The following is a 72,089-nucleotide window of genomic DNA, read 5'->3' as shown; positions in this document are numbered from 1 at the left end:
AGAAACAATAGAGTACGTTGCTCGATACTGATCGATTTAATCGGTCGGATACATGTTCACCAACTGATTATTTTGACCGGTTCCATGACATTTACTCCGACGATAATTACTCCGCTGTGAATAATACACACTAATGGAATTACCAACTTAAACCCTGGATATAACACTGTACCCTATCCAGGGTGACCAGATTTCACAAAATGAAATACGGGACAATCAACAAAAAAAGATCAACAAAGAAGGCTACATGTTTCACCTGTGGAAGGGAGGGTGATCGAAGAATGAAGGAGAGAAAGAAAAGAGATGAATTGAGAAGAAAGAAAGAAAAAAATACGCGGAAATGAAGGGAAAAATAAATAAAAGAAAGTTAAAATAAAAGGATGAAAGAAAGAATAAAAAAGTTTCTGTCATTCTTTAAATTGAATACAGAAAGAAAGAAAAAGAAAGGAATTGAAGAAGAATACATGTGTGAAAGACAAAATAAAGGAGAGAAAATAAGAAAGTAAGAAAAAGGAGGAAAGAAAACATGAAGGAAAAAACATGTTTCCTTAATTCTTTGAAAGAAACAAAGAAAGAAGGAAAACAGTGAGGAGGGAAGGAAGGAATTAAGGGGCTTGGAGGAGAAAGAATAAGGGAAAGAAATAGAAGGAAAAATGAAATGAAGAATAAAAGAAAAGAGGAAAGAGAGGGAGAAAGAATGAAGTGAGGAGGGAATGAAAACAATGCAAGAAGAGAAAGAATTAAAAGGGAGAGTGAGTTTAAAGAAAGAAAGAATGAAGGAAATAAAAAAGGGGAATTTGATAAAGAGAGGTAAAAAAAGGAGGAAAGAAAGAAAAAATAAACACAGAGACAGAGAAAAGATCATGAAATACAAATAGGAAATCAAGATAGATGGAACAAACGGGCAAGCAGGAAGGGTAGAAGAATGAAGAAAGAAGGATAGAAAAAGAAGGAAAGAGAAAGTTCAGAATTAAAGCAAAAAAAAATCCAAGCATCTAACAAAAAATCATAATGAAATTTAATGTTTTTGAAATATATTTTTAAGACTAAAAAAAAAAATTTAGAAATGAATAAAATTTCAAAGTGATTTTTTATGTAAAAATTAGATGAAACCAGGCGCACCGGAACACTTTCATTTTTTTTTTTTGGGGGGGGGCAAAACCCCGAAGGGGCACAATATTTTTGACAGTGTGAGATACCAAAGCGATCGAGCGGGAGAGGCTGTGGAACCCCCCCCCCCCACCCCACACGGTAAGGACTTTGTTTAAAAATGGAGTATAAAAGTTGGGTTTCTAAGAGCATTCAAAAATAAATTTCTTGAGAATTAAACAGTCTTGGAGTTCTTTTTGCTCCTTCTGTTTCCTCCCTTCTGACCCAGACTGGTGTTTCTTCATGATCAGGGTCGCAGTTCCAGCAAATTACGAGCCTTATTGCAAACGAAATTGTTTCAAACCAATGTAATATAGGCCTTTTAAAGACTTTAAGATGACAAACATGACCGTACGCAGCCGGGGGCCGCCGATCGAGAGGGCAAAATTCACCAAAAGTGTGCACGAAATCCTTCAATTTTATTCTAGAAAATTTTCAAGCTCCCCCATCACAAACCCCCTCGCTCTTATTGAGTTTCTTCGAAAATTTAGGTCTTGCAGCCCCACCCACTCCCGGATTGTTTTTTAATAGTGTATATTTGTAGAGCGCACACACCGTCAGCAGACGCTCATGGCGGTAGCCGAGCAACAGTTCTCTTTTACAATGTAAAAATTATATTTTATGGAAATTTATATAAATACTACACAAGAACAATTAACAAGTACGATGTAAGAATAATAATAATAATAATTTCACATCTGGTTCATTCACCCCAACCCATCCATCAGCCAATCTTCATGTGGAACCCAGTGCCCTCTAGCTGCCCCGTTCACTGACAATTTTGCAAACGTCCATGCATAAGAAAAACTGGGATGAACCATACAACATAGCTGCCATCTCGATGTGATTAGTAACAGGTATTGGGAAGAAGTTTTGGAATCTAAAATACATAAGTGCTATATAATAATGAGCTGAAATAGCATCAGACAAAACGCCTTCCAATCATGCCAATGAAAAGGAATAGAGGAAAATACGGGGCTGTGAAAATATCTTAAGATTTTTCTTTATGGTAGAGCAGTACTGTAACGCTTATTTTTTTCTTTTATTACATTTTTATTCATATCTCGGATGATATGAGTCCGGTCAAGAAAACACTTTCACTAATGATTTTATTTTTTCATGTCTAAACATTTGATCTCAAGTTGCTTTCGAGTGGGATTCACCATTTTCACAAATTATGAATTATAATCCTCTGCACGTGATTATTCTGTGTGTAATTTTCTGATAACATGTCTATATTGAGTTGAAATGACCTTGGTATTTTCTTTAGGGCACTGACTTGTTAGCACTGTATTAACTCAATTTATATTTAGCTGAAAATGAAATAATTGAAACAAGTTTCTCGAGATGTTATGGTTTCTGGGCTTGACAGCTATGACATAGATATGTTCGAGTAGGTGTTCACGCGCGTTCGTGATATCGGGTCCGGTCTGAGCGTTTCTGGGCGACCGCGCGGTTGTCAGACGACACAGCCAGCATCATAGAGTTATAAACCTAATCATTGGTGGACCACTATCAATTTGCCATTCGCTTTAAGTCTGAAATGTATTCATTGAAAGGTTAAACGTTATCACACTGTAATAAGATGGAAAAGGGGCTTATCAAAGCTATGTTTCACAGAGGAACTGTTCGTCAAAAGACGCGAGGCTTACTATGATAATGTATTTGCCCCGTCAGGGGCAAAATTTTTTCATTTTTGACAATGGAAATGACAATTTTCAGGCAGAAAAGTGCCTTCATTTACTTTTGTCCTAAAATAATTAATCATTTTTCATCTTTCAGGGAGGCACATTGGGGGGCAAAATCTCGTTTTGCCCCCAAAAATTTTATTTGGGGGGGCAAGTGCCCCCCTGCCCCCCCCCCCCCCCCCGCTTCCGGCGCCCTTGGTTGGGGCGCCCTGGATAATATGCCTCTGAATCTACCAGAAAGTGTAAAAGTTAGTTTACATTAAATACAAATATGTCTGACCTATACATTTCAGTGAAAACGTACATGACCAAAAAAAAAATGATATCCAATCCAACATCTTCACACTGATCACTGCACTGCAGCTTCCGAATCCAAGTGGTGCAACTTTCCAACCACTCGACTTGCGCGCCCTGGAATTCCGGAATTTACATATTGCAATACAGTATGACAGAGGTGCATTTGTGCGAACACAAAGGCCAGGAGCGTAAGTTAAAATATAGTTTTGACTAGATCTAGCCCTTGAAATTGACTACATTGTACCAATCCAGTAAATATAACCATCAAAAAAAAAAAAAAACGGCGAAAATAGGGGGGGGGGGCGCGCCCGGGCGCCCCCCTCTGGATCCGCCACTGAGTATATTACAGTAATATAGCTTTCAGTGTATAGAGTGTGGTCTACGTACATTTTCTAGCAGAGATACATTGTTCGAAGAAAAAATAAGCATGAAACTTAGGATAATAAAATGTACACAGTGACCCTTTTGATCTATGAACTCATAATCTTATCACATAATTATCATATTTATCATCCGTGACGCCGGCTTGAAGTTCATTAAGTAATCAAAATCTACACGGAATGGACTAATATATCACTAATATTTACAAAGGTTATCAGAGAAATCAAATCTATTTGATTTAAAGCTAGTTCGATATTTACACAAAACACAAAGGAAACACGTTTATATAGCATTGATCGACTTCATAAGTCCATGTAGGTGACATATAACAAATGACTACTTGATAGTATACCTGTCATTCCGCATTTTGATTTTTATCCCTTTAGTTGTATTGATTACTTTTAACAAAGATAATCTAATATCTTTGAGGCAGGAATGTTTTAATAATGTATGTTTTCTGCACAAACTGTTACCAAGCAGGCAGAGCAAAGCCAGTCTGAGCTGCTTGCCCCCCCCCCATCTATTCAGTTTTTTTTATTGCGTTTTTTCTTGAATCAACACAAATCATGATATGTATATCATTGAATATAGTCAACTATCTTATTCAATAAAAATGTATTCGGCTTAGTTTATATTCATACTCATTTATTTCCCTAGTATAAATGAGCGCCACCAAGGGGTATTGGTGCTACACGCTACCTTTGAGTGTTCGAGTGAGAAATTCGAAGGGGGGGGGTGGGGGTGGATCATAAAAGGAAGAAAACATCATTAGCATGATTTAAAGGTCACTAAGATCATGAAGATGATTGGTTTATAATAAAAAATATTTGCATCAGATAATCTTCTTTGATCGTTTTTTTTCTGAACATAAATTTCATGTCCCATAGACTTTGTAGACAAAGTATGAAAATGAGCCACTTTTGGCATAATAATGTCGGGGAAGGGGGGGGGGTCCATCATGATTCCATCATTTTAGGGTCAAAGCACTGCCTCGACGATATCCACATCATGTGACTAATTGTTTGGTTGTGACATTTTTGTCTCTCTATGGAGTGTCTATAATCAAGCCAGGAAACGCCCCTTCAATATTACTGTTCATTGTACGGAGGTGTGATCGTGTCAAAGGTTTTCCGTTTTGGACGATACTCTTGTATGCGTTGTTAAAACCATTTTATTTTCCTGAGAAAAAAAAGATTCAAGGTAACATCAAAGAAACATCTCGACGACCGATTCTTGATCAGACATCATTATAGAGGGTGACGTCATATAATACCAGCTGGAATTACTAAAATTACAGTAAGTAGCCAACATCAAATATACAGTGAGCATAAAAAAACGGGACAGATTTGAAAAGTATCTAACTTTTTTAGTTTCAAATTATGATGTCTATATGTTTCGGTGCTAATAGGTGCTCTGAAGTTTCATCTTTCAAATGCCATTAAAAATTGTTTTATTTGGAACATGGAACGTTTTTGTCTTGGGTTAAAAAGGAGGCTTGCGCCAAAATTGCATAAAATAATAAATATGATGATCAGACTTCATCTAACTTATTCATTATCTTTGCCATAATTTGTTAATTATGCGGCCAAATTCATTTAAAAAACTTTTTATTTGCTTGGATTGTTCTGTTGTTTCTTTTTTATATGTTTTCTTTTAGCTTTGAATTTCCCTTCTTTAAGCAAAATCAAAAACCAGACGAAGTATGGTAGAGAGTGTATTTTTTTCTCAATTCATTTCGTTGCTTGCTACAAAGCTTATGGTGCCTTTGAACAGTGGCATGCAGATGGGTGGGGCTCGGCGGTGTCTCCCCCTCCCCCCCTTCCATAAAAAATCATGACCAAGAAAAAAAGTGGAAGGAAATAAAAGAAAAAAAATAGAACGTGAAATATGACTTATTTTGTGATGAGTACCGAATGTAAAATCTATAACAAAATTGGATATTCTCATAAAAAAGTGGAATTTCCGCACGTATAACAATGCGATTTCCGTCATAACTATACAATATCTATCAATTCGCTGAATCTAAGTCTCCAATTTGAAGACATCATTGGTTGCGTAAAGGTCATTCAGGTAATCATGTGATTTCGTCACATTAGGTTAAAGGATAAAATGAAACACATTGTTTGAAAGATACGAAGTATATTCTAATAGATACCAGTATAATTGTTTTGAGTGATTCTAGATTAAAGGACTGTGTGATCCTTACATTAAGTTCGATACGAGAAAAAAATATGATCTTACATATTGAATCAAAAGTCAATCCTATTTTCTCATTCTTTGTGAGAAAAAACTTGAGTAAATCACCTTAGATTCATTTCGTAAGTTAATAACAACCAGACGGTCGGTAGATTTATATTTACAAAGCCATGCCGTGAAGGGTTTCATAGTTTTATTATTCCCTATTCTCATCATAATAATTGTCTGACATTATTCTTTCTATTCTACTCAATTTATATCATTTTCAGCCTGGCGTACACCTTCAACTTTCCGCTGCATTAGAAACCACGCCATCTTCGACAAATACTTGGTGAATAAGGTATATTGGAGAGCGCTCACCACAACGGGTAATATGTCAAATTGTGAAAAACAAAAGTTGACTCATTTATCACAACAATTAGAAATATTCTTTGTGACTTATGTCATCGTTAATTCTGAGATGTTTTTAAGATTAAAGAAAGAGAATTCTTCATAATATAGGGATTTGCCAACGTAAAGAGAGAAGTCGTTTTTATGATTATGAATTATCTCTCTCCCTCTCTCTCCGTCTTTCTCTCTCTCTCTCTATAACTTTTTCATCCTACTCTCCCGTCCTCTCTCTCTCTCCTATTCTTACTCTCATTCTTATTGATTCTTTTTTTCTATTTCTTTAACCGCTACTCTGTCCCCCTCCCTCCAACTCTACCCCCCCCCTTCATTCAAATCACCCTTATTTTTGCGCTTGCATTCTCTCTCCCCCTCCACTCTAATTCTCCCTCTTTATAAATCTTTACCACGCCATCTACTCCCTCCCCCCTTTCTATCTCTATCTATCTGTCTTCCCTTTTTTAAAATATGTTTTTGTCGTCCATTTTCATCAGATCACTACTCTGATCACCATGGCAACTAACTTCACCCCAGACCAACAATGTGAAGGAAAGGAGTGTCAATCAATCACAGATGTGACGTACTACGTGGAGGAGAAGAAGAGACTCTGTGATGACTGCGCCTCTAAAGAAGGATGCATCGCAAGAGTTAAAAGAGGTGTCCCAAATATTTATTGTGAAGAACATGATGAAAAGGTAAAATTATATTGTAAAAGTCACGGTAAAGCATTATGTGCTTTTTGTGCAATAGATCATTTAGACCCATGTGTGCGACAAAATATGGATGTCGCAATTGGAGACCTTCAAGCAAAACTTACAAGTATGAAAGAAAAGGGAAGGGACAAATTGAAAGAAGGTCGCCTGTATGAAGGTGAAATTGACCAATGCACGAAAGACACAGACACCCATCTACAAGCTTTGAAAGATGAAGTTAAATCCATAATCAATGAGGCGATCAACATAGAAAAAGTCAAGGAGAAGATGGATGCTGACAAAATCAACCGATAATTTGATGATCAGAATCAACTACTTGAAGAAGAGATTATGAAGATCAATGAGAAGATTCGAAAGAACAATGAAGAGAGAGAGAGAAACACCTAGAATTAATCCATACAAATGCACAGATTAGACAAAGACACATGGACAATAAGAAGATTGGTCTTCATAGAGACATTGATAACATTGTTAAAGAGAAGGATAGGAAGATCAGAGAGTTGATGAAATCATTGCAGGATGACACAAAAACAATAGAGAATGCAATACAGACCATAGATACAGTACTAGAAGACGATAAAAACATTGTTAAAGACGGTCATAGTGTGAACATGTCAGTGAGTGATAAGCTAAAGAAACCACTTTATAAGAATGATGTGAAACAAATCGCTGACAGAGTATCAGGCGTTATGTTTGTGAAGGGTGTTGGGAGAGAGAAGTATGATGGTAGGATTGGTGGGTATGATGGCGAGTGGATGCTTAGTGATACAATCAATGTCAAAGATGAAATTACAATCCCATGTATTGCAGGATGCCTAGATGAATGTAATGTGATCATCACCGACTGGTTAGATAGACATACATACATGTTAGATATAAACACTAAACACATCCAGAGAGTGATAACAGGTACTGATACATCATGGGTAAGATCCTGTGCATTACTGAATGATGGCAAGATAGTATGTGGTAGATACTGTAAAGGTTGTACAGGGGACAGTTTGACTGGATGCATCAGTGTGTATGACAGACAATGGATGCGCATCAATGACGTCACAATACCAAGAAACACAACGGGCGATACATCATCGGTGTATGTAGCTGTTGACAGTGGTGGGATGATCATCGCTGCTGATTGGGATCAGTCTAGGATATACGTCATCAACCCAGCTGATAGTAAGATAGTGAATGCCATCACATATCAACAGGGTGTACGGATGCGAGGTGTGCTATCATCAGGTCACATCATCGCTCAACATATCTATTTTAATAAGAGAGTACTAATCATAGACAGACAGGGTGGTCAAAGGAAAATCCTCCACAGTGATGTCATCTGTAATGTAAGTGTTGATCCTATAACAGACGACCTCTACGTCGTGATATCAGATCATGAGTACAATACGTGTATGATTGATCAGGTGATGAGAGGGAGTGAAGTGAAGAAGAGAAGAGTGACGTCATTCCCTATATCATCTAGACTGACTCAGACTGATCAATCGACTGTGGAGCTTAGGCAACATTACCTTTTCTTATCTCCTGCTGTAATGATCTCATCATCAGGCAAGATAATTGCTTGTAATGGAGATAATATTCTCGTATTCGAAAAGAGACTCACGTTCTAAACGATGATATTTTTGGGGATCAATGAGTTATTGATATACAATGACCAGAATGAAACAATCTTTGGATAAATGAAATACCTGTAGCAATCATGCCAAATAAATTGATAAGACTTAATAACTCTCACCCATTTTAAACATTACGGTTGAAAAAATATATAAAAAAAAACTCCTGCATCCAAGAACATATATCATTTATATGGAAATAGGTCTAAATATCATTTGATGAAACTATTATTGCGAGGACATATTTCATAATATTATATTTTCACATATTCCCGTATTTGAAATGTAGATATCCATACACACCATGATATGGAGGGACAGATAATGATCAGATTCAACTGACCACGGTGACCTAAAACATTTAGTTCAGGATGGGCACTCGGATTTACTATTTAAGTAGTAAACATAGTAAGATAAATGGAAATTGGCGAGCCAAGTTCCAATGCTTGGACAAATTGCAGTTGTTGGATGGTATAGATATGTAGAGTAAACATGTGATGCTGAAATAATAGAGGTTGAAAACATATTGAATATTGATATTATGATGCATGATAGGCTTAGAGGGGAGAGAGAGAGAGCAAGAGAGAAACGGAGAGTAAGAAAGTAGAGGGAGTGAGGAAGGTGAAACAGAAAAAGAGAGAGAGAGAAGGTAAGATATATGGATATGACGACCCAGGGATGATGGGTAGATTATGTTTCAGCATTAAAAATCATTCCCCTTATAACACTGGCGTAAATCCGATATGTAGAGTAAACATGTGAAGCTGAAGGTGGAAAACGTATTGAATATTGATATTATGATGCATGGTTGGCATAAAGGGGTAGGCATAACGAAAGAGAGAGACGGAGAGTAAGAAAGTAAAGAGATTGATGAAGGTGAAACAGAAAGAGAGAGAGAGAAGGTAAGATATATGACGACCCAGGGATGATGGGTAGATTCTGTTTCAGGTTTAGACATCATTCCCCTTATAACATTGGGGTCAATCAGATCCGAGCAATGGGGGGGGGTGATAGCAATATACTGATCTGAAAATTCAAGCAAAGTGGGAGTGAGGAAGGTGAAACAGAAAAAGAGAGAGTGAGAAGAATATGACGACCCAGGGATGATGGGTAGACTATGTTTCAGGTTTAGACATCATTCCCCTTATAACACTATGAACACTGGGGTCAATCCGATCCGAGCAATGAGAGAGGGGTGATAGCAATATACTGATCTGAAATTTCAAATTGGGGACACCCACCACATTAAATGCTATATAATTGGGGGGTATATGTCCATGTACATAATGCTACCATCTTGGAGTTAAGGCCTCTAACGATTTGTTTTATCAATGGCTGTAAAGTAAATCCGATCCGAGCAATTGGGGGATGATAGCAATATACTTTTAACATTTATAAATATCCATGCAATGTAAGTGTTGTGTGAGTGAGAATGCATGTTTTCAAGCTTTGCTAATAATGGCAATTAATTAGGTATACTAAACATACATACCGGCTCCCTGTGGTTCTTCTGTTCTCATCACGCTCTATAACCATTTACTTTCATTCTGCTTGTCTTTATATCCCACCAAGGTACAATCTTTCCTTTGTGGAAGTGCCGTGGTGTAGCAGTTCTGACCCTCGCCTTGTAATCAGAGGGTCATGTGTTCAAATCCAACCATGGCCTAGCGCCCTTTGGCAAGGCGTCAATCCACACTTTGCCACTCTCACCCAGGTGCTAATTGGGTACCGGTAGGAAACAACCATCACTGTGGTTGGTTTAGCAAGTGTGCGACTAACAGGCTGCTTGAAATGCTATGAATCCAGTGACCGGGAAATAATAACTGTGAAGCGCTTTGAACAGTCGTAGATTGATAAAGCGCTATATTAATGCCAATTATTTTTATTATTTCTATCTGAAGATTTAAAAAAAATTGGGGACACTCACCTTTTCAATAGCTATGTATACGGGGTATAATGTACATAATTCTACCATCTTTGAGTGAAAGGCCTTTTGCGATTTTTTTCGATGGATGTAAAGTAAGGATGTACAGTTAATATCAATATGCGAGCGAGTATTTGGAAGACAAAGTTATGCCCAAAAACATATTTCAAGAGGTGTGTAATCACATCACTGGCAGTGTATACATATGTATATACTGTAAATGTATATATTACTAAAGACCTATCAGGAATTTGTTCGATGGCTATGCTGAAGTGGATTTGTTAGGTTATAAATAAATGAATCAATATCACTATGCGAGCGAGTTGAAGACAAAATGATGACTCAATCATCTTTCAAACGGTGTGTAAATATGGGAAACGCACAGAGTGGGCGTATTTTGCCAGCCTTGAAAAGTTGCTTCAGTCGTTTAAAATGATGTGAATATAATTACAGAGGATGATGAAGGTAAATCAAACAGTCCATATATTATTCAATAAAAACTCATTTGCTGATTGGTTAAAGATGAGATGAGAATTAAAAAAAGGAATCATAATTGTCTGGATAAAGGGTGCTTATGAAATGATTATAAGTCATCATCTCAAAAATGTGATAAAATGCGATTAAGATATGGCAGAAAGGAAAGATTTTGAATAATCTTTAAGATTATATTATTGAGAGGTGATGCAACATTCAACATTTGCTACGAACTTCACATTTGAAATATTCATCATTTTTTGTGGAATAAATGTCATATAAAGTCTCCTATAAACGGATGAAACTGCAAAGTGTGAGGGTCTTTTGCTGTCCTAACTTGCCTCTGAGTTTAATTATCGGCATTGATTTGGTCAATGTCATCAGTAACTTATCGTTACCTTAACTCGAAGTATAGAGTATAAAGAGTTTACTTCTGATAATGACATTGCAAATGTCATTAATTGGTTTACTAGTTATCTTTCAAATAGAAGACATTCACATGTTATAACTATTCTAATTCTGGTATATCAGTTATGAGGTGCGGTGTGCCGCAAGGTTCTATATTGGGTCCATTATTATTTCTGATTTATATTGATGATATTTATTTGGTATCAAACACATTGAATTATATATTATTTGCTGATGACACACGTGTGTTCCTATAAAACCGTGATATTGATATCTTAGAAAACACCATTAATGTCGAACTTCCGAAATGATCTAATTGGTTTCGAAGTAATATATTATCACTAAATGTTAAAAAGACTAATTATGTACACTTGAAAGGCAGGAAGTCATGTGCTGACCATGATTTAAGATTGAAACTTGACAATGCTTTGCTGGAAAGACAGACATCTACGAGGTTCCTTGAGGTCCATATCAATGATCAACTTAAAGGTCAAGTCCACTTCAAAAAAATGTTAATTTGAATCAATAGAGAAAAATCAGACAAACAGAATGCTGAAAATTTCATCAAAATCGGATGTAAAATAAGAAAGTTATGACATTTCAAAGTTTCGCTTATTTTAAAAAAGATAGTTATATGAACGAGCCAGTTACATCCAAATGAGAGAGTCGATGATGTCACTCACTCACTATTTCTTTCGTTTTTTATTGTTTGAATTGTACAATATTTCAATTTTTACGAATTTGATGATTAGTACCTGTTTGCCTGAAGCACAAAATGTTAAAATAATGGAATTCCACGTGTTCAGGGAGGAATGAAACTTCATTTCACATGACAATGACGAGAAAATCAAAATATTTCATATTTCATATAATAAAATACAAAAGAAATAGTGAGTGAGTGATGTCATCAGTTCCCTCATTTGCATACCGACCGAGATGTGCATATAACTGTTTTGTGAAATAAAGCGAAAATTTAAAATGTCATAACTTTCTTATTTTTCATCCGATTTTGATGAAATTTTCAGTGTTACGCTTGTTGAATATTTCTCTTCTTATTCAAATCAAGTTTTTGTTGGGGTGGACTTTTCCTTTAACTGGAATGATCACATGAAACACATCAGTAAACCAATTTCTCGAAATATTGGTATACTGTATAAAGTTAAGTACCTTGTACCTTATAAAATACTTTACATGTTGTACAATACTCTTATTCTACCTTATATGTCATATTGCAATATTCTTTGGGCAACTTTAACGAGTGTCACAAACCCAATTCTTTTGTTGCAAAAGAAAACAATTCGCATTGGTGCTGGAGTTGGTTACCGCGATCATACACGCCCTCTCTTTATAAAGCTGCAATGTCTTACTGTTGATGATGTCCATTTTCTTCCTCCTTCCCTTTTTATGTATCGGTTTAATGCCAAAATGTTACCTACCTGCTTTTCCAATATGTTTCAACAAAATTATGTTATCTATACCTACCACACAAGACAAGCATCTGATACCCAGTCAGCAAAGTATCTGGGGCCCAGATGGGCTACATGTGGGTTCATCTGGGCATACATATGGGCCCCATATGGGCTGCCCATATGGGGCCTATATCGGCATATCCGGGCCCCATATGGGATATATGGGACCCATATGACATCTGCACCGTACATAACGTATGGGCCCCGTATGGGCCATGCGGGTTTTACGCGGGCTTAACATGGGCTGTCCATATGGGCCCCACATAGGCTGCGTAAGTGGGCCCCATATCGGCTGCATATATGGGGCCCATATGGGCAGTCCATATGGGGCCTATATCGGCATATCTGGGCCCATATGGGATATATGGGACCCATATGACATTTGCACCGTACATAACGTATGGGCCCCGTATGGGCCATGTGGGTTTTACGCGTGCTTAACATGGGCTGTCCATATGGGCCCCACATAGGCTCCGTATGTGGGCCCCATGTCAGCTGCATATATGGGGCCCATATGGGCTGCCCATATGGGGCCTATATCGGCATATCCGGGCCCCATATGGGATATATGGGACCCATATGACATCTGCACCGTACATAACGTATGGGCCCCGTATGGGCCATGCGGGTTTTACGCGGGCTTAACATGGGCTGTCCATATGGGCCCCACATAGGCTGCGTAAGTGGGCCCCATATCGGCTGCATATATGGGGCCCATATGGGCAGTCCATATGGGGCCTATATCGGCATATCTGGGCCCATATGGGATATATGGGACCCATATGACATCTGCACCGTACATAACATATGGGCCCCGTATGGGATATACGGGCCCGGATATGCCGATATAGGCCCCATATGGGCAACCCATATGGGGCCCATATCTGCAGTCCTTGTTAAGCCCACATAAAACCCACATAAAACATACATGGCCCATATGGGGCCCATATGAGCAGTCGATGTTTAGCCCACATAAAACCCACATAAAACATACATGGCCCATATGGGGCCCATATTAGCAGTCCATGTTAAGCCCACATAAAACCCACATAAAACATACATGGCCCATATGGGGTCCATATCAGCAGTCCATGTTAAACCCACATAAAACATACATGGCCCATATGGGACCCATATCAGCAGTCCATGTTAAGCCCACATGAAACTCGCATAGCCTATACAGTCCCCAAATGGACTGTATGGAGCAAAATATCTGTGGCACATGGAGTTGGAAGGGCTGCAGATATGGATTCTATACAACCATGCATGCAAATCGAATATCTGGAATGGAAATACAAATATCCAACATGTTAGCATTTTTCAAAATCATTCTTTTTTTCTCTCTCTTTTTCTTTTAAATTAACCCAGAACAAATTTAAGATATTAAATCAACCTTTCAAAATGGACAGGAGTTCTATGCATCATGACTACATGTATCATCAATCCAGAGTATTATCTAGAGAATGAAACTACAGAGAGAGCTCAACATTACATTATTTTTAAAGGTTTATTATGGAATTAAAAAACACTAACATTAACAGTGAACATACAACAAAGATATGACTCCGTCTTCTATAAAAGGTAATTCCAGAGTACAACCCCTCTGACATATCATCTTATTACAAAAAAAAGAAAAGATTTAATAGATCGTATTGCTATATATTATGGTGCTCTCGGTAAGTTTTTAAAGTTCATATCTCAAGGCAAATTTCCCAACTTAACCTCTGTGACCCTTAACCTTAGACCTACACACTCTAAAATCCAATCAGATCGTCTTTCTTAGAATGATAAACATTGTCATCGAGCAGTCATTGGGCTTATCACAATAACAAAGCTAATATCTGGAATACCTGAATACCTGAAAAATGATGGGTTCGTTACAGCCAGCGATACCCATGGAATACAACATGAGAAAGACAGTTTTTTAAATATTGCAAATACCATGTAAGCACACTTCTTTTCCTCACACAACTGTTGGATAATAAGAACTTTCAGCATATGAATACAAGTACAGAAGGTATCGTAAATACCTGCAGCATAAATTGGCAAACAAACAGCAATTAGGCACTTATCTAAGAATATTCTACAACTAAGATAAAAAAAAAATACATGAAAGATATTAACTACAGGTTATACAAATTACTAAAACTTATGTGCATAGTTGAAAAGTTAGCATTGCAAAAGCTACAGATAACTAATAGTGGGACAACAGTGAAGTCAACACAACAATTTACTAAAAAAAAAGGTTGTCGAGTATTATTCGCCATCAAGAAATAAAATCGACATACAAATTCCTGAGCACCAACTTAAATGAAAAAAACCAAAAATTTGTTACTGTAAGTAACTGACCAGTTAACCCAGCATTCATAATTACCACATATGTGGTAATACTCAAGAACTAAAATAGAAAATGATGTAGAAAGTATTCTCATCTGTAAATTTTGTAACTAAACTTCTTGGAGAAATGATGGTACCTAAAATGTATTTAAGGTACAATGTGCATAATATTTCTGCTGCCAAAGATGGCACAAGAAATATTTTTCAAAACAAAATCACAAGGTTGTCATGTATCCGCACAAAGTGTAGATTTCAGTGCATATGCCTAGTTTCCTGTAGTATTTCAAGTCGGAAAAGTTTGTGCAGCCATGTTTGAAAGAGTGCACTGCAGTTATCCCCAAAGAACATGCGTAGTTCACATTTAGCGATATGGTATCACAATTGAAGTGTATCACATCAGCGTACACAATGTTTCTCACAGCAAATGAAACTGCTGACGACCATTTTAACCTACTTCAGAAAAAAATAAAACACTTTTTGATGTCATAAAACAAAAACTTATAGCTGGTGGAATATTAACAAAGTACAGTCTACTCCCTATATGACGAGGCACTTGGGACTAAGCCAAGTACCACATTTCAACAAGGTAATTGACTTGCTATAATATACAGGACAGTGAACACATACATATACCTTTGCACGAATTGGATCCTGGAAAATCCCTTTGTTATAACGAAATTTATTCATGCTTGTACAACATGGGTAGACTGTACCACCTTATAGCCAATGTGTGCTGAAAACACGAAAAAAGATATATATACATTTAGCTCCAAAATCTGTCTTACAATGAAAATAAGATCGAGCTGTGATGGAATTCTGGCAACATGAGTTGTTTAGCCTAATTTCATGAAATTTTTGGTAATAAAAATACCCTGTAAATATTGCAAAACAAATAGAGCAAGAATGGAATGGCAGTACTGTAATTTGTTGAAAATCATTTATCTCAGTTCTCAATAATTGCCCACTTAATTCTTTGGGCAAGAAGTGAACATTTTTTTTCTTTTCCTTTTTTTTGTTACTTGGCAAGTAACAGTTTACTCTCGAGTAAAATGTGAAGCACCGAAAGTCATAGGCACTATTTTGTGGCAAGTACATTTTTTTTTAGGCAAGTTTGAAAATTGTTATCTTTTTTTTTCTAAAAATAAGATTACACTAAAAGTAGTAGATGGACATGAACAAAAAGGTTTTGCCATTTCATGTTTTTTTTTTTTTTTTTATTCAAATAGGAAAGGCACTTAAAAACATGCCCAGTCCAGATTTTACATACTCATAAAAGTAATAGTTAAAACATGTCTACCATTTTGGAGCAAAAGTTATGAAAACTGGATCAAAATAATTAGTTATGACATGGAAATATGTAAAATTTCAAAATGCCTGAAATTTTTTTAAATTTCTTATCCAATTATATCATTTTAGCTCCAAATTGTAGAGAAATTTATACTCTTTCTTTATAAACTTCATTTCTAAATCTTTGTTCAGTCGGAATCTGCTCCCACAATCTCCTCTTCTACAAGTAGCACATCTTCTACAGGTAGCACATCTTCTGCAATTTGCGGCTTCGCCAGCCTCCTGGCCAGCCGGTCTCCTTTGCGATCTCTCGCGTTCGTGAACCATCGTCCACACCATGACGCAATGTCCTTGTCCGACGTCTCTTTCATGCCACGGTTAGCACGGACACCCTCTATATTGACGAATAAAGATAAAAATCATCAATAAGAGGAACTACATAAGATATTTATTTCATAAAACAATACAGTAATAAATTAGGAGAGCTGCTCGCATGTGACGTCACTGAACCAAAAATTCAAATATTCATAGTTTTCTTATTTTGGGGGTGATTTTCTTCAAACCTTCACTAATATTTTTCTTTTCTTTTTCTACATTTATCAAAACCAGTGAAATTCAAAGGTGAGCTTCCCCTTTAAGACTGGAAGTACTGCCTTATTATGAAATCTTGTATCTTACTCCTTATAACGGGAGTAGGCTAATCTTCCAGCATAAACAATTTCATTGAATGTAATTCTCCATGTATCAAATAAATCTCTGAGAAGTTAAAATTCACAAGGAATAATAGAAATAACGAAGAATGTGGCAAAGTGAACTGAAAAGTAGTCATATATGAAAAAGAAAAAAAAAATGATTTCATGATGAAAATATAAAAGGATGAAAAAAACTCTTGGTTGAGAGCAAAGCAGACTTACTTTTGATAATGGAGTTGATGCTTTGCAGAGCCGCAAACGACTCCTTTCCCTTCGTCCCGATCATGTTAAATGTCTTACTGACATTGTGTCCCACAATGGATTTCAAAGTATTATTGACCACTATGGCTCCAGTACCTCCTACAAGGCTGATGATCCTGATCTGTAAGAGATAAAATAGAATTGTACTCTTGATTTTCGATCAGATGGTTCATTAGCACATTCATTAGCATTTGGTATTAAAAAAAAAAAAAAATGCTTGATGCCTTTAACCCGCAATAAGACTGGGGGGGGGGGGCATGGCAAAAAATTTGCACGATGGTAGTGTGCCATATAATAAAAAAGACTGAGCTGATTATTTTTCTGAAAGATATATCGATGTATTTTACACGAGGGTCAAAGCCAAAAATAAGGGACTGCGACAGGACGGAATTTGACAGAGTTTCATGCTCACAAAAATAAATATTTTAGCTGCCATTTACCCTCACTAATATGTGACTCTCACGTGAAAGTATCATTCTGCAAAAAAAAAAAAAATTAAAAAATAAAAAATAAAATTAAAATGCGTTTTGTTTTCATGGCAACATTGAATTGTAGTCGCATGATGGGACGGAATGAAAATATCACTGGTTTTTTAAAAGATTCAAAGAGAATTCTATCAAAGTTGATAAGCAAGACTGACCATGTCAGGTGGTGTCTATTTGTTACTGTAGTGTCCCATAGATAACAATACGATAGATACGATTTAAAGACGATTTCCAGGGCACGTCAATTCCGTCCTGTCGCGCGATGGGACGGAAAAAATGTTCTATGTACAAAGTAAATGGAATTCTTTGGGAAGGTAAAAATGGACTTCAAAGAAAATAGTCATAAAAAATCGCGGCCACAGCTTCTTCCAATAAAAATTTATCGCAAAAAATGTCGAGGGGTGGGGGCCTTTTCGGCCCCCCAAGCCTATTAGGGTTAAAGTAGTGCCCTCCAATGTGAACCAGTTTTTGGAAATGGCATTGTTCAGCCAGTGAATGCGGCATGTTCAATTTTTGCTATTTGTGTGCCCTTACAAATCGGGCCGAAATACCGGAGCCGAATAGATCTATAGATGTCAACCCAGCCAAGGATATGCATACTTATGTGCGTCACCCTATATGTAGCCATATGTTCAAATATGGTGAAAAGTTACAGGTCAGAGCGATTTGAGGAAAGATACAGGGGCTACCAAAAAAAATTAATGTGAACAAATATGGCCCTCAAAAGTCAAACATTTTCCCACATAAGGGTGGTGTTGCATAAAACTTTTTTTCTAACCCGAGTTTTCTCGGGTTAAAAAACTCAGCTTATGTAGACCTATTTCTTCGGTTATTCAAACCGAGTTTTAACACGCCCTAAAAATTTATTGCACTAATACTTTTGAAAACTCTGGTATGTTTTTATGCAATGGAAAAAACAGTAAAAAATCCAGAAAAATATTGTAACCGGAGTTTTTGGACTTTAACCGGAGTTTTCAGATTTTAACCGGAAAAAACTCCGGTTAGAAGTTTTATGCAACAGGGTGAAGGTGTTACCACTTCACCTGACTTTATTTTGAATACTACCGGTATTGAAATCCTCAGGATATTTCTTTGTACGAAATGTATACTTTTATGGGGACAAAGTTGACTTTTTTTTCTCCAAAAAAAACACACCTTCATTCTGATAGGTGCATCAATTTTGGATTTTAGTGCAGTGCCGTAACACAAATGGGGCAAGTTTAAAAGGCATGGCCATATACTCTTATAGATGACAAAGGACAAAAAAAAACACAAACAATTATGTTATGAAGAATATTTGGCTTACCAGTTTTTTGCGGGCAGCTCCAGAATTCTCCAGGAGTGTGTTAAGCTCCTGGAGATCCTCCCGTGACTCACATGGCAAGCGTGGAAGATCCACAGCATCATTTTCTTCCGAGTCAGCTTGTACTGGCCCTGCCCCCGCCTGCCTCCTTGCAATTTCCAGGAGCAGCTGCTCATGACGGTCTAATTTTTGAAGTGCCGTTTCCAGTAGACCAAAAATCGTCTCATCTGAAATACAAAAGAAAAAATGTATTTCAATGACAGAAAAATGTACTAAATGTATTATGATTGACAAGCATAAAATAAAATGAAAAAAAAATTGTTTCAAATTCAGAAATGGTTCATTCAAACCTCATGCTAACATTGTATCTTTGAAGTAAAATATTTAGCAGTTTTATAAACTGATTTAAAACTGTAGACTGCTTCAGCACGATATCAGACATGAAATGGATTAAATTGATTATCAACCGTTTACGTTTATGATGTATTCACATATTTGTTTATTTTTTCTCCAAAAAATATGGATAATAGTCCATTCAATACTGTAAGTACACGTTTTCTAATATGTGAAATGAATATAAAGCTCACATATGCATTACACAAGAATAGCCAATCAGTGCATAGAAGGTAAATAACGGTTATTTTCAAATTGGAATGAAGTTCAATGGATCCTTGAACGTTTATTTGAACCGCTTTTCTTGATATTTCAAGCTTTTATGAACAGGTTATCTCAAATGAACAGCAACTATCTTTGTAATTATTATTATGCTTCAATATTTCCTATTACAGAGATTTTGCATGATGTATGGACATAAAATATGTTCTTACAACCTTGGAGCACATTCTTCAGTACCATGACATGACTACACTTGTACCGTCACTTGAGTCAAGACAACACAATCACGAACACACAGGTAGCTTAGTACCCACAATGCACCGTCAACATCAAAAGGCATGCGCCTGTCACATTCATGCCAGTAGCCTCTACTACTAGTACTACCCTAATTTAAGGAACTTTGTGATCAATATTTTGATTGAAAGTGAAAATACACAACATAACAAAGCGGGCATTATCCTGGAATAAGTCTCCAGTTCATTCACTCCCGTTCATTTTACTGATTTAGTCAGTGGCGGAGACATCGTTCCACGCCATTGTTGTTTGACTTAACTTAGTTTGTATGTAACTAGTTACAACCGTGGACTCGCATACAGACACAAGAGAGGAGATAAAATTCGAGATATATTATAGCCACAAAGCACAAATATTAACAATTATTTTAGCTATTTAATGCACAAAATTTGAGCAAATCTAAAAGACGGACATCGGACCCCCCATACGGTCATCGGACCCCCGGGGGGCCACTTCCATTCACGAGTGGATACCATGCGCGACCATGGGGTCTCGAAAAGCACCCTAAACACGTAATTTCCATTTTCTGAAAATGCACCCCTTAACAAGTATTGGCGTTTGAAACCCTACCCTTTACAAGTATTGGAAACAAAACGATACTCTTGGCAAATGTTCCCTGAAATGAACCCCTAAACAAGTAAAGGAATGTTTTATTGTTACGGGTCCTTCGGTCGTCGGCTTGACCTTATTTGGTTTAGAACGACCCCACCTTCGATCTACACCTCGCGCAAATCGGACCCTAAACACGAAGTGTTGGGGCAAAAAAGACATCCTTTATAAAACATTCTATCTTTGTTTTATCATCCCCGCAAATTCGACCCTAAACACGTAATTTTCCTTGCGAAATAGATACCCTTTTTTCATTATTTTTGTGTTTTTGACACCCTTATCACGTTACGCACGTAACGTGCCCTATCGTGAAAAAGACATCCTTTTTACGTGTTTTTTTGGTCGCGCATGGTATCCACTCGTCAATGTAAGTGGCCCCCCCCGGGATCGGACCCCCATACATAGCATCTAACTAACTAGACCTGTCCATGTCATTTGGCCTGCCGACCGTATAAAACAAAATTGAATGCTACAACCTCTTATAATGCATCAACAAAGAATTTTTCTTAAATATTCATGGCTGATCAAAAACTACAAAGAGCTTTAAATTACCTGATTGATCTGCAAAGAGCTATCGAGGAATACAAGCGCAGAAAGATGAATTGGAACAGGCAATTTCGTGAGTGAGAGGTGACAAACACGTTTGAATCAGGTAAAATGGCCGCGTGAGTGTACCATGCATGCGGTATACATCATAGAGATGTATATTGACACTAGAGTAATCGCTCGCATTGACGCGCGCGTAATGCGGCTGTGATTCCATGTATTGCGCAGCCGCCATCTTAAAGAGGGCAAGAGCGCGGATTTATAACACACGGCTCTATGGGAGAATATCACATATTTCACTTTTTTACATTATATTTTCAATTTAATGCTGTATGCAACGTTAAAATCACAAGGCAAAACATTTTTATGTTAAAATATATGATAACCATGCATATTTTATAAAGGAGATGGACTGAACATCCAGAAAACGGGGGAAAACGACGAGGTCGACTGAGTAGTAGTTATTCAATATATTAGCCATCATATAGCATATACCGTGACAAGGGTGTCAGATAAGGTCAACTTAACACTTTAGAGTGTTCATATGTTCTCATTATTTGGTGCTCATTTGACACTCAGTGTTCAAGCAATATACTGTATTGAAACAACACTTAGAGTGTAAAATAAACACCAAATACTCAGAAGTGTTGAAACAACACCGTGACAGGTGTTGGATAGAAGTTACACTTCACTGGAGTAACTCAACACTGTCTGTTGTTGGGGTATTAAAAAAAATACCCTAGTGTTAAGTTACACCGTCAGGCTGCAGGTGTTGAAGAACTTGAAATCGGACACCAAATGGTGTGAATCCGAACCGTGAAACAACTCCAAAGCTGGTGTAAGTGGTGTTGGTATTTTTTTTTACACCAATGGGTGATTTAAACTTTCGTTTAAATGTTCGTTTCTGCAGGTGTTCGAGGGTGTCAAATGAACACCAAATGTTGTCAACTTCATAACATTCTCCGACTCATGTTCAAATCGAACACCAACTGTGTTGATATATTTTAACATCCTTAATGTTGGTAATCTTAACACCAGTGGCAGTGTAACTCCAACACCAGATGGTGAGGTCCTTTATTGATTGGGCTGATGTTAGATTTAACACCCGTGGTGTTAAATATAGCTATAACGTCGCATAGTCTCCAATATTTAATGGGATTATCAGTGATTCACCATATGATTTCTACTTTGATTTCCTCAAAATTAACTGAAAGGAGGGGAAACTTCAGACCAAGCCCTGATCTACATCATAGGTAATGCACGTACAGCAACCTATTCCCCCCCCCCCCCCCGTTTTCAACACTTCTGAGTATTTGGTGTTTATTTTACACTGTAAGTGTTGTTTCAATACAGTATATGAACACTGAGTGTCAAATGAGCACCAAATAATGAGAACATATGAACACTCTAAAGTGTTAAGTTGACCTTATCTGACACCCTTGTCACGGTATATGCTATATGATGGCTAATATATTGAATAACTACTATACTCAGTCGACCTTGTCGTTTTCCCCCGTTTTCTGGGTGTTCAGTCCATCTCCTTTATAAAATATGCATGGTTATCATATATTTTAACATAAAAATGTTTTGCTTTGTGATTTTAACGTTGCATACAGCATTAAATTGAAAATATAATGTAAAAAAGTGAAATATGTGACATTCTCCCATAGAGCCGTGTGTTATAAATCCGCGCTCTTGCCCTCTTTAAGATGGCGGCAGCCCCGAACATGGAATCACAGCAATTTGATGAAGTCCGCCCTCTAGTGTCAATAATATACATCTCTATGGTATACATACGCACGTGCGCGGGTGTGCGGCATATGGCGTCAGATCAGCTAGCTAGCTAGCTCGATGCCTCGGCGCGCGCCTAGCGATAGACCGTTCTGACGTACGGCATGCAGGCATATTCGAGCATTTAACGGCAGGGCGCGCGACAGGGGGTGGGGGGGGGCGGGGGGCGAGTTTCCGTTTTACACCCTGGCGAAGGCATTTTCCGGAAAAGTAGCCAAAAAGCGACTAGTGAAGAGTCTACGTCTACGTTTGTTTACATTATCAGCTGGGCGCGCGATCCAAAGTCCACACCGAAGTTATCCGCAGAACATACCGTACTTGCAATTTATTGCAGCTGAGCTTATACTTTCCAGGTTCAATACGAATGTTTGCCTTGATCATTTGCCTTGCCGATGTCTGTCTTTCTCTCTATCTATCTCTCAAATTCTATCTCTATCTATCTATGTAACTGCAGTATCTATCTATCTCAAATTCTCTATCTCTATCTATCCATCCATCTGTCTGTCTTTCTCTATTTCTCTCTCTCTACCTACCTATGTAACTACATGTTAATTTGTCGCTCTTCTCTCTCATTCTTGATCTATCTGACATCTATCTATCTCTCAAATTCTCTATCTATCTCTCTATCCATCTATCTATCCATCTGTCTGTCTTTCTCTATTTCTCTCTATCTATTTTTTAACTAGAGTATCTATCTATCTGTTAATTTGTTAATAATCTTCTCTGTCTCTCTCATTCTTTAATTATATATTTAATATCTCCCTATCTATCCATCTGTCTGTCTTTCTCTTATTCTCTCTATTTATCTATCTATTTTTTAACTTATCTTTCTGTAAATTTGTTAATATTCTTTGTCTCTCTCCCTCTTTATCTATCTAACATCTATCTATCTCTTAGTCATCTATCTATCTCTATCTATCCATCTGTCTGTCTTTCTCTATTTCTCTCTATCTATATATCTATCTATCTATGTATGTATCTATCTGTTAATTTGTTTATCTTCTCTGTCTCTCTCATTCTTTATCTTTCTATCTATCTAACATCTATCTATCTGTCTCTCAAATTCTCTCTCTCCTTCTCTAGCATCTGTCTGTCTTTTTTCTCTCTTTCTCTTTGTCCGTCCATATTTCTATCTACATCTCTCTCTCTCTCTATCTATCTATATATCTATCCTTCTCTCTCACTTTCTCTCTCTCCCCCTCTCCCTCTATATATCGACCTCTCTGCTATCTCTCCCCCTCTTTCTATTTATTTATCTATCCATCCATCTCTCCCTCTTTCTCTCTCTTTCTATCTATCTATCCATGCACCTCTCTCTCTCTCTTTCTATCTATCTATTTATCAGTCTTCTATATCTATCTTTCGGCAGCTTCTAAGTGTATCAATCCATCAAACTTCAGTTTGTCTTTCCATTATAAGCATCTGTTTATTTTGATTTTGTCTGTCATTCTATTCATTTAGTTAATAATTTATTTTTAGAAAAAAAAACTATCATAAACAACGCGACTGCAAAAGCATGTTCGGATTTCACTCCTGACTGCCACTCTCTCTGTACATGAAGTGCCGAAGAACTCTGTGCTCTGATCAGTAACTGTGCAAATTGCATGCGGTGGTGCTTTTTTTATAGAGATCAGTGTGGTGGACTCGCCTGTGTCGCACGCTGCACATGCAACCAGCGACGTGTGTAGACTCTTCACTAGTCGCTTTTTGGCTACTTTTCCGGAAAATGCCTTCGCCAGGGTGTAAAACGGAAACGCGCGGGCGGGGGAGGTACAATGAGGGGGCCGGTAGGTGGATGGAGAGTATCAAAGTATAAGCAGGCCCGTAATAAGGATTTTACCAGGGGGGGGGAGGTTTACAATCTGCCAAAATTGACCTTTTTTTTAAGGAAATGATGTTTCGAGCGCGAAGCGCCAGCCCATTGAATATAATTTACTTTTGAGACGGTAGGGGCCTATTTAAGGCGCGAATGTTGTTTTATTATTATTATTATTCTCTTCTAAATGGTGACTATATCCTCTCCCTTTAATCAAAAATGGATTGCGAGCGCGAGCGAAAATTTTACTTTTGTCAATGGGCTTTTTCTAAGAAAACTTTACGAGTGCGAAGCGCGAGCCGAAAATTTTGGCTTATAACAAAACGGTGACGATCCTCTCCCTTTTATCAAAAATAAATTGCGAGCGCGAAGCGCGAGCAAAAAAGTTTTCGTATAGTGACATGAAAGCAGGGCTTTCCCACATTTTGCCCCATATTTCTTTGTTTTAATTTTCACAGGCTGATGATCATCTCCCTTAAAAAAAAATGAGAGCGCGTAGCGAAAAAGAATAATAATAAATAAAAAATTAAAATGCGCAGCAAAGCTGGACCTCTGATAGACCTACTTTGTTTTTGTTTTCAAACTCTAGCTCGTGAACGTAAATGAGTGATGGCCTTCTTTACCCCTCAGACGGAAAGACCTGAAAGCAGGCAAATTAAGTGTCAAAGTTTTGCAACAAGGCCGTATACTATTTCTATATCATCACCTTCTTAAAAATAAAATTTGCTAGCAAAGCGCGAGCTGAAGAAGTTTAATGTATAGGACTGAAACTATACTGTATGTATCTAAGTTTGGTTCTTGCATTTCTGCCAAAAAGTGGCGTGGGGTCACCTTTTTTCATTTTTAATGTTATCTTTTTTTTTTTTTGGTCGGACCTCTGCTCGCTCGGTGGGGGGGGGGGGCGGGGGTCCCTCGAACCCCCGAACCCCCCCCCCCCCCATAGTTACGGGCCTGACATGCAGGGAGGGAAAAGGAAATTGTATATTTCTGTATATTATGTCGATTCTATGTCATGCCGACAATCTGACTTTCCTGAAAGGACCCCAAAAAACAAAAAAAAATAAATAAATAAAATAATTATAATAATTAAGTAAATAAATAAAAAATGAATCTGAATCTGAAACAGGAGGGGGGGGGGGTAATAGGCCTATATACCCCTATAATCTTGGTAGGGAGGGAGGGAGAGAGAAAAGGAGAGTAAAAAAAGGAAATAACAGAATAAAGCAAGGAGAGAGAGAGAGAGAAAAAAAAACATACAAACTTATACAGGGGCATATATCGGTCTGAAAATGGGGGAGGGGGTGAAAATGTATCAGACACTGGGGGAGGTGCGGCAATAATATGATGGGGCCTAAATTGATATTTACCCAGATAGAGACCACATGGGGCCCATATGGTTTTTGCCATGCGGGTTCTAAATGGGTCAACCCATATGGGGCCCATGTGGAATGTGAATGGGTTAAAAGAACTATTAGCAATGCCACATTGCCCATATATATATCCCATATGGATCCCATATGTTTTTTGCCTTGCGGGTTCTATGTGGGTCAGCCCATATGGGGCCCATGTGGAATGTAAGTGGGTTAAAAGAACCATTTAAGTTGCCATATTGCCCATATAAATCCCATATGGGGCCCATATGGCTTTTGCCATGCGGGTTCTAAGTGGGTCAGCCCATATGGGCCCCATGTGGAATGTAAGTGGGTTAAAAGAACCATTAACGATGCCACATTGCCCATATGGATCCCATATGGGGCCCATATAGCTTTTGCCATGCGGGTTCCATGTGGAATAAGTGGGTTAAAAGAACCATTAACGATGCCACATTGCCCATATGGATCCCATATGGGGCCCATATGGCTTTTGCCATGCGGGTTCTAAGTGGGTCAGCCCATATGGGCCCCATGTAAAATGTAAGTGGGTTAAAAGAACCATTAACGATGCCACATTGCCCATATGGATCCCATATGGGGCCCATATAGCTTTTGCCATGCGGGTTCGAAGTGGGTCAGCCCATATGGGGCCCATGTGGAATGTAATAAGTGGGTTAAAAGAACCATTAACGATGCCACATTGCCCATATGGATCCCATATGGGGCCAATATGGCTTTTGCCATGCGGGTTCTAAGTGGGTCAGCCCATATGGGCCCCATGTGGAATGTAAGTGGGTTAAAAGAACCATTAACGATGCCACATTGCCCATATATGGATCCCATATGGGGCCCATATAGCTTTTGCCATGCGGGTTCGAAGTGGGTCAGCCCATATGGGCCCCATGTGGAATGTAAGTGGGTTAGAAGAACCATAACGATGCCACATTGCCCATATGGATCCCATATGGGGCCCATATAGCTTTTGCCATGCGGGTTCGAAGTGGGTCAGCCCATATGGGGCCCATGTGGAATGTAAGTGGGTTAAAAGAACCATTAACGATGCCACATTGCCCATATGGGGCCCATATGGCTTTTGCCACGCGGGTTCTAAGTGGGTCAGCCCATATGGGCCCCATGTGGAATGTAAGTGGGTTAAAAGAACCATTAACGATGCCACATTGCCCATATAAATCCCATATGGGGCCCATATGGCTTTTGCCATGCGGGTTCTAAGTGGGTCAGCCCATATGGGCCCCATGTGGAATGTAAGTGGGTTAAAAGAACCATTAACGATGCCACATTGCCCATATGGATCCCATATGGGGCCCATATGGCTTTTGCCATGCGGGTTCTAAGTGGGTCAGCCCATATGGGCCCCATGTAAAATGTAAGTGGGTTAAAAGAACCATTAACGATGCCACATTGCCCATATGGATCCCATATGGGGCCCATATAGCTTTTGCCACACGGGTTCTAATTGGGTCAGCCCATATGGGGCCCATGTGGAATGTAAGTGGGTTAAAAGAACCATTAACGATGCCACATTGCCCATATGGATCCCATATGGGGCCCATATGGCTTTTGCCACGCGGGTTCTAAGTGGGTCAGCCCATATGGGCCCCATGTGGAATGTAAGTGGGTTAAAAGAACCATTAACGATGCCACATTGCCCATATATATCCCATATGGGGCCCATATGTTTTTTTTCCACGCGGGTTCTAAGTGGGCCAGCCCATATGGGGCCCATATTGGTCATATGGGCCCCATATTGCCCACTTGAAATCCATATGGGGCCCATATGGGCCCAGATACTTTGCTGACTGGGTATGCATTTGTATAACCCTCGCACACTGTTGGCTCACAAATCTTTCAGACATTATGGACCTCCTGTTTGGAATTCGATACCTACTAGTATTAGGAATATATTATCAGTGCATTCCTTCAAAAGTGCGGTAAAACGCATACTTGTCTCTAAGATGTAATTTTTTTTTAGCAAGACACTTTTTGTTGTACTGTACATTTTAAATTTAAAGATTGATATAATTTCAATTATCATTACACCTCACACACTACTTGTAAATATTTGTAAATTGTTGTGGCATATGATAATTTGTTTATTTGTTTTTTTTTTGTTTTGTTTTTCTTTTTCTTTCCCTTCTTTGAGTAATCATTAGTTTTGACTTTTCAGTATTGTTTTCATATTCATGTATGCATTTCATATATCCAAAGGTCTGACAACAGCTCAAGCATCTGCTTATTTTGTCATACCACTGCATGTCTGCAACCTTGTTATAATCAGTTATGTTAATGTTATGTTAATCATCATAATTATTCATTATTATTGTGTAAAATTCAACGTAATTGATTTTGTGATGGTTACACTATGTACATTATCCTGACATGCAGAAACGAATAAATAAAAAAATACCTATATTTTCCTCGCTTCCATGATGATGATGATAATGGTGACGATTATTATTATTATTATGGTGATGATGATGGTGATTATGATGATTTAGGATGATGATTACGATGATGATGATAAGAATTCGTCTTTGATTGATGGTTCAATAGCTAACTCGAACTGAAAACTAGTTCATTTTTTCATACACAATATAAAGATACATTTGGGGGAAATGTTTATATTTATCTGATGAATGAGACTCAAATGATTGTTCTTGAAACTTAGGTCTATCTTATTGTTCATACTGTATTCCTGATATCATACTGCTTAAGATGGTGACAATGATGATGTTGATGATAATGATGATGATGATGATGATGGCGGTAATGTTAATGATAGTAATGTAGACGACGGTCCAGAATACAGTGACTAGTATACTAATTTGTAATATAGAATTGAATTAACATTATAATACATATTCATAGCGAAGTGCACATAAATTGATAATACCTAGCTTAGACAAAAGATAATTGTATAAAGGATATTAATATTGATTGCATTTTATATAGTGTAGATGTATATAGAACAATTAGGCACTTATCATCACATTGCACTTAATATGTTTATATGTATATACTTGTTTTCGAATTGGTGCAATAAGCTAATTATTGTTAGAAAATGGTGTTAGTTTGTACGTATATATTCTGTGATATGATATTATGAATAACCTCGTAATCTATCAATATGTGAGAATTCATAATGATTGCGTATAATGTGTTGATAATTGGAAAAAAAATTACATTAACGATGTTAATATAAAACCAGGTTAAATTCCTTTGTAATTTTGAAACTCTTTTATCTTCATAATATAATGGAGAGATCTCATTGGTCAGTCAATGCGTTGTGCAGATTAAAGGTATTGTTTAACTTTGTGAGCAGCCGATTTAAAAAATTCTCAAACCAAGATGAAACATGTGTACAAGTGCATGTATTAGAACTAATAAACCCTGAAAACAACCATTATTGAGAATGAAAAGCGAAAACTACAAGGCAAACCCAGACTTTGTAAATAGGCATCTTATAGACACCTAAATAGTACACATAAGTGTAATGGATGAAATTAAGATGGTGTTTCCGGTCACTTTATATTTCAATTTTTTAAGCACTAAATAATTATTTTTGAACGCATTTTTTTCTGGGCTTCATTTTTGTAACATATCACAGACACAGGTGACAAGTGTGACCTTCTAGCTCAGATTTTTTAAAAGTCAAACCCATGGTAACCAATTCCTTTAACAGTGGAAAATGATAAGAATGTTGGTCTCAGCAAAATACTGATTTCTAAAATTTCAGGTTTATCCGTTGTCTTCTGGTAAACTAATTATCTTATATTTACAGATTTCTAGTAAAATCAGTGTTTACAGCAACGACCCTTTTGTAATTTATCTTTAATCTAAGAGACTTAATTTTGACTTTGATTTACCAAACTAATGATGATGAGTTAATACTATTTTCGACATGACTGCCAATCTACCATGCCCCATGTTTCAAGAAAAAAAAATAATATACGTTTCAGAGGATATTACTATTCCTTCATATGATGTAAGTTGTAATTAAAATGAGGTATATTTATTCATCAGGAATCATAAATTATTCAAGCTCATAAAGTCACGTTTTTTTTTTAGTAGCTGGTAATGGAAACCACAACATATGAGTAGTATTTTACTTGATGTATCTCCGCCTCTTAAGTTGATATATTTCATGTTAATGTTTGGTCTTGTGTAGAAGCAACATGACATCAGTGGGATCTTTCCTTTGATTATGTTTTGTTTTCATTTTCTATCGGATTTTGACTCTTTCGCATGAAATATACTGTTCTGGGGAATGTTTGGCATAAATGACAGTCTCCTCTCTTTTGCAAGTTGATTTCGAACAATAATTGGAATCAAAAGGTTGTTATTGTAGGTTCGTTGAGTACGAGCATCCTTTTTGGAAATACCCAATTTAGATACCGTTTCACAAAGATATACAAACAATCGTAAAATGGCAATGCCAAATCATGGGTATTGTTGAATGTACATAATTGTTCATAATAATCACAGCGCATCAACCAGAATCAATATTTATAATGAGAAATTGATCGTAGATTTGTGTGTTACGGGCCACTGATCGTAGTTGTACATTGGACTCTGTTGTTAAATTACTTCTTTATGATTGAATGCAGACATACATTAAATCTTGGCTGCTTTTTTCCATGATATCTGAAAACTTGTGAACATTTGTAAATAATAACATCGGCTCACATTAACATTGTAACTGAGGTATTTGTTATAATATGGTATATGTACATGAAAGAAATCAATTTTACGAGCAATATTCACTGCAATATGATGTGACTGATCGTAAGATTGATCTTATTTATTCATGTTACAATACACTGAGGTTGGTTATTGATGAGAGGGTGCAAAGAAGCAGAGAGAGAGAGCTAGTTCATTGATACAACAGAGAGAGAGAGAGATAGCATGTGAGATAAAGATGATTGATTTGAGAGAAAGTGTGCGTGTGTGTGAGAGTGAAGGGAGTATAAAAGAGGAAATATAAAGATGAAGAACAGAGATGGCGAAGGGGAACGGAGATGTATTAGAATGGAGAGAGAGAGTGTGGGGGGAGAAGCAGGCGCGGATCCAGGAGGGGGCCGAGCCGGCCCCCCCCCTATTTTTTGACAACCTGCAGAAAAAGTGTACTCTTTAACTTGATAGAAACTATCAAAAACAGAAAAAAAAAAGTAAGTATGGGTATTATACACATAATGTGTAATTTACAGCCTCGTAACGGCCGGCCCGACCCCGAAAGGAAACAAAAAAAAGTGAGGGAAAGAATTGGAAAATAGACTTTATATAAAAATTTCGCTCGCGCTTCGCGCTCGCGTTGCCTGTGTAATGAATCCCATTCAAGAGGATTAAATGACATTTAATATATCCAGTTCTGAAATCAATTTGCACACAATATTTTAGCTCGCACATCAAGCTTTCATTATTTTGTTTGATTTACACAAATTGTTATAATTATCGAAAATTTCAACTCAAGCTGCGCGCTCGCATTCTTTGATTTGTGAGATAAATATCCTCTTTGGAAATTCTTTCCAAAATTTGTCAAAATGCTCCTTTATCATGTCAGTATATCAAAAGATAGGCTTGTGTTTCGCGCTCGCATTTAATTGTTTGAGACACATAAAAACGCGCTTATACAGTGCGTATCAAATAAAGTTTACACTTTGAAAAAGCTCTGGGAATTAAAAAATATACAACATGTGGGTAATTTTTTCACATATAATCTTTGGTTTGGGTCTCATCTATCTGATGAAAGTAAAAGTTTTGACAGAATGTTACACTTGAGTGAGCACTGTCTATTTTTCTAAAGCTCGCAGAAATCTGTTTGCGCAAAAATGCTCGTTTTCACGCAGTGTCAAGGGGAAAGGGAGAAATCAAACTTACCCTCCGACACATTTTTCCTACATTTCCCTTGCACTTTTAGTCAATTAAGATAAAACAAACACATTCAAGCATTTTTAAACAAATTTGCCACCCAAATTGAAATTTCAACACTTAGTAAGCACAACTTTTACCCTTTTTGTGCCAGCTGGATCTGAGGACATAACTGAATCTAAACAAAAGTTTACATCAGACATCTCCAGCACTTTTTCACTAACTTTCTGTTATTTAAAGTGGGTTGACATTTAATTTTTCATTTAATACTTGTTTCTCCACACTTTTCCCAAGCTTGACAATGATTAAAAAAATGAAAATCGAGCCTAATTCATTTTATGTAAATCACAGCTCAGTGTAAATCAAATATCGTCTTGATGGCCTTGGTGTGTGGGGGAGTGGGGCGGGGTGCAATGCACTCTTCGAAGTTAAAAAAGGTCAAAGATATCTTAAAATCAATTTTACTTGCTAAATTCTACGTGTTCTTCATGAAAAAGGTTTACTTTTATTCGCATAGCTATTTTAAAGTTCTGCGCAAATCATTTTTCACTAACTTTTCAAAAGTAAGTGGTGCTCACTCAAGCGGAAATATTTTTCGATAGTTATATCGTCATTTGCTTAAATGCATCTGTACCAATGTTTAAATGTGGAAAAATCTTCAGGATATTACAAATTCATTATTTTACAGGGTTTTTTCAAAGTGTAAACTTTTTTTTATACGCACTGTATAGACTGTCCAGTTTTCAGTCAGGTCGGAATATAAAAAAAATTGAGCTCGCGCTTCGCACTGTCATTATTTAATTGGTGATACTTGTATCCTCTTCATTAATCACTAAAAACAGTCCTAATTGAGTTCACGTGAATATAATAAAATTTCGGCTCGCGCTTTGCGCTCGCATTGTTTAGTTGGATACATATATCTGTTCATGATTTAAAATTGCTCAGAAACTCCAGTTCTAAGGACATAAAATATCAAAGAATTTTAGCTCGCGCTTCGCGCTCGCATTATATATTAAGACCACATGAGATACCTTATCGTGTTATAACAATAAAGACTAACATATACTTAAAACTTCAGTCTTTAGTAAGGACTACCTCCTGAACCCCCCCCCAAAAAAAAAAAAAAATCGAGAAAAATGTTGATGAAAATATTTTTTCGCCCCCCACCCCCTATTGGCGAAACCTGGATCCGCCCCTTAGAAAGGAGTATAAACGATGAAATATAAAGATGAAGAACAGAGATAGTGAAGGGGAATGGAGGTCTATTAGAGTGGAGAGAGAGACGGGGGGCTGAGCCAAAAGTGGTGGGGAGCTGACCATGCTAAAAATCACAATCATATTATGGTCATTTCAACGTTTTTGTACACGGTTTTTTAAAAAAAGTTGGGGGCTGAAGCCCCCCCCCCCCCGGTTCCCCCGGCCCCTGTGTGTGTGAGGGTGTGCGTGTGTGTGTTTTCTAGAGAACGGTTGTATACAATAGGATACTTTAGCAATCACTACGCACACGCTTTCTACAACACATAAATACATTTGATATTACTCTACTCCACCTACGTCGATCTTACCAAGGCTTTCGACACTGTTAGCAGAGAGGGTCTTTGGAGAATCATGGCGAAGTATGGTTGCCCAAAAAAGTTCATCGCCATCGTACGACAGCTTCATGATGGCATGCTGGCAAGAGTTCAGGACAACGGCGAGACCTCTGACTCATTCCATGTCTCCAACGGAGTGAAACAAGACTGTGTCCTTGCTCCCACCTTGTTCAGTCTCATGCTCTCAGCCATGCTGACTGATGCCTTCAGCAACACAAACATGGGCATTGGCATCAGGTACAGGACTGATGGCTCTGTCTTCAACCTTAGGAGGCTTAAAGCAAAAACCAAAGTCTCAACTGACACTATCAATGACTTCCTGTTTGCTGATGATTGTGCCCTCACTGCTTCCACAGAGGTTGACATGCAACATAGTGTTGACAAGTTCACTGAGGCCTGCAACAACTTCGGCCTTATCATCAGCACAAAGAAGACTGAAGTATTACATCAACCAGCTCCAGGAAAGCCTTACGTTGAACCCAACATCACAATAAGCGGACAACGTCTAAATGTGGTGGACAAGTTCACATACCTCGGCAGCACACTCACAAGAAACGTTGTCATTGACGATGAAGTCAATGTCAGACTTGCTAAGGCAAGCACTGCCTTCGGCAGACTTTACAAGAACGTTTGGAACGGGAGAGGAATCTCAGCAACAACCAATATCAAGGTCTACAGGGCCATGGTTCTTACCACATTGTTGTACGGCTGTGAAACATGGACAGTATATCGGCGCCATGCCAGGAAGTTGAACCATTTCCACACCACCTGTCTGAGAAAACTTCTAGGCATCAAGTGGCAAGACAGGATACCAGACACTGAGGTCCTCACTCGTGCCAACCTGCCCAGCATTTACACCGTCCTGATGCAGTCTCAGCTCCGGTGGGCAGGACATGTAGCTCGCATGCTGGACGAACGTCTGCCAAAGAAACTTCTGTTTGGCGAGCTCCAGGAAGGAAGACGCTTTCATGGAGGCCCAAAGAAGCGATTTAAAGACACACTAAAAGAATCACTTAAGTCTTTTAACATCAACCATGACACATGGGAACAGAAAGCCCAAGACAGAGGAGCATGGCGAACAGCTGTACATAAGGGTGCTGTAACATGTGAGGCCAATAGGACCGTAGTGGCCGTAGCCCGCAGGCAGGCCAGGAAGGCAAGGACTGCCAACCCTGTAGCAGCAGCCAATATTCCCTGTCCACACTGTCAGAGACTATTTAGGGCACAGATTGGCCTGACTAGCCATTTGCGGACCCATCAAGCTAATGATCAAACCCCAGGATGATTTGATGGTCCTCGTCGCATCGACGGACAAACAAGAAGTGTGTTTTCTAGAGAACGGTTGTATACAATAGGATACTTTGGCAATCACTACGCACACGCTTTCTACAACACATAAATACATTTGATATTACAAGTCAAATAACAAAGGATAGCTGAGGGGGTTTTGTCGAAAAAGACGGGATGAAGAAGAGAAAGATGAATGATTTAGTAGAGAGAGAGAGTGGGTGTGGGTGAGAGAGAGGGTGTGTGTGTGTGTGTGTGTGAATGGAGGATGGATTACAAAAGAAGGAGATATAGATGGAGGACAGAGATGAGGGGTAGAGAATGGGAGAGAGTTAATACAGAGAAAAGAATTTGCATGGGTGTGTGCGCACGTGCGTGTGTGATTGTGTTAGAGAGGGAGGGTGCGTGTGTGTATGTGTGCGTGTGTGTGATAGAGAGGGGGTGGTTGAGAGAGTGTGTGTGTGTGTGTGAATGGAGGATGGATTTAAAAAGAAAGGAAATATATAAATGGAGAACAGAGATGAGGGGTAGAGAATGGGAGAGAGTTAATACAAAAGGGAGAGAAAAGAATTTGCGTGGGTGTGTTTGAGGGTGCATGCGTGTTTAAGTGGATGTGTGCGTGTTAGGGTGGTTGATGTCAAATTTCAAGTTTGAAACAAATCGAATCAACATAAAAAAAGATTGGCAATTAGTTCAAGAGGACAATGTTCTAAAGAGTAAAGGTTCGTATACTGTCAAAATGTCTGTCATCCTTATCTTAATACATTGAATTCATTCTGTCATTTGTTAGCCATGGAGAAGATCAGAATTGAATTTCCATGAAATTATTGATTCTGGAGAGGAGGTCTTACTGTGATATGATGGACTTCAACACTAAAGAATGTCTTTTGAACAAGTGCAGGTTAACAGCAATTTAAAAGTTCTTATTTTTTCGCTGCTTCTTTACCCCCCCCCCCCCATTTAATTAATACAGATGCAATCAATTTTCAAACACGATAGGAAAGGATAGTGGTTGAGATGGAGTTATTAAAATGTAGTTGTATTTTTTATCACCACGTAGCTCATGGATCACATCCATTTTTTTTTGCAATCAATTCTTAACCAGTTTAATCTGAAGCACGAAAAGGTTGCTCTGCTCTGGGTCTTATGTAAATGCACCCACTACATGCCATATGCGATCATCATACACACGATGTTCCTTTCTTACTTTACATGCTTTATGGAATTCTTTTCAAATCTTTTCATCTTTTCAAATGCTGTCTCATCTTCTTATGTCTCTCTTTTCCCCCGTTTAATAAACACTAATTTGCTTTAAATCATATTCATATTGATATATATTCATGTATTGACATTTTAAGTGCAGTGCAGTAAACGGATATGTACGTCACCGATCAAATAGTGCGAGCGCGAGCTGAAAATGTTTGATAATCAGACCCAAAATGGGACGTTATAAGCAAACTTTTGTAATCATGATACGTACCTGTCTCACTAAACAAAAAATGCGAGCGCGAAGAGCGAACTGAAATATTTGTATATTTTGACCCCATACACGGATAATTTATGGACTATTTTTTAAGGAATCAATTAACAGCATACATATCTCAACATAGTCATCTAATGCGAATGTCAACATGGGTCAAGTACCTGTCGAATTTGCTAAAATTACATCTCAACACACGAAGCACTTGTTGTGGTTGTAATCATTATTATCATACGCATCTCACTAATCATATATTGGGAGCGCGAAGCACGAGCTGAATATTTAGGAAATTCAGACCTGGCGAGGGGCATTCTAAGGCTTGTTTGAAGGAATTCACTAAGACCAAGCGTATTTCACTAACCAAACGATGCGAGCGCGAAGCGCGAGCTGAACATTTCTTATATTCAGATTTATTTCATAAAAGGGGGCAATTACTTTAAATAGTCATGGAAAAGAAGCATATGTCACTACATAAAACAATAATAAGTCGAAGTGCGAGGAAATATATTTCGTGTAAATTGACTTGAAAACGGGAGGTTTTAGTACTGCAGGATCATATATCACGTTGAACAGAGAATGCGAGCACAGGAACAATAAAGACATAGGCCCTGAAATCATGTTTCATAAAATTATGAAAAACGTTTTTTTATGCAAACATAATTACAATGAACAATAATTTATTCTTTGCCACTACGTTTTTCTTCCTTTCTTCCTTTTTTCTTTCCCCGTTTTTTATTTAATTTCTATATTTCGGCAAACCTGCCTGATTTCCAGTAGGTAATATACAACACATCCTAGAAATGTACGACAAATCATTTTTTTTTTTTGGTAAAGCGCACACACAAATTGTGTATTTATTTTTAAACACAGTTTCTATATATTATTACGACCAAACATTTATTTGCTGTAATTTTGTAATAAAACTAAGTTAGAGGCTTGCCTTTTGTACAAGCTTTGCTTTTTTCAGCGAGACCCACCGTTTTACTTTTAAATACAATGTCATCTGAGATAACATGTATTTATTTAATGAATTGTGTTCCTGTAATGATTATGTTATACATATATATTGTATATGTTTTGTAGTCTTTTCGACCATGTTATGTTATGTTTATCATATCGTCGGCCTTATGCCAAAAGGGCCTTAACCCGATTTTAGGGGTTCTGAATTTTTATAATAAATTTAACACATTTCATGTAAAACTTAATAACTTAACACGTTTATCGAAATTGGCTTCAAAAGCAAAAAAAACGACCACAAACTTTTGATTATTAGAGAGGCCGAAACCTTTAAACGCCATTATCTCGGAATGGCCAAAAGCAGTTAAGGCCCTTTTGGCATAAGGCCGACGATATTATGTACATTTGTAAAACGGAAATCAATAAATCGAATCAATCCCTGGGGTGGGGTGATTCAGCACTACCAGTGCCCCTGTTTCCGTATTGTCACTATACCGTACACATGGAGCAATGCCATGTACGATTATACAGTCCACGTTTATTTCCTACTTTGCTGGTGTAATGTCTAATATTTCACGAGTTGTTATCTCTCTGACTCTCTCTCTCTTTCTTTTCTCTTCTCTCTTTCCCTGCTTATTTCTTTGTGAAGTGTTCAATGTTTAACAAGTTCATTTTGTCTCTCCTTTCACTCCCTTTTCATAAATATTCCTTTGCTTTAATTCATACTCATGTTAATCTATTCACAAGAAACACTGAAGCATGTCTCTCATCCATGCTCCCATCGTGACTGATAACTCCTCCAATCAGAAACGCTTTAATCATGTGACCTCTAATAAATCATGACGTTTACCTTTTTGCCTTTGATATAGTGCGTCCCACACAGAAGGAAACCCGTTTTCAGAGATAGATTTTACAATCAAAATGAATATGTTTTTATAATGAATTTGATACTCATGTCAAGAGTGGAATCTCATCTCTCATTTTGAAACCCACAGCTTTAATAGAAAATCGCTTACGCATGGCAGATTACAAAATATTGAGGCATATAAGAAACGATTTGCACAGAAAAAAATATTGCTCTCATTTCAGGGATCAATTGAGAGAAGCTTAACAAAGAATTATAAAAAAAATGCTACTGAGTTAGTCGTCAAATATGCACGGTCGTCGTATCGCGAACAATGTCATTTTTTTCTGGCCATTCTGGATTTGACATTAAAATTTCAAACTCGTCTTGCTCTACAGTGCGTATCAAAAAAAAGTTTACACTTTGAAAAAGCTCTGGGAATTAAAAAATATACAACATTTGGGTAATTTTTTCACATATAATCTTTGGTTTGGGTCTAATCTATCCAATGAAAGTAAAAGTTTTGACAGAATGTTACACTTGAGTGAGCACTGTCTATTTTTTTAAAGCTCGCAGAAATCTGTTTGCGCAGAAATGCTCGTTTTCACGCAGTGTCAAGGGGAAAGGGCGAAATCAAACTTACCCTGCGACACATTTTTCCTACATTTCCCTTGCACTTTTAGTCAATTAAGATAAAACAGACACATTCAAGCATTTTTAAACAAATTTGCCACCCAAATTGAAATTTCAACACTTAGTAAGCACAACTTTTACCCTTTTTGTGCCAGCTGGATCTGAGGACATAACTGAATCTAAACAAAAGTTTACATCAGACATCTCCAGCACTTTTTCACTAAGTTTCTGTTATTTAAAGTGGGTTGACATTTAATTTTTCATTTAATACTTGTTTCTCCACACTTTTCCCAAGCTTGACAATGATTAAAAAAATGAAAATCAAGCCTAATTCATTTTATGTAAATCACAGCTCAGTGTAAATCAAATATCGTCTTGATGGCCTTGGTGTGTGGGGGAGTGGGGCGGGGTGCAATGCACTCTTCGAAGTTAAAAAAGGTCAAAGATATCTTAAAATCAATTTTACTTGCTAAATTCTACGTGTTCTTCATGAAAAACGTTTACTTTTATTCGCATAGCTATTTTAAAGTTCTGCGCAAATCATTTTTCACTAACTTTTCAAAAGTAAGTGGTGCTCACTCAAGCGGAAATATTTTTCGATAGTTATATCGTCATTTGCTTAAATGCATCTGTACCAATGTTTAAATGTGGAAAAATCTTCAGGATATTACAAATTTATAATTTTACAGGGTTTTTTCAAAGTGTAAACTTTTTTTTGATACGCACTGTATAATGCATTAGGTGTTCGTCTCATGCTATAAAGATGAATAATTGAATTATTTGATTATGCAAATGAAATATAAGAATATTTGCCTATGAATTGAAAATACATAGGAATCCCGGGGTTTTTTTCTGGGACGCCCTGTATATGAGGTGTAAAAAAGACCTCGTCAGATGCTAAAAATATACTTACCGTTTCTTTTAACTTTGTTTGGGAAATGTCAGATATTTCATAGATTCTCTCTCTCTTTCCTTATCTATTCTCCTCAATATCACTGCTATACTATTTCTGTGTCTCTTTCTTCTTCTCTTTACTTTAATTCGTATTCATATCGATCAAGGGGTCGTGTGGTCCAGTGGTTAGAGCATTGGACTCAAAATTGCAAGGATGTGAGTTCGAATCCCTACTCTGCCATTGTCTCCACTTTGATAAAAAGGCCAGAGAGTAATATCTGTCGTCTATAAGGTCAGCCACTAAGACTGATTAACCTAGACGTAAAATGTTTCCTAGGTAATCGGTTATGTACCAGCTTGGCGTTTACCAGCAAACGCTGTCCTGCCATAAACAGAAACAAAATCTATTCAGAATACTCATTGAAGTTCATCAATTGTCGACGCTCCCACCTTGAAGCTATTATTATCATGTTCCATGCAAACATGTGACTACTGAAAACTGGGTTGTGACATTTCTCTCAATTCATATTTAATATTCATCCGACTCACAGTAGTACAGCCTAGCCATGTGTGAAAATTACCCTTAAAATAAGGGAATTACCACTGCTTAATTCATAGACGTGTAACGACATTGGTCATGTACATACGCCATCTTGTCTCGCAGCATAGATAAATTATTATTCAACAAATCGGTCTCTGAAGTTTATACAAAGTTTTAAGATAACATCAAAACGATAAATGCTTTTCAAGAGATCATCATAGAATTTGACGTCATTATACTTCAGCGAGGATCAATAAAAACAAGGTGAGTTATGAAGGTCGATAGACGCTACAATGTCATTCTTTCAGATGATATCGAGGAAATAAACAATATTTTATCTAACGATTGAGAACGATCAGTTTGTCGTCGATTTTTATTTCTCCCCTACAGAAATCCAAACGTACTACATGCTAGTAACTAGCTATATAGCGACTAGCTGGTGGCTTGCTTAATTAGCCATTTTAAGCTAGCAAACGATACATGCTCGATAAAAGGTCGATTTTTGTCTGCATTTGTTTATCTCTGTTTTCTCTCTTATCATGTCATGTATTTTGTTAATATTTCATTTTGTAATTGCTGAAATTCATTAGTATTAATTTCTAGTATTTTTGAAGTTTGATGTATAATTTGTATAATTGTAATTGATTTATTGTATAATTGATAATTATGTTTCAAATAGTTTGTACAAATTGTTTATAGAATGTGATTGTGTATTTTGATTTGAGAGAATATAATAAAACATCCTTTAAAAAATGCATATCACAAGCTTATCAAGCTATCCGCTAACAAGCTGCAAGCTAGAGACTAGCATGCGGCTAGCTAGCGACTAGCATGCGGCTAGCTTAAATTTGCTTGAGGGCTAGGTCCATTTCCATGTATTGTAATTTGTACTGTTTTTCAAATAAATATGCAAGTTAGCATCTGATACATATAACTTCGTATTATGTTTGAATTGAAATGAAAACAAGAATGAATATCATATCATCATGTTTGTGCCATATTAATCGATCCCAAATTCATGTGATAAGAATAAACACTCCTACAATATCTATTTCGATTCTTTATAAAATGTTAATACATTTTTTTTTCGTATTTCACCCGCAATAAGATTTGATTAAACATCCTGAGTATTATCGAGCTGATTGGTAAATAAAAAAAAAATATTTGTTTTCATAATTGATGAAATGATTTCGGAACTAACTGAGGAGGACTATTATCTCCTCTAAGTAGTGACTTCTCCACATTGTGTCGTTGATGGCGGTATGACAATGATCATGAGAGAATACTTTATAAATGCTCTTCTGAGAGAACGATATTGGCCGAGTTTCTATTCATAGTTTGTTTGAAACATTAACAGACTAAAAGTAAAGAATTGTCTATGGGATGGGGGAAACGCTCGTGTAGTTATGTAGTTATGAGTACATGTAGTGTTATAATTCCAAAATAGCTGATTTGTAAGTAATGTCTGCAGATGCATGTTATTTTATATTAATTGAAAGGGATATGACTTCTTCTTGCTCATCTCTTCCTTTCCTCTACAGTGCCCATAAAAAGTTTGCTCTTTGCATTTATAATATCCTGATTTTTTTTCCACAATCGAAAATTGGTAGAGGTCTCTTTAATATAATAACGATATAACTGCTAAAAATCTTTCCGTTTGAGTGCGCACCATTATCTTGGGAAAGTTCGGGAAAAAATGATTTGCACAGAAATTGAAAATAGTTATATGGATTAAGGTAAACATTAATCATGAAGAGTTCATTGACTTTATAAAAATAGTTATTTAAGAATATCTTTAAACTTTTCTAATTTGTTTCCTTGCCCGAAATAGTTCATAGAGCCCTAATGCACCCTTGTGCCCCATACACTGAGGCCATTATGATGGCATCTGGCTTTACACGGAGATGTGATTCAGATGCCATGGCTTTGCGTGATTTTCTTTTTGTTAATTATTATGCTAGGGAATATAATTAGTAATTAGTAAACAAGAAATGTTGGAAATATCTCAATTACATGTTTTTTTTTCATTCGGATCCAGATCAAGCTGGCATAAAAGGGTAATGGTTGTGCTTACCTGGGGTAAAAATGTTAGTTTGGGTTGCTAATTTTTTACAGAATTTCAAATGTTACTTTTTATTCAATTGACTGAAAATGCAAAATGAGAAATGAACCGCACGGTCAGTTTGTTTTCTCCGTTTTCAATTGACACAACGTGATCAATGAACAATTCTGCGCAAACCGATTTTTGTGAGATTTATTAAAATGGGCATTGCTCACCCAAGTGTAACGTTCTGTCAAAATGTTTACTTTTATTTGAAACATGAGGCCAAAACTCAAGAATATATGTGAATTGATTACCCCAAATTGTTTCTTTTTCAATTCCAAGAACTTTATCAAAATGTAAAATTCTTATCGATACGCACTGTATAAATGAGAATGAAGTATCCGTTTAAAAAACGGAGCTGCGAAATTTCAGTTCGTGAGACCAATGTTCGGGGAAGGGGGGTATTAAACATTCCACATCAAGGCTTACGCACTTTACTAATCTAACTGGTTATGCTTACTCAAAGCGTAAAGAATATGATTGCATGTATACATGTATATAAACCAAGAAAGCTTTAACGAGCACAAAAAAACCTCGATCAACATTATAGGTTAACAATTCCTATTTTCTCATTTGTGGAAAAAAAATTGAGTAAATCACTTTAGATTCATTTTGTAAGTTAATAACAACCTGATGGTCAGGAGATTTGTATTTACAAAGCCATGTATAGATGGGTTCCATAGAAATAGAAAAAAAATCATAACTTTATCAATCCCTATTTTCATCGTAATAATTGTCTGACATTATTATTTCTATTCTTTTCAATTCATATTATTTTCAGCCTCGAGTACACCTTCATCTTTCTGCTGCATTAAGAACCACGCCATCTTCGGTGAATATTTGATGAATAAGGTATCTTGGAGAGCGCTTACCACAACAGGTAAAATGTCAAATTATGAAAGGCAAAAGGTTTTCTTATTTTCTCACAACAATCAGAAATATTTTTTCTTGTGATTTATGGCATCGTTAATTGTAAGATTTTTTTAAGATTAAGAAAGAGAATTGTTCATAATAGGGATTTGCAAACGTAGGGAGAGAAATCATTTCTAGGATTTATTATTTTTGAAATCGGTAAAATGTTGTTCAATTTTGTATAGCTTTGTTATTCACTAATTCTACATACAAACACAATGCTCGCCCCCACCCACCTCCCCCCCTCTCTCTATCTAGCTATCTGTCTTCCTTTCTTAATTTTTTTTGTCTTTCATTTTCATCAGATCACTACTCAGACCAGATCACTACCCAGACCAACAATGTGAAGGAAAGGACTGTCAATCAATCACAGATGTGACGTACTATGTGGAGGAGAAGAAGAGACTCTGTGATGACTGCGCCTCTAAAGAAGGATGCATCGCAAGAGTGAAAAGGGGTGGGCCAAATATTTATTGTGAAGAACATGATGAAAAGGTAAAATTATATTGTAAATCTCATGGCGTTCCATTGTGTTATTCATGCGCTATGATCAAACATCAACAGCCTTGCGAGAGACAAGATATAAATAATGCAATAAAATACAGAAGGGCGAGGCTAACAGTTCTAAAAAAGAAAAGGGGGGGGGACAAATTGAAAGAAGGTCGTCTGTATGAAGATGAAATTGACCAATGCACGAAAGACACAGACACCCATCTACAAGCTTTGAAAGATGAAGTTAATTCCATAATCAAGGAGGCGTTCAACATAGATAAAGTCAAGGAGAAGATGGAGGCTGACAAAATAAACCAAAATTTTGATGATCAGATTCAAGTACTTCAAGAAGAGATTATGAAGATTAATGAAAAGATTCGAAAGAACAATGAAGAGAGAGAGAGAAACAACTTGAATTAATCCATACAAATGCAGAGATTAGACAAAGACACATGGACAATAAGAAGATTGGTCTTCATAGAGACATTGATAACATTGTTAAAGAGAAGGATAAGAAGATCGGAGAGTTGATGAAATCATTGCAGGATGACACAAAAACAATAGAGAATGCAATACAGACCATAGATACAGTACTAGAAGACGATAAAAACATTGTTAAAGATGGCCATAGTGTGAACATGTCAGTGAGTGATAAACTAAAGAAACCACTTTATAAGAATGATGTGAAACAAATCACTGATAGAATATCAGGTGTGAGGTTTGTGAAGGGTGTTGGGAGAGAGAAGTATGATGGTAGGATTGGTGGGTATGATGGCGAATGGATGCTTAGTGATACAATCAATGTCAGAGATAAATTCACAAACCCAATTATTGTTGACTGCATAGATGAATGTAATGTGATCATCACATATTGGGAGTCAGATAGCAAGCATACATACATGTTTGATATGAACACTAAACACATCCAGAGAGTGATAACAGGTACTGATTCATCATGTGTTTTCTCCTGCGCATTACTGAATGATGACAAGATAGTGTGCGGTAGATGGTTTAGAGGTTGTACAGGGGACAGTTTGACTGAATGCATCAGTGTGTATGACAGACAATGGATGCGCATCAATGACGTCACAATACCAAGAAACACAACGCGCAATATTACATTGGTGTATGTAGCTGTTGACCGTGATGGGATGATCATCGCTGCTGAGTGTGATCAGACTAAGATATACGTCATCAACCCAGCTGATAGTAAGATCGTGAATACCATCACATGTAAACAGAATGTAGTGATGCGAGGTGTGCTATCATCAGGTCACATCATCGCTCAACCTTGCCCTGTTGATGAGAGAGTACCAATCATAGACAGACAGGGTGGTCAAAGGGAAATCCCCCACAGTGATGTCATCTTGAATGTCAGTGTTGATCCTATAACAGACGACCTCTACGTTGTGACATCAGATGAGGAGTACAAGACGTGTGTGATTGATCAGGTGATGAGTGGGAGTGAAGTGAAGGAGAGAAGAATGACGCCATTCCCTCTATCAATTAGACTATCTGATGAGGATGATAGGTTGCTTTACCTTGTTAATTCCCGTGTAATGATCTCATCATCAGGCAAGGTAATTGCTTGTAATGGAGATAGTATTCTCGTCTTCGAAAAGCGATTCACATTCTAAACGATGATATGTCAGGATCATTCACTATGATGAATATCACACACACTGACCAGAATAATACCATCTTTAGATATCTGAAATATCTGTAGCAGTGAGGCCTAATAAGACCTAATAACTCTGACCCATTTTGAACATCACGGTTAACAATAGGAATTTCTTTAAAAAAACATAAATAAACCCCATAATACTCCTGCATCCAAGAACATGTATCAGACATGTGGAAAAAGGTTTCTATATCATTGGTTGAAAATACTATTGGCGAGATCATATTGCATACGATATGATGTGGCCGTCATCATCATCAAGCCTACACGCTCACGATGTATTTTCTTTAAAAATTATTGTTTTATAAAATGTATAATACATCATGTTGATATTCATATACACTGCTTATATTACGACTAATACTACAGTTTTGTTTTATAATACCTTTGTATATTTAGAAATTCTGATACCGATGTAAATGCAGAAATAAAAACAAATTTATGACATAACGGCATAATGCCATATTTTATATTTCTATATTTTCCAGTATTTGAAAGATAGATAACGAAACACACTCACGATTTGAAGGTTTGATTTGATTTGATTTGATTTTATTTACCAACAATATTCACATGTTTACAGGTTATAAAGCAAATTGCATAACAGTTACACATGTATAAAAATACAATGGTAAATGGGACCAGAAAAAAGCACAAGTGCTAATCGAGCCTGACCCCACAAAAATTACAAAATACACTTTTAAGAAGGAAAAACAAAACAAAACAAAAAAATCAATCACAATATATTCCTTGTAAAGGGTTATCATAAACACTTTTGAAGTATCTTAATTGTATTAATTATCTATATTAGACTTACACGTTGATGGTGTGAATTTAGGAAGACAAATAACTTTTTATAGAAATCCTAAAACTATTTCTTGATTTCTTCAATTTGATTTCGACTGGTACTTTATTCCAGAAATTACTACCTAGAAAAGAAGGTGAAAATTGGCCTTGAGTTGTTTTTAGTTTTGGAAGATTTACTTGTTGGCCTTTCTTCTGTCTAGTAGGATAATTGGGCTTAATTAGGTTACAATAATCTGCTAAGGAGTGAGGTGGGTTATTATTACGCAGATCATACATGAAGGTACATACTGATAGATTATGCAAATCATAAACATTAAGAATTTTTAAATCATTAAATAAAGGGCGAGAATGAGCATGCCAGTGACTAAAGGTAATTGCTCGCACTGCCATTTTTGGGAAAAGATATATACAATTCAAGGTGCAGACATTGATCAGATTCTACTGAGTGCGGTGGCTGAACAAATTTAGTCAAGAATTTACAAGAATCCATAGATTTATCGTAAAATTGAACAAAGAGATATATAAACAAATAGATGAATCATTCACCCTCGATTGTACTGGCAATCCTCAAGGAGCGAATGAAATATTCATTTTATTCATGGACAATGTTTAACTTCCATAAAAATATGCCATGAGCCTGTCAGACTTTTAATTTAAACATTGGTGTCACAGCTCTGTTCAATTGATTTCTATCAGAGAACAAACTAAGAGCAAAACACTGACAAGATTGATTGGAATACGACTCAATGTAGATTTCTTAATTTTGACCTTTTTAGTGCAAACACTTATAGGGAGGCCGTCGCACGAAATAATCCCTTTTTAGCCTATTTTTACTGGCCGAGTGCGTTTTCCTGAAATATATTTTCCGTTGACATTATTCTTTATGAAAAACAAAGGAAGAATTATATGCAAGGTTTAATCAATTCAACGGTGTATATGAAGTAAATAATGTAAGATTAGGGGAACTTGGCGGGCGAAGTCGACTGCTAATTGCAAAAACAGATATGGAACATAAAGACACGCGATATATATTAAAGGGGGATACATACATGTTTATATTATGTTGCATGGATAACTGGCATGGAGAGTGAGAGAGAGAGGGGGAGTAGGAAGGTATAGGGAAGAAGATTGGACAGACAGGAAGAAGGGAGAGGATGATAAGTAGAATCTGTTTCAACAATAGACATTAATCCCTTATAATCTCTAGTCATGTTTATGTGCAGTAAGTCAATGGAGTTTGTAAAACCCGATACTGAGAGGGTTAAAAGATTGTGCATTGATATTTCTATCTATATGATGAATATTCAACAGAAAAATTCTATATTTTGACATATTCATATACTGAGAAACCAGTGCACTGACACTTGATAAAGTTATGAGAAAATCATATTATTTACAAAAAATATATTTACCAATTTTTTTTAAATAACCTTTATGAAGGGGGACCCACTATGTACAGTGTATCTGAAAATGGTGAATTTTAAAATAACAGTTTGCTTTTGAATATTATTTTTCAATCAGACCATTAAAAAAAATGATCAATATCAGAATCATGTAAAATTAATGTTTATTCATCTTGGCCTTATTTACATAAAGAATCGTAAGCCTTGCGTAAGAAATATTTTGTTTTGAAATGTAATACTGTAAATAGTTTAGGTTTTTTATAGTTATGAAACTATCATTATGTAATAAGAATTCGTCTTTGATTGATGGTTACATACCAAAATCAAACTGCTAATTGGTTCAATCTTTTATACACAATATAAACATATATTTGGGAAATTATGTGTAGTTCTCTGATACATGGGACTTATTTAAGCGAATGTTTTTTTTAACATAAGGCATATATATACCTTATTCTTTATATTCATGATGCCATACTGCTCAAGATTGTGACAATTATGATGATGATGATGATTATGATGATGATTATGATGATTATGATGACGATGGTGATAATATTAATGATAATGGTGTAGATGATGGCCCAGAATACAATGACTTGTATAAAAATTATAATCTGTTATTAAAAGATAACATATAATTGTACATAGAATGCTGTTATTGATTGCATTTTATTAACTTTGGGTGAACGGTAACGAACAATATGCGAGTAGAAATGTTGAATTAATTCATTCTTGATTCTGTTAATAATATTGGTCGGTGAGATTATCATTCTTGACAAGAGGTTTTAGTTTGTACGTATTCAATGTTATGATATGAAAATCATGTTACATGACCTCATAATCTATAAATTTGTTAGAAATCACAGTGTTTGTTGTGAGTTTAATTTGAAAATTAATTCAATAATAAGGATAACGTTCTTATCCTAAGCAAATTTGAAGCTCTTTCATCTTCACGATAGCGCTGAGATCACGTGGTAAGAATTACGTCGAACCTTATTGGTCAGTAAAGCGTCGTGCAGAAAAGTACTGAAAAATTATAAAAAATACTTATGGTTTTTAGCAAAAAATTGTTTTCTTAAATATCAGTTTTATGCGTTGCGCTCCAGGATATTAATTTTAGCTTTTAAGATAATGACATTAATATTTTTGTTTGTATTGTGCTTCAAAAATATCCTTAAGTGATAAGATATTCAGCAACTCTATCTGCAATGGGTTGGAATTAATTTTGTTACGTTTTATATTTGATGAAATAGGCATACAAACGACAGTAATGATGCCCATATAGAAAACTGTTTTAAACCCATCACACCGTATGTATAAGAAAGAATTATCAATGTAATTTTGATAAAATATATCAAATGATTATATAATGTGTTAATGTTATGTCCAACGTTTTATGTAAAGCCTATAATGTATCATTTTTATGATAAGCGCATGATGTAAATATTACTATTCCTTAATGCGATATATTATCTGATAAAAGGAAGTACAGTGGTGCTAAAAGGTCAGTGAACCCACCAGAAAATGAACACATATTTGAAAGTTGTCAAATTCTACCATCTTTTAGATATGTTATTGTGCAGTCAGCTGACAAAATATAACTTAATATAGTTTGATTAACAATCCATATGACATGCACCAGTGCACTTTCTGGTGGGGTTTACTCACGTTTAAGCACCACTGTATATTTAATCGCATGAGTTGTAAATTAGAAAATTCATTTCAGTTTATTTAAAATGTTTAAGAGGAAAGTTTTTGAGTAGCTGTGGCCATTCCGCTGCGCATGCGCAGCGGAATGGAGTGAACGCGCCATTTTTGAGCTCTCGCCACCTTGTTATGTTTCACCATTATTTTCTATTTGGAACCACTAAATGCGGTGAATGAACTTATTCTACTTGAAACTGACTGTGCTTGGGAATCATTGACCTTAGAAAACATTTTCTACCTCATGAAGAAAACCTATGATTTGAGAAGCAAAATGCCGGGACCAGCCCAACGTAATGCGAACGCTACACAAAGCCAACGCCCTAAATCGCCAGTTACTAATACGAGTGTTACAGTGCCACGTATGCAGTCTGAAGACTCGCCATCGATTCAACCTACACTTGCAGACCTCCAAAAATCACTGAGTGAGTTTTCTGGCAAGGTTTGCACCAAATTGGATGAGATTCACACAGATATTACGTGCATGAAAAAGAAAATGGCAGATTTGGAGGCAGCAGTGGCTGACAACGCGGCTCGAGTCTTAGACATCGAAAAGGGTAAGCTTCCTGAAATGGGATCAAAGCTGCAGAAAGAGATCGATCTACTGAACGAGAAGTTATTGCTTTCGGAAATCTACCACAGGAAGGCAAACCTTCTTTTTTATGGCATAGAAAAAAGGCCTAATGAAAATGTAGAAAGGGCTCTACGTGAAGCTTTTAAAGCCATTGGCTTAAGTGGAGAAGAAGCTGAATCAATTGCTCTCAACAATGCTCATCGTCTACCCAACAGGAATGTAACCAATAATGCTCCACAGCCAATAATTGCTAAATTCATCTACATGGCTCAGAGAAATCGATTGTTGTCTGCTTTCGAGGGAAGAACCGTCAACCGCCGAGGAAATGATCAGGTAATCGCCAGGCCTAATCCACGGATCACCGTACGAACAGACCTACCACCGGCACTCAAAGCACAACGAAGCATCCTAGCGACCAAAGCATACAACGAAGCATCCTAGCGACCAAAGCATACAACCTGCGGAAAGAGAACAACTTATCTACTAAGATAGTGGTTACTGGCACCAAAGTCGCACTCCTCACGAAAGAAAAGAACTCCACAGCTGAATGGAAGGCCTACAAAGAATAACTTGGTGAGTTTAAAGTCATCATTAACTAACTATCTCGACGTATTGACTCATCACTATTTTGCCTTCCTTGGCTTCTTGCACCAGCTCCATTATATTGTTTTTAATCGCTCACCAATGCTATTATAAATTTATATCGATATAAAATATGTGTTAAGGGAAAAGTACCATCCTACCTGTTGTGATATTGCAATGTGTGCTTTTCGATTGATGGTGAAGTTCTTATTCTTTTTTACGGAATAGTCTATGTATTTTCATACACCAAAAAATAAATAACAGGAAAAATCCAAATGTGTACCTGTACATAATGTGGATATTTGGTTTTGACCTATAGGCTAAAGTAAGTTGAATACTTCCAATCGATTACTCCCAATTTCCATCAAAATAGTGATATATAAAAAAGTACAAACTTACTTTTTTGTAATGATGCCACATGGTGAATTTCTCAACCCTTTTGTATTGAAAGGACAACATGTTTCATTTATTAAACTACAAAGTAATTCAAAATATGTAAAGGCTAAACAAATTGAATACTTACAATCGATTGCTGGAATTCCCCCCCTGAGAATGTAACTTTCATGATTAATGGCTTGCTATTCGAATACCAGCAGTCGATTGCTAAAGTCAATTGAACTTGTACAATCGATTACAGGTCCTTTATTTTGTTATGTATCTTACCAAGCTACACTCATGAAGCACCATCAGACAAGTATAATCAAGACTGACTAAAATTTCAGCAATTAGTGTATTGGTTACAATGCTCATCAATTCCGTTAAAAACTTACCTCAATGGATTTATATATGTAAAGGAAAATTGATCATTTTCTGTATGCGATTTGACTTATTGTGAATCAAATCTATCATAAATTTATATCAACATAGAATATGTGTTGAGGTAAAAGTACCAACTTACCTGTTGTGATGTTGCCGTGTGTGCCTTTCAAATGATGGTTAATTTCTCAATCTTTTTTACGAAATGGTCTATATGTTTTCATACACCAAAAGAAAAAGAAATGATCCAGAATGTGTGCCTGTACATGTTTTGGATTGTTTTTGTTTTAGCCTGTTTGCCGAAGTAAGTTGAATACTTCCAATCGATTACTAGCACCTGTAAATTTACATCAATATAGTGATAAAAAAGTACCAACTTACTTTTTGTAATGTTGCCATGTGTGAGTTTCGACTTATGGTGAATTTCTCAACCCTTTTGTATTGAATGGACAACACTTTTTTTCATTTATTAAACTACTTAATGATTCAAAACAGCAAAGGCTAAACAAATCGAATATTTACAATCGATTGTTGGAACTCCTACTTGAGAAAATAACTTTCAAGATTAATGGCTTGCTATTCGATTACCGGCAATCGATTGCTGCCAAGTTCACCATTCCATACACTTATTGCATTCTAGATGGCTTGATGCCTGCTTTATTTTCGCCTTTGGTGATATTGCAATCTTCGAAGTCAATGCGTAGCAAAATTTAGTATAACAATGCAGGTAAAGTCAATTGAACTTGTACAATCGATTACAGGTAATTACTTTGTTTTGTCAAGATATGTAAAGGCTAAACAAATCGATTACTTACAATCGATTGCTGAAACTTCCACTTGAAAAATAACCTTCAAGATTAATGACTTGCTATTTGATTACCGGCAATCGATTGCTGCCAAGTTCACCATTCCATACACTTTTTGCATTCTAGATGGCTTGATGCCTTCTTTATTTTCGCCTTTGGCGATCTTGCAATTTTAGACGTCAATGCGTAGTAAAATCTAACATTACAATGCAGGTAGACTCGGTTGAACTTGTACAATCGATTATAGGTCGTTTCATTATTTTGCTTCTAATAATGGATACTAAATATAAGTGACGACATTTTCTAATGAGTTGTGTTATATTAATCAATCCGCTTTATTATATAATCATGTTAATGCAGAATGGATTGTTCTAAAAATATATATCTTACCAAGCTACCATCATGAAGCACCATCAGACAAGTTTAATCGAGACTGACCAAAATTTCAGCATTTAGTGTATTGATTATATATTGCTCATCATTTCCGTTGAAAACATACCTCAATAAATTTATATCTGTAAAGGAAATTTGTCTTACCATGTAGGCGATTCGACTTATTTTCAATCAATTCTATTCTAAATTTATATCAATATAGAATATATGTAAAGTGAAAAGTATCAACTTACCTGTTGTGATGTTGCCATGTGTGCTTTTCGTATGATGGTGAATTTCTCAATCTTTTTTACGAAATGGTCTATATGTTTTCATACACCAAAAGAAAAAAAAATTATCCAGGATGTGTGCCTGTACATGTTTTGGATTGTTTTGGTTTTAGCCTGTTTGCCGAAGTAAGTTTAATACTTCCAATCGATTACTAGCACTTATAAATTTACCAACGAAATTTACATCAATATAGTGATAAAAAAGTACCAAGTTATTTTTGTAATGTTGCCATGTATGGGTTTCGACTTATGGTGAATTTCTCAACCATTTTGTATTGAATGGACAACATTTTTTCATTAAAGTACATAATGATTCAAAATATGTAATGACTGAAGAAATACTTACAATCGATTGCTGGAATTCACTCTTGAGAAAATAACTTTCATGATTAATGGCTTACTATTTGTTTTCCAGCAATCGATTGCTGCCAAGTTCACCATTACGTACACTCTTTGCATTCTGGACGGCTTGATGCCTGATTTATTTTTTGCCTTTTGTGATATTGCAATCATTTAAATTAATACATAACAAAATTTAACATTACAACACAGGTAAAGTCAGTCGAACTTGTGCAACCGATTACAGGTAGTTACATGTACTTTGCTTTGTTTATAATAATGGATACTAAATTTAAAAAAAATCAATGTTAAAGTGTCAGTGACCTTACTCATTATGATATTTCTGTGTACGTAATCGTTGAATGATCTATGTAGCTATACTTGTTAGGTACTGTATATAGCTAATTATTGTAATGTTGTAGGAAAAAAACAATTTGTCTAATTTATTTTCAATATACGAAAGAACCTTTAAATACTTTTTGCTGTCAATATTCTTGCATGTACATGCTCAGTGGTATTTATTTTAAATCACTTTAGTATATAACTGTCTCTGTATCCATTTTTCTCAAAGGCATTGTACTAGCCTTGCCTCGCACCACATGTTTGCTTAATTTCGTTAATTGTAATCCAACAAGAAATACTCTTTATACCTGTACTGAATTTAATCGATCTGTTACCCGCAATTTTACACTGCATGTATTCCGATTTTTACTATTCTTTTTAATTTATGTTTGGTTCTTTGACTAAGGTTTATCGATAGATTTTTATAGAATTATTTAGACAGGTTTCATTTCTTTATTCACTTTTGTGATTACAACTTTCTGTTAACGTTAAGGTGGCCAGATGCTCGCAGGTTAGGACTTCATTGACCTCCCGTATGATTTGCTATCATTGTCATCATCATCATTACCACCACCACCATCATCATCATCATCATCATCATCATCATCATCATCATCATCATCATACTGTTCCGGCACAGAAAATTTACATACAAACCAGTTATCATATCTTCGATCTTAAAATCTTGGTAATATCGTTTTTTCTTCACGAGTAATGACATAGACATTTTTTCTATTTTCAATACAAACAATGCATCATGTAATAACTATTACTCAACTGAAGATTTTACTTCTAAATTTAGAGACACAGAACACAAATTCAGTTTGCTTCACGTTAATGCCAGAAGTTTGAACAAAAACTTTGAATCATTGGAATCATTACTCTTTACTCTAAATAATTTCAAATTTTCCATTATCGGTGTCACGGAAACATGGCTTCATAATAATTCACCTAACATATTCAACTTGCAAAACTATAATCTTATAAGGCGAGATCGTGAAGATCAAAGAGGAGGTGGTGTAGCATTTTACATCAATGAACATTTCCAGTTTAAAATAAGAAAAGAAATATCATTAAAACAAAGTGAAACTCTATTCTTAGAAATCATGAAGCCGAAAGGCAAAAATATAATTATTGGATTAGTTTACAGACCCCCTCATGGCAATGCAAATTTATTTTGCGAAGAGCTTGAAATATGCCTTCATATCATAACAAAAGAAGATAAACAAATATATCTAATGGGTGATTTTAACATTGACCTGTTATCCCAAAATAATGACAAAGATTTATTCCTACACACTATGCATTCATTTGGTTATTATCCCCACATAGATCAACCGACCAGAATTGATAGCCATTCATCAACACTTATCGAGAACATATTTTCAAACATACTAAACAGAGATACTTCCAGCGGACTAATAATATCTGATATAGCTGATCATTTACCGGTTTTCTTTCTTATTATGTGATAATGATATTTCAAAAGAAAATTCACCTAAATCTACAATGTATAGTAAAGAATCCCCAATAAATATTGAATCGTTTAAAAGTGATCTTGCGATTGAGGAATGGTTAGATGTATTTAATGAGTCAAATTCAGATATTGCTTACACAAATTTTAACCAAAAATTGCAGAAATATTACGATAAAAATTTTCCTCTATCACCTATCAAAAAAAGAAAAGCAAAAATGCCATGGATTACTAAAGCTATTCTACGATCCATACATACCAGAAATAAACTATACAAGACATTTTTAAAGAACCCTTCTATTCAAAACAAAAATAAATATAAAACTTATAGAAATAGACTAACCAATATAATTCGGGCTTCTCGCAAATTGTTTTATTCCGAGAAACTTAACAAAGTTAAATCAAACATGAAAGCCACATGGGAGATCATCAATGATTTGATTGGCAAGAAACCCAAAGTATTACCTAAAGACAATTTCACAGTTCATGCTGCTGCAATAAATTCAGATGATGTAGTTGATACCTTTAATTCCTTTTTCGTTAACATAGGACCCTCTTTGGCAAACAACCTTGCCAGACCAAACCAAAGTTTTGCAAAATTTCTTCCCACACCCATCAATTCTTCCCTATTCTTTAACCCCACAAATGTTCAGGAAATAATTGAAATAACAAAAAATCTCAAATCCAGCAAATCAAAGGGATATGATAGAATTAGTACTTTCCTCCTTAAGCAGATCATACATTATATTGTCACTCCATTGTGTCATATTTTTAATCTGTCGATCAGCACCGGTAAATGTCCAGATTCCCTAAAAATTGCAAAGGTAAATCATGTTTTAAAAAAAGACAATCCACATGAAATAACAAATTATAGGCCTATTTCTATTCTCCCCAGCATATCCAAAATATTAGAGAAGATTATTTACAAAAGACTTTATAAGTTCCTAGAAACTTTTCAGTTTCTAAATTCAAACCAATATGGATTCAGGAAAGGGCATTCAACTGATCAGGCTTTAATACAAATATACGATAAAATTACAAATGCAATGACAAATAAAGAACACATAATAGGAGTATTCATGGACCTAAGCAAAGCATTCGACACTCTTGACCACCAGATTTTACTTAAAAAACTTGAAAATTATGGAATTCGGGGAATCACACTATCATGGTTTGAGAGTTATTTGACTAATAGGAAACAACATGTCACTCACAATAATATTTCTTCTAATTTTCAGACAATAAAATGCGGAGTTCCACAAGGATCGATCCTTGGCCCCCTACTTTTCCTTATATATATTAATGATTTGACTACTGTAACGCCTTTATTATCATTTGTATTATTTGCCGATGACACAAACATTTTTTGTTCACACACTAGCTTACAAACTTTAGTAGATACATTTAATCGTGAATTACCTAAACTATCTTTATGGTTTAAATGTAATAGGCTATCACTTAATATAGACAAAACAAACTTTATGTATTTTAAGCATACAAGTTCACATATTACTGAGTTTCCATACGACATAAGCATAGATAATATTCCACTCAAAAGGAAAAAAGAAACAAAGTTTTTAGGTGTCACAATAGATGAAAATTTAAATTGGAATGAACATATACGTTGTATAACTACTAACATCTCCAGAAACGTAGGTGTACTTTACAAAATGAAAAACATAATTCCTCATACTACACTCGTTTTACTCTACAATTCATTGATATTGCCGTATATATCGTACTGCAATATAGTTTGGGCAACGTGTGCAAAAACTAAAATTAATACAATATATTTATTACAGAAAAAAGCAATTCGAATTTGTACTAATTCGCAATATTTATCACACACAAATCCATTATTCCATAAACTAAAGACTCTAACTATTTTTGACATAAATTCATTTCAAAGCTTACTGCTTATGTTCAAATACGTAAATAACATGCTCCCACCTTCATTTCACAATTTTTATACTATGAACACATCTATCCATTCATACCCTACGCGGAACTCTTCTAATTTCCATTTAATCAACCCCAAATTGCTTATTGCGCAGAGATCCATAAGACACCATGGTCCTGATTTGTGGAACTCTCTACCAGAATCTATAAAAAGATCCACGTCCCTTTACTCATTTAAAGCAAACGTTAAATCCATGTTGATATCAGAATATTTGAAGTAAATTTCTGTGTCGTTGTGTCATTAAAGCATCATCACCATCATCATCCTCTCCATCACCTTCATCTTCACCATTTCACCGTCATCTTCATCCTTATCATCTCCATCTTCAATGCTCAAATTAGATTACTGCTGTTTTTCATAAAATGTACTGTATATCGATTCTGCTGTATTAATGTATTATATTAATCAATGAGTTTTAACCTGGGGTTGTCATTTTTTCAAGCAATCTGCTTATGATGACAATCCTTCTCCTGCAAATTGTAAATGTTAACTAATTTGGTATGAGATCAATTTTGTTTGTAATGATAATTTTAGTACATTTAGTTATGATTCATGCCAAAAAAAAATTATCAATATACTATGTTTGTTATGTTATGGAAAATGTATTCTATACGAATGATGTAATTGCAGAAGTAAACAATAAAATCAAATCAAATCAAATTTAAGCCACAAACTTTGAAAAATCATTTTATTTTATATATTTCCGTTTAACATTTAATGATATATATATCTCGGGGTTTTTTTTGTAGCCTTTCAGAAAACCTACCTGGCGTCAAAAGAATTTTAACTTCAGTAAATTATTTTATTTTCTATATCACTTTGATTCGTTTGCGCGTAATCCTTTAGGAATAGTTGGCTTTAAATCACAGTGTTTTGCCGTTTTTCAATGTGTATTTTGAGCAAGCTGATTTCGAACAATAATAGACCAGTTTGTAGTTACTTCAGGGACATTATGACCTTTCATTTCTTTCATTATGATAGGCAGATTTCAAAGCAAGATATTACATAAGCATGCCTTACATAGCAGGATGAAGAAACTGAATAGACCAGGTGACTAGAATAGCATACCAAAGAACACTTAATGAAGGTGTTTGTTGCAATCCTAATTTGAATGCATATCATAGCATGTTGCACAATGTACTTGGCAAACTGTGAAAAACCAGTCGTTCGTGGATGCATTGTTCTTGTTTTTGGAGGAAAATGAAAATCACAGTTCAAAAGAATAAATGAATAATCAAGACATCAAAGTTGGTGCTTATCCCATTAGATTTTAAACCACCGTGTTATTTTAGCACAAATGACCTTCCTCTGATCATGCGCAGAATCTTTTGATCATGCGCAGAAAGGAACTACGAACTGGCTTATTGCAAAGATACTACAAGGGAATGATCGGACACTTGGGCGATTTTTTGAAACGCTCGATAAATGCTTGTGGGGAAGGGCGCCCAACAGCGGTGAGTAAGTAAACCTTCGCATATCGGCACGCGACTGTGTAGAAAACATATGGGGAAAATGGGAGAGTGGAGTTTGGAGAGGGCTCAAGAGTGGCTCGTGAAAATGTTTCAATATCCAAGAACCATCTAAAATATACTCATCTCAAATATAAGGGGGAGAAATTTGAAGAAATTTTTTTTTGAAATGTAAAAATAGTCTATCCCTTCAACCCTTCACCATTTCTCTCATATGTTTCGTACACAACTATATCGCGATACGCAAAGGTAAAAAAAGGTCGTTACTTACTCAACGCTGTGGGGCGCTCTTCCCAAGCGTTTCATTACGCGGTCTCTGCTGTCCGATCTCCCCCTTGTAGTATCTTTGCTTATTGGGAGCAATTGTTCACACACTTTGAGCACGAGTATTGTATTTGGAAACCCAATTCGGTCATCATTTCACAAAAATATATGCGATCAATCGTAAGTGGTAATGGCAAATCAAGATCATGGTTGAATGTACATAATTTTTCATAATAATCACAATGAACCGACCAGAATCAATATTTACAAGGAACAATTGATCGTAAATTTGTGTTAGCGGCCACTGATCGTAGATGTTGTACATTGGACTCTATTGTTAAATCACTTCTTTATCATGTTTATGGCTGAACGCAGCCATACATGTACATTAAATATCGTTTGCTTTGTTCCATAATATCTGAAATCTTTTGAACGTTTGTGAAAAATAAAACTACACTGATCGGCTTTTTTTGTCTGAGGTATCTGTTATCTATGGTATATGTTTATGAAACCAATCAATTTCCCAACAACATACCGCAACCTCAAGTGATTTATCGTACGATTGATTTAATTCATTAAGTTAAAAGAAACTACTATTGGTTAATGATGATACATAGAGAGAGAGAGAGAGAGGGGTGCACTGTTATGATCATTCATATCACAGTTTATATGGCGAAAAATGAGAGAAAGAGAGAGAGTGTGAATAAGTGAAAGAAGGATGACTAGAGTGGAGAGGTGTGTGTGTGTGTGTGAGTGGATGTGTGGGTGTGTGAGAAAAGAATGGGAGTCCAAAAGAGAGAGATAGATGTAGATGGAGGACAGAGATACAAGGAGGGGGAGGGGAGAATGTTACTAGAGTATAGATAGAAGATGTGTGAGTGAGTGTGTTTGTATGAGCATGCGAGGGTATGTGTGTGTGTGTGTGGGAGAAAGAGAGAGAGGAAAGATGGATGGAGTTTACAAGAGAGATAGATGTAGATGAAGGACAGAGATGCAGAAGGGGAATGTTACTAGAGTGGAGAGAGAAGATGTGTGGGTGTGTGCAAATCGGGCGGGATTGGAATCGAGAGAAGTAATTACTAAAAAAAATTGGTATTAAAAATGCAAAAGTTATTACACTAGCTAATTTTAAAGGGAAACTCTTTGAGTGACTCCCGAAATTTAAACTTTATTTCTACTTTCTTTTCCTTTAAACCTCTCGCTGAATTTCTTCTACATTTCAAACAACCATTTTATAAGTGTAAAGATTGCTGTATATGATTTATGGTGGAAGGAATTTAGTATATTGAAAGTAAGTGCATATTTTCATATTTCTTTATGCAATGGTGTAAATTATTAATGCTACTTGTGTGAATATGTTAGTTGTTGTGACAAATAAATACCACAAAGCTTCTACGGGTTGAACTACATGTAGCCTATTATGAAAAGGTAATTGCTATCAGACAAGAAGGGGGTAGAAAAGACAATATCAAGACGACACAATACAGGCTCGCTTGTGATTATGACACTTTTATTGACAACTCAAGGAAAGTAAAGGTGTCATGTGCGGGGTGTTTTATATAGACATGTACGATATGCATCTGATACATCGAAGTCCAAATACCAAAAAGTTTCAAGTATTCCATTAAAATTGGAAATGAAATTTCCGTTTTCATGCGAAAGGGACTGAATCGTCTTTTGCTTCTTCATAAATCTATGTTTTCATAGATTGGAAGTTCTTCTACGATGTTTAAGAATCTTAGGTAACAAAAATTACAGTTAAAAAGATCCTGAAAATGCAATATATTTTATAAGATTTTATAAGTATATTGAATTGAGTCCGATGTTTTACATGAAAAGTCCCGATGGGTAACAAATGAATACAAGGTATAACGTACACATGATGGTACTTCTCTCTTTCCTTACGTAGTTACATGTAGAAAATTTGCCTGATAGAGCAATAACTTGAAATTACAAAAATGATAATAATTATAGTAAATATCAAAAGCTCGTATCAAATTGAATATATCTAGGGGAATTTGTTATTGTCATTTCTGGTACCTTTTTGATGGCTCTTAAGCGTAAGGCCTCCTGAATGGAAACAATGTTTTTTTTAATAAAAACGTTGTCTTCAAATAGACAGACCAAATAGACCTCGCCAGCTTCTTGAAGGTGCATCACCTACCCTGGAAATCTGGAAGCGATGCTCTAATTTGAAGTTCTGGGATATCGCCCTCACTTGCCGCTGGAAAGGAAGTTTGCAATAGATTTGATTTGTGAAAAATGAGCAAAAGTGGGATTAGTCCATTTTTGCATGTTAACTCTTCATATCTTGACTTCATAAATCTTAAAGTACGATATGATTGACAAAGAAACACGTAGTGTCGTGACTGGATATGCTGGATATGCTCTTCTGAGTTTTCGTTGCGTTAATATTTTATCTTGCAGATCGAATTGGTATTTGAAATGAAAAGATCTTTTTGAAGAAACAATAGAGTACGTTGCTCGATACTGATCTATTTAATCGGTCAGATACATGTTCACCAACTGATTATTTTGACCGGTTCCATGACATTTACTCCGACGATAATTACTCCGCTGTGAATAATACACACTAATGGAATTACCAACTTAAACCCTGGATATAACACTGTACCCTATCATAAACCTTAGTCTAAACCTAACATAAAACACATTGCAACACTAAACCTAAGACAAAATAAAGCCAAGAGAAATTGTCGCAAGAGTTATCCGAATCAGGTGTAATTGATAAGTCAAAATAAATACTTACATCAGTACATGTAAGATTCGTGTGATTTATATATATAAGAATACAATCGATACACGGCAAATCGCACAATGTAATTGGGTCTTTGCTGAGTTCTAAGAATATTCTTGATTTTCTCATGATCGTAAGTTTCTAACAGTCTTCACTGTACTTACACCCGGCCCCCATCTGAATGAACACATGAAAACGTTCATGAATATATTATGTATATATTATCACCGACATGTCTAAGCTTTTCAAAATGAAAATATATTCAAGACTTAAAAGAAATTATAAACATTTTCAAAAAGTCCATTTATGTCGATATTCATTAAATTTCCTGACGAATTTAAACAAATGGATAATCAGCATTTTCAGTGCTTAAAGGGATGTTCAGGGCTAAAGATATTTATATCTCATTATAGTCTGATTATACAATTCACAGAGCAGAATGCTGAAAATATGATCAAAATCGGATAACAAATAATGAAGTTATTGAATTCTAAAGATTTTCATTATTATGGTGAAACCGTTCTAGGCATGTCTTTATGACTATTCATTAGGTAGGCTGATGATGTCATATCCACACTTGTTTTTTTTTTCATTATATGAAATTAGGTTTATTCTAAATGTTTTAACAAAAAATCTTAAACAATCGGATTGACAATTGATTTCATTTATATACATTTATTTAAAAAATGAAACAATTACATGATTGTTTAATCAATGATATTTTAATTAATGTACTGAACACTGAACTGGATAAATTGGTACAATGGATTAGGGCTAAAAAATTGTCAATTAATGTTAAAAAACGAAATGCATGCTTTTTAGCAATTCTTTAGAACAATTGCCATTTAATATCAAATTAGACAATGTAGAAATTGAAGTTGTTACTACAACAAAATTTTTAGGCCTCATAATAGACAACAAATTATCTTGGAAATCGCATATTGACTCTATATGTCGTACAATTTCACGCAATATTGGTGTTATCAACAAAGTTAAGTTTTTTCTTCCAACTTCCGCCCTAAAAATGCTTTATTCAACATCAATTTTACCATATCTAAATTATGGAGCAATTGTTTTGGGAAACCTAGATAGAATATTGCTTTTACAAAAGAAGGCATTGCGTGTTATTTTCAACTTGTCCTGGAGATCTCACACAGATGAGTTGTTTTTAAACAATAACATTCTAAGAATAAAAACACTGTACCAATATAATTTAGGTCAATTCATGTATCAGTTAAACAATAATATGTTACCACCCATATTTAATTCTTCATTTAACAAAAACAAAACCCTTCACAAATATCCCACACGTCAATCCAATGAATTTCATTTACCACTACCCCTGACCATCCTTGCAAAATCAATTTTTACTTTTGAAAGCCCTAGACTCTGGGGAACTATTAATAGTAACATCAACGAATCTCCTAGCCTTAATTCTTTCAAATATAAGTTTAAAAAATTTCTTCAAGATAACCATTTAATTTAACTCTTCATCGCTCAAACTCTTGTATTTTTTTAATCAAACATGTTTATCATGTCACGTACATTTTTACATCTCTTTCGTTTCCCTGTTGATCGGCGAGGTCCGTCTGTAAGTGCTGGGGCTGGATTCTGGAAACCTTTAATCTCTCTTTTTCTTATTTCCTTTTCTATTTTTATTTCCCATTTGTCCTTTTAATTCAACTGGTTATGCTCAAGTTGTTATTTTATTTTTTATATGCTAAACAACTGCAAGAATATTTATTAGGAGGCTGCACTCTACAAGCTCTGCTTTTTATCAGCTTTCTCCATTTCCAACCTGATTTGTAATAATCTTGAATATAATTTTTTGTACAGGAATATTAGAAATATGTTTTGTTATTAATATATGTCAACATGTACAGAAGAAACTGTAATTGTTGAAAATGGAAAAAAACGAATGAAATGAAAAGAAATGATTTAATGTAATAACATACGAAAATTTAAAGTGGGGATATGACATAACCAGCCCAACTAATGAATATTCATGAAGACATGCCTAGAATTGTTTCACCGGAATAATGCAAATCTCTAGAATTGAATAATTTATTTAGATATAAATACTTTCGGCCCGAAGCATCCCTTTAAAACGACATTCAAAGGGCCATTGTCATGTAGATTCAGAATGTATATGTATGACTAACCAATTATTTGCTTTTTCAGTTTGCTTCCCAGGGCCATGGTCTATAAAACTCTATTTAAAGGTTTATCTGGTATCTGATGTATCGCTTTTGTTGGGCTCTAAGCATGTCTTTGAGTTTCTTATAATCGTCTTCACTATATTGACGTCCTGCCTTCATCTGTGGAAAGAAAACATAAACAATTTTACGATTACATTAGATATGAAAATTAAAATATAATATATAAAATTTCAAATTTTATACTTTTACAAATTTATGAACATTGTCAAAAATTCCATTTATGTCTACATTAACTACGGTATTACGGCCATTCCACGTAGATTCAGAAACTATATGGGGCTGGACATTCATTTCTTGTTCTTTTTTTTTTGTTCTTTTTTTCAGTTCATTAAATAGGTATAATTATAACAATCTGGCGTATGCGAAACATGTAAACATTTCTAGATCAGTGTTTTACTATTTTTCGATGAATTATCCGTTTATCACGGGTATGTTAGTCCGGGGGTGTGCCACCTTGGTATGGGGAGGGTGGCGGGGATTCGACCTAATTTTTATGTCATTGTGTCAAATCAATTAAAAGATATCTAAATGTCTCTTTTTCAAACTATCTTTAGTTCTTCTATTTTTATCGTCTTTAACTATTTGAAAAAATACCCTCGTGCGAGGGAAATATTGACATCGTCTTTATTTTTTCTATGTTAAAATCATAATAGTATTTAATAGCTGTCACCCAAAGTCATGAGGAGCGATTTTGGTCCTGGAGATAGGGGACCCTCTTTATTGGATGTGTAAATTTCTCATTTCAAATAGGAGAAACACCCCCCCCCCCCGCGCGCCCTCCTTCAATTGCTGCCCATGCTCACATTATCTTATTATCTAAACTCACAAAATTATGTTGACAATGTGAAAACAATTCAACCGACGAAATTTTATGCAAAAACATATTGTAGTATGTGCTGTTTGCAAAATGTGTGTGCAAGAGGTGAATTATCGTTCTTACCTTTTTGACTGCACCAAACTGACGATATATAAGATCTAACGCAGAGGGCGCTGTTTCTCTGACCTTTTGCTCCTCTTTAGTTATCTCGTAGTACGTCTTGGGTGATGTAAAACTTTTTTGTTTGATAGAAGGAAGCTTAGTGAGTTCCGATGATCTGCAAGAAATTAATAGCATCAAAATCAGTACCAGACTCGGAGTGTATTATATGAAAGCAATTGAATTATTTTTTATATACAAACCAAGTTAACACTGAAATAGTAAGAGCACTGATTAGAAAAAGGATCAAGGAAAGGTAGATCCACCAAAATACGCAATCGAAGATGCCGCAAAAGAGGGAAAAGAAGCGAAAGACAAGAAGCTCCATTTTTATACATCTTGACTGCTCAGGATTGCCGCACGCAGAATGTAATCTAATCATTATATAAAATAAAATAATATTTTAATCATACAGCTGTTTCACTTCCATGAAATGCTGGATATCGTTTTAAATGAATTTATAAACTGTATCTATACCTCAGCTCCGTATCGCCTTCACTCCTTGATCGTTGTCTCCCTTGTCCTCTGGTAGACTTTGTTGTTGCTTCATGATGTCGCTTCTGTCGTTCCTTTGAACTCCTCCGTTGACTTGAAGAGGATTGAATGCCTCTACGGCCTCTAGCTGGTGAAACTGACGTGTCATCTCGACCGATACCTTCCCGTTGTTCATCTAAAAATCGTGGCAGCTTTGAATTAATAGGCCTTAGTCGAGATTCTACACCCGCTGGGTGACTGCTTTCATATCTCTTGGCATCCGCAATGACCTGAATAAAACAAAAATATTCATGTCAAACTTATAATGTGTATTTTGAGCGAAGAAAAAAGGGATTCCTTTGGGATGGGGGTGTTGCAGCCACCTTACAGTTTTAATTACTGAAAATGGAAAAGCGGTATGGAGAAGCCTAGAACGTATAGGCCTACGGACAATTTATTTAATAAAAAATGACATCATCTGCAGCTTGTCTTAACCACCCTTTAAAATGTTAGGGCGCCGCCCCTAGAAACAATTGCAAAAGGAATGTTTGAAAATGTTTGAAAAACAAGTTAATCAAGCTGATAAAACTACACCTTCATCAGTCTAAACAATATTAAAATCGCCTCATAAAAGACAAACATTGTAAATATATTTAGATTCAATTTTCCACTGTATCAAACCATGCCTACTGGATGATATTGAATGCAAACCCAACAATAATAATACCAACATGCTTATATAGCGCATATCACTGCCAAATGCGTCCCTATGCGCTCCATTGGATATTATTACCCTGGTTTTAGCCCCGCAGCCTTTTACAGCGCGGTGACATTTCAAGGAATAAATTCCTGCCAGGTACCCACTTACCTCACCTGGGTCGAGTGCAGCACAACGTGGACGAATTTCTTGCTGAAGGAAATTACGCCATGGCTGGGATTCGAACCCACGACCCTCTGTTTCAAAGTCCGAAGACTAATCCACTGGGCCACAACGCTCCACGTTGTTACTAAACATGTTACTAAACATACCAATAATACTTTCTAACCCAAGTTGACATTTTCTCACCAACGTAATACTATTCATATATGATCATCAAAATTTGATAGAACATTTACGGAAAAATATATCATTGAAAGTTACTGTGGGTAAACATTGTGGCATAACATGATTTATTTCTTTACCTTAACAAGAAACTTTTTGATTTCGCTGCTAACTGAAACATAGGTTTCATATGCAATTTGAAGTAAATCCTCTTGGTCCAGAGCGCTGCAGGAATCTGAAGACATACGGGTACTCGAACACCTTTTGATCTTTGTTGAAGATGTTCTGACATCATTCCTCAACTGAACTTCGCCTTCCTCTGTGACGTCACCTATATGTTCCTTGTCAGTACTTTCAAATCCACTCTCCTCGAATACATCCCTTGCGTACTCGTCAGACAGTTCTGAATAATAATCGCGTTCCTTTTCTTTAATATCGTTGTAATATTGTGGTATACGAGAAGAAGCATTAACCCTAGCTAGTTCTGACTCTTGTTCGACACTTTGTTTCGAAGAAGTTGCTGTCTCTTTTGCATTATGGATCCGCTCTGTAACAAACACTTTTCGTTCACTCTCTGTTCCTTCTTTACCATGTTCCAATGTTATCTTTACACTCTCTCTTCCAGGCGACTTCCGACTCGATCCTGACACCAATATACCTTCTGCACCTTCCTCCATTTCAGTCATTGTAAGATTGGACCTAGAACCTAACCTTGAGGAACCCTCTTTATCCATGTTATCTTTTATATGAATTGATCCATCATCGGGTAAGATCCACTTAATCTTACTATTAGTGCCATTTTCTTCGACAGTCTTAGAGTTCTCTTCCCCTTGACCAGTGATGTTTACCACCGTGTGTCTACCATGATGATTATGTCATACAGAGAGGCTTGGCAATGCACCAGAGTCCGTTTGTTTGTGAGATGTTAATTTAGCGGAATGGCCCCGATCACCCCTGCGTGTCGAGGATCTCGATGACATGACTGCTCCACTGCTATGCGAATCCCCAAGACTGGGAAGTTGCAACTGTGAATGCCGACGCGACAGAAGAAGATGTCTTTCTCGTTTTTCTTTGAGTTTACGGTAGAGAGAACCAGGTCCTTGTGAGTTGATCGTTAGTCTTTTTTGTCCTACCGAAAGTGGCGCTCTACTTCCAGGTGCGACCTTGACGTCATTTTGCTGAAGATCATTGAGCAGTAACTTCTCAAGTATTGTCCGATAGATAGGTACCTGTAAATACATATATGTGGTTTATGAATAAACAGAAAACTCCCAAACTTGTGTAAAATTATTGAGGACGATTCACTGCCACTGCACTTTGAATTGGCTAATGTTTTTTTTTCTTTTTTTTTCATTTGAAAAGAATTTGCTAAGCCAACAAGACTTCCACAAAGAGCTTTTTGGCAATCTTATTTCTACATTAAGTTCTTACATGATTTCAAGGTAAGGAGAATAAAAAGTAAATACTACAGACCTACATCATTTTAGCATCTGTTTGTAATAGATGTTAGATATGACAATCCATATCTATATACAGATGAAGAGACTATGGAATATTCTTAAAAACTAACCGACTATCTAACATGGCTCTTACGATGTTTTCATGCTCTTTTTTAATGTTTGAGTTTCATTGAACAAAATACAAGAAAAACAAATCAATGCAAGTACGTGGTCATTACTTCCAAAATCGAACCTCGGTGTATCTCAGCAATTGTTAATCCATACCTTTATTAATATCGGTAGAACCATCTTTTGATGGCCCAATTGGATTTAACGTGGGATAATGTGGTTATAGATGGGTCCATCGTCTGTGTCATTGATATCCCAGATTTCCATCCGAACGCTTCCATCCAAAAAAAAAATCATAATTTTTCCTTGATTTTCACTTGAAATGAGCTATCACAGACTTGGATAATTTTATATCAATGTAATCAGTTTCATTCAGTTTCATACCTTTTCATTTCTAATGCGTTCCCATCTATTTTGTATCTTGAAAGCCACCATTGCTCTGATCATCTTTACAGTTTGGGATGTCTGCGCATGACGAGCTTGTGAAAGCTGCGCATTTCCATTTCATATGTGTGTACAGGTTCAATACACGTGATATTATGGGTGTGTTTACACAGGCCGCATACAGCTTCGATATCACCTAAATATAAATGAATAAAAATGATAGATAATATAAACAATGTATCCAGGGTAGCTGCTTTATAGTTCTAAAAACATGATAAAGCATTTTAGTGACCCTGGGAAGCGTGGGGTGGGGGTTAATTGCTGGGGGGGTGCTGCGTGTATAAATCTACATAGGAAGCACCCTTATGACTTCTGGAAGATGTTGTGATAAAATGGAGAAATGTAACAAAATTACCTGTATTTTGAAAAGAAACCCTTCTTTCTTCCTTTTTTTATTGTAATTTTTTCTGGATCAAATTAACCTTAATTTTGGATTGAAAAATTTGAAAAATTAAAAATCAAAGTAGCACTCCCAGTCAAAAAAAATCATTCCCGAAGCCCTGTGATAAGGTTATTATTACCTCCATGGATAATGGAAGCATGTAACAAATATGTTCTCCTAAGATCTCCTAAGCAATTTTTAGGATGGTATGAAATTACGCGACCATGATGGCCGAACCAAAATACAAGGTCTTAAAAATGTATATTGATAATACGAATGAGCAAAGTATTTCTAATTATCATATTCATAATGTTGAATACAATAAATGACGTAATGAACAAAAAGAACTGATGGCAAACTTTAATGATAACAATAGTAATAATAACAATAATAAAGTTTGGATATTCAGCATTTTCATGAATAACTACAGAGCAATTTTACGAATATTAATATCTCACCTATGATAGCCCGTTGACCGATGAGACAGATCTCAACCATAGAATCAAACTTGAATGCTTTATTATCCTTTCTGAAAAAAAATGAATCATACAAAAGGACAACGATTCTATTTTATTTCATCTTTTACGTTTGTGCTTATCATACATAAAATGTGAAAATGGCAAACATCCACTTATCATCACGGAAAAGAAAAAAATGTAATATAAATCTACATTGCATTTATTCAACCGAATTTCAATAAAAAACAATCAAGGTACGTTTCAATTTTTACATTGCAGTATAAATAAGAACCAGATACATAGATCTTGTTCAAACAGCTGAAATTGTAACCAAGATAAATAAAATTGTTTCCTTGATATTCCACACACAGTTCTCAATAAAAAAAATGAAAAGTCCAAAAAGAAGCATGTTTCAAGGAAGGATGAAAAGAGACATGGAAAGAAAAAAAAAGAGAATAGATAAATTCTAGTTTCATAGATGAAAAGATTTATAAAATCAATGATCCTCACCTATTCTTGTGTGATTTCGTGACATCCGGACGACTGTCTAACTGCGCATGCTCAGTTTCGCCTTTCATCTTTCTATCAACAGTGATTAATGCAGTACCAGAAAGAATGAAATTAACCTTCTTGATGACGTCACCTTGTTGGGCGATGTGGTTGCCATAGCGATATATCTTTCTTGATATCCCCATTGCCATGTAATTCTTGTATTTTGGCTTCCATTTGCTGAAAGTTAAAATCAACATTTTTTTATTGGTCAATTCTTCTCATTAACAATAATCTTGCGTTGCTGTGTTAATTGTATCCTGTTACAATGACAGTGTGATTTCAACAATCAAAATCCATTAATATTTTTGGTGCATGAAATTCACTAATGGACTGTTGCACCACAAATTGTCACCCCTGCACGTGTCAGTCTCATTTTAAAGCATATTGTGCAAAAACAAATTGTGTTATTGAGCTATTTAGCAGCTGAATATTTTACGAATTCATGTACATATCACCAACCAATTCTACATGTTTTCTACAGCAGACTCCTTTCATTTAGCGAGACGTAACGAATATCTCCGCACCCTATTCTTGAAATCAAGCTTACATGCTCTCTTTAAATTCGGTCCCAGTGAATGGTTCAAAGCTTTGGAATAATACGGCTGACTAAATAACTCATCTTCATTAAATACATTTATGAAATATTACAATTCTTTTCTACAAGCTCACATTGAATAATAGCATTACATTATGGTTATTTTTGTGTTGGGTTTGTCTGGCCCAAAGGATTGTCTCCTTTATCTTTATGTATTCTCTCTTGCTCATCTTTCCTACTCTGGATCTTATCTTATTCTTCACTTCTTTCTAATCTTTTACTTTCTCTTTTCTTTCCTTTTACCCCTTTTCCTGACTCTTGTCTCTTCTCTATACTTGACCCCTTTTTCAGCCTATTGCTCCAACCCTGTGTTCCTTCCTTTTTTTTCTTATTCAGGCTACCTTACCTGCAGGCCTCTAGTTCTTTCAATAATAATAATATATTAGCTGGATTTATAAAGCGCTTTTTGCCAGAGGATATAAAGCGCTGCTATTATTACACTGGCTTTATAGCTCGAGCTACCATCACCGGCGCTCAGTGCATGTGGATAAATTTCTTGCTGAAGGAAAACACGCCATGGCTAAGATTCGAACACACGACCCTCTGTTTGAAAGGCGAGAGTCAGAACCACTAGACGACTATTTTTTTGTTCTTCCTTTCCGCTGTAATGATAAGCTTACAAGTATTTTGTTTTATCTCAATGCATTATTGAACATGTATATATTATTCTGTGATGAGCTGCTCTACACTGTATTAACTTTGAACTGTTTATACTGTATTATTTTGTTTTTAAAGAGCCCTTTCAGTCGGCCTGTGAAATAAAGACGGATTGAAATTTAAAATGAATTGAACATCAATGGGTAATTAAGTTTGGGGGCATATCATTAATACAAAAAATCTCAAAATGTATATTTTAAGATTATTTAAACATACAGAGTCAATGAAAGATCACACAGTGTTGAAATCTTACCCAAACAATGGATGATTCTCTACAAAAGAAATCCTTTCTTCCAAATCTCTCTTCTGAGCAGCTTTTAACGAACGGGTGTACAGATTCCGATCAACTACGATCATGTCCGATTCATCTTCAGCAATAACCGAAGCTCCCCTTCGGTTTGCCGAGTCTATCAGAGCTACTTCCCCAAAACTCTTTCCCGATCCTGCCAAGTAGAGAGATATGAAATGGTCGGTAATTGAAATGAAAGCAGGATATTGTCCCATGTTAAATTTATTTATAATCTAAGTTTCCTATTATTCAAATACAATTCTAATGTCATGTTGACATATTTTGATGAGCATTGTAAAATTCTGATATCCCAGTTTAATGACAGATACAAATGAAGGAGGGAGTGGGGGCCGCAACAGGATGATCTGTGATTAATAGCTAAATAGAAGTAACCAATAAAGATAGTTGCTATGTATTTTTTATTTCGATAATCAGAAAGCAATAAGTGTCATACACCTAATTTTTTTCATAATAAATTTGGTATCCATTTGAAAGTGTTTTCTGCAAGCTTTTTGTTACCCTGTAAGTTCTTTTAGTCACATTATGGCTCATATATATCAAGAGAGTGTGAAACCCATTTAAATCTATTTGACCTTACCCAATGATCGGATGTACGCCCCCAACGATGCGTCGGCTCCATCCCTATTTCTCGGAGAATCATCATCAAGATTATTAGGCCCCTCCCCCTCGTCGTCATTGGCAACGTAGATTCCAACAGACCCTGATAGTATGGTGAAGAAACTGAAAAGAAATAAAATATTGGGAAAATTCTATTCATTATGATAATATATATTGTGATAATATATTTGGTGATTTCATGATTTCTTTTGAAAGTATTCAATTAAGTTATAACACTAAAATTTTCATCGATATCATATGTAAATACACACAAGTTATGAAAAAAAATTAAGGTCCTCTTATTTGCAGAGCGCAGTGGTGAGCAGTTACACGAATGAGATATCGGGCTCATTTTACGTTTGCGTTTTTTTTTTGTAAACTGACATTTCCTCGTTCTGTCATAACACTTTACATTTGCATTGTATTTTATAAAATTTCCTCATTCTTTCATAATAATAGAGAGCTTGATTTGATTCCTTGTTGAAT

At 35.9% G+C, this 72,089-nt stretch overlaps 2 protein-coding genes and 1 pseudogene across 2 annotated transcripts; 1 reads left to right on the top strand and 2 right to left on the bottom strand.

The window, feature by feature from the left end:
• Positions 1-14,207: 14,207 nt before the first annotated feature.
• LOC121417911 lies at positions 14,208-19,931 on the bottom strand. The gene is made up of 4 exons (XM_041611643.1): positions 19,904-19,931; positions 19,080-19,303; positions 17,250-17,409; positions 14,208-16,729 (listed from the first exon to the last, which is right to left on the bottom strand). The coding sequence occupies exons 1-4, from the start codon at positions 19,929-19,931 to the stop codon at positions 16,524-16,526; spliced, it is 618 nt and encodes a 205-aa protein (XP_041467577.1). The 3' UTR covers positions 14,208-16,523.
• A 15,134-nt stretch (positions 19,932-35,065) lies between these two features.
• On the top strand, positions 35,066-45,382 carry LOC121417910 (annotated as a pseudogene).
• Positions 45,383-63,347: 17,965 nt separating this feature from the next.
• Positions 63,348-66,881, bottom strand: LOC121417567. The gene is made up of 4 exons (XM_041611306.1): positions 66,181-66,881; positions 65,002-65,288; positions 64,489-64,642; positions 63,348-63,647 (listed from the first exon to the last, which is right to left on the bottom strand). Exons 1-4 carry the CDS (start codon positions 66,772-66,774, stop codon positions 63,546-63,548), a joined length of 1,137 nt encoding a protein of 378 aa, XP_041467240.1. The 5' UTR covers positions 66,775-66,881; the 3' UTR covers positions 63,348-63,545.
• Between the last annotated feature and the right edge of the window lie 5,208 nt (positions 66,882-72,089).

Source organism: Lytechinus variegatus, chromosome 6, assembly GCF_018143015.1.
Source record: "Lytechinus variegatus isolate NC3 chromosome 6, Lvar_3.0, whole genome shotgun sequence".
Classification (NCBI taxonomy): Eukaryota; Metazoa; Echinodermata; class Echinoidea; order Temnopleuroida; family Toxopneustidae; genus Lytechinus; species Lytechinus variegatus.
Note: the sequence above shows the minus strand (reverse complement) of the source record. Positions and strands in the feature narration are given on the sequence as shown.

Bases quoted from the DNA above. Each gene is read 5' to 3' on its own strand.
- LOC121417911 (XM_041611643.1), bottom strand. From the start codon at position 19,931: ATGGTACTGAAGAATGTGCTCCAAGGTT. The intron at 17,410-19,079 runs GTAAGCCAAATA...TATCTCTTACAG, and splicing joins GAGCTGCCCGCAAAAAACTG to ATCAGGATCATCAGCCTTGT. The intron at 16,730-17,249 runs GTAAGTCTGCTT...TCGTCAATATAG, and splicing joins CATCAACTCCATTATCAAAA to AGGGTGTCCGTGCTAACCGT.
- LOC121417567 (XM_041611306.1), bottom strand. From the start codon at position 66,774: ATGGATAAAGAGGGTTCCTCAAGGTTAGGTTCTAGGTCCAATCTTACA. The intron at 65,289-66,180 runs GTAAAGAAATAA...TGTTTTATTCAG, and splicing joins TCAAAAAGTTTCTTGTTAAG to GTCATTGCGGATGCCAAGAG. The intron at 64,643-65,001 runs GTATAGATACAG...AATTTCTTGCAG, and splicing joins GAAGGCGATACGGAGCTGAG to ATCATCGGAACTCACTAAGC.